This window comes from Phocoena sinus, chromosome 1 (genome assembly GCF_008692025.1).
Source record: "Phocoena sinus isolate mPhoSin1 chromosome 1, mPhoSin1.pri, whole genome shotgun sequence".
Lineage (NCBI taxonomy): Eukaryota > Metazoa > Chordata > Mammalia > Artiodactyla > Phocoenidae > Phocoena > Phocoena sinus.
This window is the reverse complement of record NC_045763.1, coordinates 38,963,957-39,026,541: the sequence shown is the minus strand read 5'-3', so window position 1 is coordinate 39,026,541 and position 62,585 is coordinate 38,963,957. Positions and strand designations below refer to the sequence as shown.

The 62,585-nt window shown below is 44.6% G+C and overlaps 2 protein-coding genes across 2 annotated transcripts; one reads left to right on the top strand and one right to left on the bottom strand.

The window, feature by feature from the left end:
• Nucleotides 1-1,871: 1,871 nt before the first annotated feature.
• LOC116756645 (cytochrome P450 4B1-like) lies at nucleotides 1,872-20,083 on the top strand. The gene is given in 15 exon segments (XM_032637467.1): nucleotides 1,872-1,930; nucleotides 12,592-12,716; nucleotides 12,883-12,927; nucleotides 13,486-13,631; nucleotides 14,591-14,697; nucleotides 14,979-15,130; nucleotides 15,285-15,391; nucleotides 16,185-16,375; nucleotides 18,099-18,199; nucleotides 18,202-18,231; nucleotides 18,999-19,063; nucleotides 19,163-19,202; nucleotides 19,205-19,238; nucleotides 19,662-19,771; nucleotides 19,774-20,083. Coding segments are annotated over 15 exon segments (1,374 nt in total). The 3' UTR covers nucleotides 19,836-20,083.
• Nucleotides 20,084-25,882: 5,799 nt separating this feature from the next.
• Nucleotides 25,883-34,531, bottom strand: LOC116752345 (taurochenodeoxycholic 6 alpha-hydroxylase-like). The gene is given in 11 exon segments (XM_032629248.1): nucleotides 25,883-25,963; nucleotides 26,100-26,164; nucleotides 27,066-27,248; nucleotides 27,569-27,675; nucleotides 28,613-28,737; nucleotides 29,709-29,744; nucleotides 30,095-30,186; nucleotides 30,667-30,711; nucleotides 31,350-31,373; nucleotides 31,376-31,490; nucleotides 34,303-34,531. Coding segments are annotated over 11 exon segments (1,068 nt in total). The 5' UTR covers nucleotides 34,498-34,531.
• Between the last annotated feature and the right edge of the window lie 28,054 nt (nucleotides 34,532-62,585).

The window sequence follows — 62,585 nt, the reverse complement described above, 5'->3', positions numbered from 1 at the left end:
GGCACCCTACCATTCTGCCACCATCATGTCTGAGTGGCACTGCTGAATCCTATTCCAAGAATCTGATTCTAATCTCATGGCCAAGGCGTCCATCTGCTATAGTCAACTGTGGTTGGTGGTGAATAAGGCTTTCAAAGGCCCACCCTTTGCGAGGGAAGAGATCTCAGAGCAGACATCCAAATGAATGTCAAATACATGAATGAGTAAATGGGTAGAAGGACTCATTTGTTTACCTGGTAACTCTGTATTGAGTACTTACTTTGGGTCAATTGCCATCCTAGGAGCTAGAGATCCAGCAGTGAACAACAAGATCCCTGCTATTGTGGAGCTCCTGTTCCAGTGGGGGTGTGGGCGGGGCTGACAGTCCTGCCCTGAACTGAGGCGTGTCCTGCTTGAATTCATTCTCGGGGCTGCTCTGTGTTCCCAGGTCACGTCCATCATTGGGACTGCCCTGCTCTGTTGATCCAGTGCAGGGACTGACTGGTGGGAGCCTCTTACCTCCCCAGCTGTGTTACCTGGTTTTCCTGGATCTCCTCTTGTTGGCCCAGAGGACTCGGGGTCCGTGTTTCCGCACAGGAGCATGCCTCCTTTCTGATTGCTTGGTGCCCAAGCCAGCCAGCTGCCTGCAAATCCTTCTTCATTGGCACTGCCTTTGTTCTACCCAATTATGTATGGCATTCTAATTCCTGACTTTGCCGATATTAGAGGGGTTGAAAGAAATCTCAGTATTATAAGAGCTAGAAATATTTGGTTGTGATTGCTATATTAGGCCAGTAGAAATTGAGAGGTGATTAAGCACCATGAGTAGTATAATTTACGTAAGAGAAATTGTCTACTTATTGAGTCTATATATTCTCTGATGGCCATCAGTGTAATGGAAACATCACTGGAGGTGTTTTAGTGGTTCCATCGGTCAGCTCTTAACTCAGAAAAGTGACAACTGCGTCAAAAAAAGACCAGAATTTCTCAAAATCAAAATAATCTGGAAATCGAATACAACAATTTTCATGAACAAACTGGGCTTTGGCTGACTCTCTGTGGCTGATTCCAAAAGGAACCATCTTAGCTCCACTCTGCTGATAATCACTCGGCCTCCTTCTCTTGAGAAAACACTGGCTCTCACTGTGTGCCCTCACCCCCTGCATCCCCCCAGGGCTGAGCGCTGGGTCACTCAGTGGGTAGGCACTGCCCTTCCTCAGCCTGCAAGCTTCTCCTTTCTCTCTGTCTGCTTTCACTCCACACACGTGGGCTGAGCATCTCTCCAGGTCAGGTTCTGTGCTGGGTACTGGGATACAGGGTTGCAGGAAGGGGACAATACCTCAGCCCCAGGGAGCTCACAGTACAGTGTATGAGGGAAGAGAGCCCAGAGATGAACAGACCCTATTTAATGGCACAAGTCAAACGTCAGTATCCTTTGCTTAGAGGCCATCCTTGAGGCCTGATTGATCACTTTGCCTGGGAATATCACAGTTTTAACCAGTCAGAGTCCTGCATTCCACCAAACTGAGCCAGTTGGCCCCTCTCTGGCTGACATAACCCCCCACCCAGCAGGTGGGCCTCTTTTCCTGTCACCTGACACCTTCTTAGATTCCTGTCTATCATCTCCATGGACAGTGAGCCCACAGGGCAGCATCCATCAGACTGATGTCTGTGTTCCCAGGCAAGTTCAGGGCCAGGCAGAGAGGATGGGATTGAGGGATGGGGCAGGGAAGCATCTAGAAGCCTGTTCTATGAGAATAGCTGAAGCTGCTCAGCCTGGAGACGGGGGAGACTCAGGAAGGAAGAGCCACTGTCCTCAAAGTGCAGGGCTGCTAGGACAGCCTGCAGATCTCCCTAAGGGAGGAGCGTCTGACAGACCTGAGGACAGCAGCATGGGGTCCTGGGAGGGAGTGAGCTCCCCGCACTGGGATGAGGAGCCAAGACCTGAGAGGTAAGCTGGGTTTTCCCCAGGAACCACGTGCTTGTTACCCAACAAGACTTTGTCCTGTGGACTTGCTGACCAGGACCATGCTCTGAGAGCCCTGGCCCTCCCTGCCCTCCCACTGCCCCCGTCCCACCCCTTCCTACCTCCTGGTTGTGTCCGTGGCTAATTAGAAGCCCTTCAAGAACATTTTAATAATCAAATTGGAGAGATATGCTTTGCAATATCAATAGCAAAATCATTTCTGCATTCAAATACATGAGAATTTCAAGATTAAGTTTTATCCTTAATCTTAATTATGATATTTTCCTAATAGGTTTACTTTGAACTGCAACCAGGAAATGTGCTCAACTGGGACTGTATCCCTCACTTTCATCATCCATAGAGGGTCCAACACCAGTTTCAGTCCTACTTCACTGAAGTACTACAGTTGTAGCAGGAGCAGTTTTACTAATTCCTTTTTATCCTATGTTAGAAAATAATTATACAATTAAAATTTTTATACTCTGCTTAGGAGCCTTTAATACATCATTAATTGCAATCTGTTCTTAAACAAAAAATGGTATTTAAAAAATTTTTCCTCTCTTCTGATAAAACTTTACCTAGGTTCACCAAGAAAAAAAGAGGATATGTTACAACTGATACCATAGAAATACAAAGGAACATGAGACTCCTATGAATAATTAAATGCCAACAAATTTTGATAACTTAGAAGAAATGGATAAATTTCTAGAAACATACAGCCTACCAAGACTGAATGATGAAGAAAATAGAAAATCTAAACTGGCTGATTACTAGTGAAGAGATTGAAGCGGTAATCAAAAACCTTCAACAAACAAAAGTCTAGGACCAGACAGCTTCACTGTCTGGTGAAGAAGACAGAAGAAGACATTTGAAGAAGAATTTGAAGAAGACATTTGAAGAAGAATTAATACCAATCCTTTTCAAAGTCTTCCCAAAACAGAAGAGGCGAGAACACTTCCAAACTCATTTTACAAGGCCAGTATTACCCTGATATCAAATGCAGACAAGGAGACCACGAGAAAAGAAAATGACAGGCCAACATCTCTGATGAACATAGATACAAGAATCTTCAACAAAATATTAGCAAACTGAATTCAATAATAATTTAAAACGTGGAAGCACAAAAGACCCTAAATAGCAAAAGCAATCTTGAGAAAAACAGAACTAATCTGGAGGTATCATCCTCCCAGACTTCAGACTATACTATAAAGTTATAGTAATCAAAACAATACAGTATTGTTGTAAAAACAGACACATAGATCACTGGAACAGAATAGAGATCCCAGAAATAAACGCTCCTAAAAGGTTAGTTAATTTATGACAAAGGAGCCAGGAATATACAATGGGAAAATGACAGTCACTTTAATACGTGGTGGAAATTCAGAATGAAGTGGAAGCATGGAGGGAAATGCTTAGAGTCTTAGAGAATACACATTTCATCATAACAGAGTGTTGGGCGAAATATAAACATTAAAGGCATTTCTGATGATGGCTCAGAAGGAAATTAGGGACATGTTATTGGAAACTAGAGAAAACCAAACTTGTTATATAGTGGCAGGAAATTTAGCCAAATTATATGCTACAGTTGTGTGGAAAGCAGGGCTTCTATGAAAACACCTTGGATATTTAACTGACAAGATTTCCAAGCAAAATGTTGAAAATATGGCCTGGTTTCTTCTTGCTGCTTATAATAAGAAGTGAGAATAAAGAAATAAATTGAGGGAAGAGCTGTTAAACAAAAATAACCTAGTTCTTTATGATCTGGGAAATTGCCAGCTTATCCAGAATGCAAAAATTAGGCTATAATGAAGAGAATCACTATTAGGAAATCATGTCGTGCAGAGAAGTCCAAGGGTGTCTTTGGTGGTTCTGAAGTGGTCAGTGTGTGACTCATAGATTCTCTCAAGAAACTCAGAAGGCAGGAATAGAGGTGGGGTTATCCAGAAAAGACCTCTGGAGTATCTTCCTTTCTAATGGTATGAAGCCCTGTGGCATACCGGGGAGATCCACAAGATTTATGAGAATGTTCTATTAGCTGATCTAGCTTGTACTGAAAGGGATCAAGAGAGGACAAAATGAAGGAAGGATGCTGGTCTCCAAATTCTACAGGAAAGAAACAAGGTAACAAAACTATTCAGCTGCAAATATGTGCTATCCTTCAAGCGAAAGGGAGAATGACTCCAAGACAAAACCTTAGTGTCAGAGGGTACAGTCATGAGCCCAGAGGATGGAACCTCAAGCCACAAAGGATTATTCCCAACCCTGAAATATAAAGACATTTGCCCTGCTGAATTTTGAAATTGCTACAAACCAGAGACTCCTTTCTTCTTTTGTCTTCCTTTTGGAATACGAACGTCTATAACCCTTATACTAGGCTTTGTCACCAGTTTACTTTGGGAACAAATTGTTTTTTACCTTCACAGGGCCAAATATTTAGGGGAATTTTGTTCAAGGATGGCTTATACCCAGGCTCACACCCATACCAAAGTGAGATGATTTAGGTAATAAGATTGAGACTTCTGAGCCGATGATATTTCCATGAGACTTTGGACTTGAGTTGATACTATAAAGGACTGAGGTTTTGGGGATTATAGGATGGAGTGAATGTATTTTGCAAGTGGAATGGACATGAATTTTTGGGAGACAGAGGGCAGACATTTGGAGGCTGAATAATGACTCCCAAATGTATCAGATTCTATTGATAATTCTAGGACCATGTAAATATTACCTTAGTAGAAAAAATGGTCTGGGAAGATGTGATTACATTCAGAATTTTGAGACTGGGAGATTATCCTGGATTATCAAGGTGGCTCCCAGATTAAATCATTTGTATCCTTATAAGAGGGAGGCAGAGGTAGATGTAACACACATGGGAGATGATCATGTGAAGACAGAGTGAAAAGAGATTTGAAGATGCTGACTTTGAAGAATGGAGATATGTGGCCATAAGCCAAGGAATTCCAGCAGCCACCAGAAGCTGGAAAAGAAAGGGAATGAATTCACCCTAGAGATTCCCGAGAGAGTGTGGCTCTGCCAATATCTTGATTTTGGCCCAGGGATACTGATTTCACACTATGGCCCCAAGAATGATGACATATTAAATTTATATTGTTTTAAGCCACCAAGGTTCTGGTACATTGCTACAGTTGTCCCAGGAGACTAAGACAGGTAGGATAGTAATCCTTTCTCTGAATACTTCATAGAATTATTCATTCAGTCAGTCATTAATTCACCCCAAAACCACTATATTTTGAGTTCACAGTTTAGCGCCTAAAGGCAGAGAAATAAATTAGTACAATAAAATATGATAAAGGATGTTCTGAAGGAATGAATAGTAGGTGTAGGCAACCTAGGGAAAGAGATAATTAAAAAATAAAGAGGTCTTACTAGCTGAATGGACACAAAAACAGGATCCATATATATGCTGTCTACAAGAGACCCCCTTCAGACCTAAGGAAACATACAGACTGAAAGTGAGGGGATGGAAAAAGATATTCCATGCAAATGGAAATCAGAAGAAAGACGGAGTAGCAATTCTCATATCAGACAAAATACACTTTAAAATAAAGATTATTACAAGAGACAAAGAAGGACACTACATAATGATCAAGGGGTCAATCTAAGAAGAAGATATATTGTAAATATTTATGCACCCAACATAGAAGCACCTGAACACATAAGGCAAATGCCAACAGCCATAAAAGGGAAATTGATAGTAACACAATAATAGGAGGGGACTTTAACTCCCCACTTTCACCAATGGACAGATCATCCAAAATGAAAATAAATAAGGAAACACAAGCTTTAAGTGACACATTAGACAAGATGGACTTAATTGATATTTATAGGACATTCCATCCAAAAACAATAGAATACACTTTCTTCTCAAATGCTCATGGAAAATTCTCCAGGACAGATCATATCTTGGGTCAAATTTCAAGCCTTGGAAAATTTAAGAAAATTGAAATCATATCAAGTATCTTTTCCAACCACAACACTATGTGACTAGATATCAATTACAGGAAAAAATATGTAAAAAATACAAACACATGGAGGCTAAACACTACACTACTAAATAACCAAGACATCACTGAAGAAATCAAAGAGGAAATCAAAAAATACCTAGAAACAAATGACAATGAAAACACGATGACCCAAAACCTATGGGATGCAGCAAAAGCAGCTCCAAGAGGGAAGTTTATAGCAATACAATCCTACCTCAAGAAACAAGAAACATCTCAAATAAACAACCTAACCTTGCACCTAAAGCAATTAGAGAAAGAAGAACAAAAAAACTCCAAAATTAGTAGAACTAAAGAAATCATAAAGATCAGATCAGAAATAAATGAAAAAGAAGTGAAGGAAATGATAGCAAAGATCAATAAAATTAAAAGCTGGTTCTTTGAGAAGATAAACAACATTGATAAACCATTAGCCAGATTCATCAAGAAAAAAAGGGAGAAGACTCAAATCAATAGAATTAGAAATGAAAAAAGAGAAATAACAGCTGACAATGCAGAAATACAAAGCATCATGAGAGATTACTACAAGCAACTATGTGCCAATAAAATGGACAACCTGGAAGACATGGACAAATTCTTAGAAAAGCACAAGCTTCCAAGACTGAACCAGGAAAAAATAGAAAATATAAACAGACCAATCACAAACACTGAAATTGAAACTGATTAAAAACCTTCCAACAAACAAAAGCCCAGGACCAGATAGCTTCACAGGCAAATTCTATCAGATATTTAGAGAAGAGCTAATACCTATCCTTCTAAAACTCTTCCAAAATATAGCAGAAGGAGGAACACTCCCAAACTCATTCTATGAGGTCACCATCACCCTGAGACCAAAACCAGACAAAGATGTCACAAAGAAAGAAAACTATAGGCCAATATCACTGATGAACACAGATGCAAAAATCCTCAACAAAATACTAGCAAACAGAATTCAACAGCATATTAAAAGGATCATACACTATGATCAAGTGGGGTTTATCCCAGGAATGCAAGGATTCTACAAAATATGCAAATCAATCAATGTGATACACCATATTAACAAATTGAAGGAGAAAAACCATATGATCATCTAAATAGATGCAGAAAAAGCTTTTGACAAAATTCAACACCCATTTATGATAAAAACCCTCCAGAAAGTAGGCATAGAGGGAACTTACCTCAGCATAATAAAGGCCATATATAACAAACTCACAGCCAACATTGTTCTCAATGGTGAAAAACTGAAACCATTTCCACTAAGATCAGGAATAAGACAAGGTTACGCATCCTCACCACTATTATTCAACATAGTTTTGGAAGTTTTAGCCACAGCAAACAGAGAGGAAAAAGAAATAAAAGGAAGCCAAATTGGAAAAGAAGAAGTAAAACTGTCACTGTTTGCAGATGACATGATACTATACATAGAGAATCCTAAAGATGCTACCAGAAAACTAACAGAGCTAATCAATGAATTTGGTAAAGTAGCAGGATAAAAATTAATGCACAGAAATCCTTTGCATTTCTATACACTAATGATGAAAAACCTGAAAGAGAAATTAAGGAAACACTCCCATATATCATGAATAAAATACCTAGGAATAAACCTACCTAAAAAGACAAAAGACCTGTATGCAGAAAACTATAAGACACTGATGAAAGAAATTAAAGATGATACAAACAGATGGAGAGATATACCATGTTCTTGTATTAGAAGATTCAACATTGTGAAGATGACTATACTACACCAAGCAATCTACAGATTCAGTGCAATCCCTACCAAACTACCACTGGCATTTTTCACAGAATTAGAACAAAATATTTCATAATTTGTATGGAAACACAAAAGGCCCAGAATAGCCAAAGCAATCTTGAGAAAGAAAAACAGAGTTGGAGGAATCAGGCTCTCTGACTTCAGATTATACTACAAAGCTACAGTAATCAAGACAGTATTGTACTGGCACAAAAACAGAAATATAGATCAATGGAACAAGATAGAAAACCCAGAGAAAAACCCACACACATATGGTCACCTTATCTTTGATAAAGGAGGCAAGAATATACAATGGAGAAAAGACTACCTCTTCAACGAGTGGTGCTGGGAAAACTAGACAGCTACATGTAAAAGAATGAAATTAGAGCACTCCCTAGCACCATACACAAAAATAAACTCAAAATGGATTAAAGACCTAAATGTAAGGCCAGACACTATAAAATTTAGAGGAAAACAGGCAGAACACTCTATGACATAAATCACAGCAAGATCCTTTTTGACCCACCTCCTAGAGAAATGGAAATAAAAACAAAAATAAACAAATGGCACCTGATGAAACTTAAAAGCTTTTGCACAGCAAAGGAAACCATAAACAACGCGAAAAGACAACCCTCAGAATGCGAGGAAATATTTGCAAATGAAACAACAGACAAATGATTAATCTCCAAAATATACAAGCAGTTCATGCAGCTCAATATTAAAAAAACAAACAATCCAGTTAAAAAAAGGGCAAAACACGTAAATAGACATTTCTCTAAAGAAGATATACAGATTGCCAACAAACACATGAAAGAATGCTCAACATCACTAATCATTAGAGGAATGCAAATCAAAACTACAATGAGGTATCACCTCAAACAGGTCAGAATGGCCATCATCAAAAATCTACAAACAATAAATGCTGGAGAGGGTGTGGATAATAGGGAACCATCTTGCACTGTTGGTGGGAATGTAAATTGATACAGCCACTATGGACAACAGTATGGAAGTTCCTTAAAAAATGAAAAATAGAACTACCATATGGCCCAGGAATCCCACTACTGGGCATATACCCTGAGAAAACCATATTCAGAGAGAGTTATGTACCACAATATTCATTGCAGCACTATTTACAATAGCCAGGACACGGAAGCAATGTAAGTGTCCATTGACAGATAAGTGGATAAAGATGATGTGGCACATATATACAATGGAATATTACTCAGCCATAAAAAGAAACGACACTGAGAATTTGTAGCGAGGTGGATGGACCTAGAAACTGTCATACAGAGTGAAGTAAGTCAGAAAGAGAAAAACAAATACTGCATGCTAACACATATATATGGAATCTAAAAAAAAAAGAAGAAAATGGTTCTGAAGAACCTAGGGGCAGGACAGGAATAAAGATGCAGACGTAGAGAATGGACTTGAGGACACAGGGAGGCGGAAGGGTAAGCTGGGACGAAGTGAGAAAGTGGAATGGACATATATACACTACCAAATGTAAAACAGATAGCTAGTGGGAATCAGCCGCATAGCACAGGGAGATCAGCTCGGTGCTTTGTGTCCACCTAGAGGGGTGGGATAGGAAGGGTGGGAGGGAGACACAAGAGGGAGGAGATACAGGGATATATGTATATGTATAGCTGATTCACTTTATCATACAGCAGAAACTAACACGTCATTGTAAGGCAATTATACTCCAGTAAAGATGTTAAAAATACATAAATAAATAAATAAAAAAAATAAAGGTCAAGGCTTTTCCCAGTTTGGTGGGTAATAAAAAAATTAAAAATAAAAATAAAATAAAGATGTCTTGGAAAATGGATAGGAGAATACCAGTTGGCAACGCTAGAAAAATTTTAATGTATTAGCAAATCCATGGATATCATACATTAAAAAGTCAGGGATGAGGACACCATCCTCAACCCAACACTTCTCTCACTTTTCTCATCATTATCTCCTTCTAGGTCATATCCAAGACCCAAAACGCAGAAAGTAAAAAAAATATGCATTTCAGGAAGAATTCCTTGGAAGGCATCCTCCAAGGGGCCCCATTTCCTACAGACTGCTCTCCCACCTATTTACCTCTTACTCCCAACACCCTCCTCCTTTGCCCATCCTCCTGACAGCTAATGCATTACACAACCCATGAGGCCAGAGTTCTTTTCTTTCCCCTAAATCCTGGGCTCGGTCCAAACTCCAGGGCATGTAACCACTTACATTCATTCCTCTCCACTTTCCCCCAGTTCTGTGGTTGGTCTCCATCCCGCTCGGGGCCCTCCCGCCCCCCCCTCCCCCCCCCCCCCCCCCCCACCCCGGGGACTCTTGGACTCTGACTCTTTCCCTTACTTGGCTCAGCACCAGCTTTTCGCTCACAGCATATGGGCAGTAAGGGAAAGACCTTTGAAGTGGGAGAGCCTGCGTTTGAATTCTGGTTGTACCTCTTTCTTTCCCTCCCTCAGTCCTCGGCTTCTTCTGTATAGGTGGGCTCACATGCTCAGTACTAGTGAACACTAGTGAACACTTCCTATGTTCTAGGCACTGAGCAAAGCCCAGTATATGGTTTCTCCCACAACAATCCTAGAAAACTGATTTAAAAAAAAAAAAATCACCATGCTCTAGATGAGAAAACTAAGGCACAAAGAGGTTAGCTTCTTGCCCAGGGTCACTCTGTTGATAAGAAGTAGAGCCAGGATTCAAACCCAGGGAGTCCAGCTCCAGAGACTTTGCTGTTAACCGTGAACATAGAGAGATGACTAGTGGGTTGAGCCTCTGTTCCATACATGACAGCCCCCTAATTTTCCAGGGGCGTTTCATGCTTGATCTGTTTTCCAGTGTTTCCAAGTAGCAGGAGAGTGTTTCAGGTTATCAACGCCATGTACTGGTATAAATGCAAACCTCACTATCCAGGGCTGCGTTTGTGAGAAAGGATTAGGCAAACCATGTGCTTGGATGGGGCAGTCATTGAAAATGATGTTTATGGAGACTTTTCAATGAGCTTATAACAAAGTGATCAAAGCAGACTGTACAACTCTCTGTAGCATATGAGCTAAACTCAAAAACACTGTGTCATCTGTGGTCAATATTTATTAACCAGTAAGTATTTTTCCCATTCATTTGGTACCCACACAACGCAACCAAGGACTCCTTGAAGGTTGTCACTAGGCGTTCTATATCCTTATACCTTCCATAGCCTGGACCAGAGGACTGTGCTTACTGATGATGCCCAATAAATACTTACTGATTTGATGAACAGGTGAAGGAGGGACAAGCACAACTTTGCACTGGTTAAAGCATCACCTTCAGCAGACTAGGGTCAGTTTGGGGTGTCATATTTTTAAAAAGGAAATGAATAATTTTATTCCAGGATGCTTCCTGATTCAGTTTATAGGCAACAGAAAGGCAGAAGAGGGGATGCAGTCAATTCCCAAGGCAGCAGCTTGAAGCGATTACTGCTGTGGGGAGATCGCTCCAGGCACTTCTTGTTTTCTGTGTTTGAAAAAGTTGGGTTTGATGCTGATGCAATTTATCATATCGTGATTACTTTTCCTCTCCTACAAAGTCTGCAACTTCCAGGCAAAAGTTTTCTAAACCTAAATATCTGCTGCTTTCCCCATCCAGTGCAAGGCACAGAACTGTTCTGTTGATTTTCACCTGGGTCAATCGATATCATCACTTTTCACCTGGAACGAGATACAGAAGTGATTCTGAGAAAGTGAGGTATCTTACTCTGTGCCCTGCTCGACGCAGGCAGTACAAGCAGGAAAGGTTTCCAACTGTCGCCTCAACGTCTGCGTAGTGCTTATACTTTCCAAAGCACAGTCACAAAGACGCCTCAATTCACCAGGTGTCATTAACCTTGGTTTATGGACAAGAAAACAGGGCCAGAGATGTCAGTTGACTGTTCAAGGCACAAAGCAAATAAGTGTCAGAGTTAAGACCATCACCTCAAATGTCTAACTCCAGGTTTGCTAATACATTGCTCTCACTCATTTTGTAGCTACTTGTTTTGTGCTGGCATGGTGCCAAGTGCTTTCTCTATGATGGCTCTTCATCCTTTCAATACTCTGTCCTAGAGCACACACCACGCTTTCTCAGGCCACTGTCCTACGTGGTGGCAGCTCCTGGGAGACACCATACTTTTTCCTACTCCAGACTCTGTGCTCGCTGTTCCCTCTCCCTGGAATGCTCTTCCCTTACTCTTCACACGGTCAGCTCCTTATCATCCTTCCGGTTTGACCTTGAATGTCCTTTCCAGCAAGAGCCCATCCTGGGTCACCCTACCTAAGCAGGGCCTCCCGTCGGTCCCTCTCCCAGTGCTGTGTTTATCTCCTTCTTATTACTTTCTACTTTCTGCAATCTTTTTACTTTGTTGTTTACTTGTTTATTATCAGTCTTCCCCCCATAGACGGAAAGGGCAGGATCATGTTTCTCTCATTCCCCCGAGACAGGGCTCTGCACATAGCAGGTCCTCAATAAAAATGTGTTGCATGACATAACAGGGTGGGAATCAAGGTGGTTTCTGTATGGAACAAGAAGCTGGAATTCTCTTTCTAATGAAAAACTTTGATGCTGAAAAGAAATCTCTTTCTGCCTATAGTGGAGATAGGGGTTTGGTGGCAGGCACCAGATGGAAGTAGGTTGACCAGTTTGGGGTTGCTGGGCTCACCCATGGGCAATAAGAAGGTGGCTTGGACTTAGAGCAGTGGCTATGGGGCTGGAGAGGGGACTGAGCCCAAAGATGTGTAGGACAGGGTGACTGGCAAGGAGAGGGGGTGCAGGAGGAGGGAGGGGCGCTCCCTGGGCCTTCCTGGGCGGCCTCCTCTCTTCCCTGCTGGCCTGGCTGGTGACGCTGGGTTCCCGAGTGGCCTGGCCTTCTGTTGCCATTTCAGATCTGGCAGACAGGAAGTCTGGACAAGGTGGTGTCCCTACTCCTACCCAGTCTGGTTGGGACAGTTCCTTAGCTTCCTGAACATCTATGACCCTGACTACAGCAAAGCTGTGTGCAGTCGAGGAGGTGAGGGCTCCTGGGAGAAGGTGGGGTTTCCTGAGAGCAAAGGAACCATGTGGGGAGGGGTCCTGGGCCTGTACCCTAAGTCTAGGCAGCTGAGGTCCCCATTTCTGGAGGTTTCCCTCTGGAAATCCCAGGCCCCACTTGACCCAAGCTTGTCTTTGTCCTGCAGATCCTAAGGCCCTGGATGTGTTTGACTTCTTCCTCCAGTGGATTGGTGAGCGGGCACCTGCCTTCCTGCCCTTGGTGCTGGGTGAGCAGGAGCCTTCCCTGTGCGGACCTCCCTGTCCAGTGCCCACTCTGGTAGCTGTTCCATCCACTGGACCACCCAGCCCCCAACTGCCTATGCTAAGCTCAGCTGCTCAGTAGGAAATGCGGGAGGAAGCAGGAGAGCTCCAGGCTGCCAGGGAGGTGGGTCTCAGGCACCTTCTCCTGCCAGAGTGTCTCTTCCCACGAGAGGCAGGGCAAAGGCTCTGGACATGCGTCCCTGTGAGGAACAGCTTCCTGGAGGAGGCAGCACTAGAGGTGATCCAGGAGGTTTTATTGGTGGCACTGGCTGGGGCCAGGGCCTGAGGAAAGGAGAGGTGGCAGGACCCAGGCTGGTGTCACCAGAGGCTGCGAGGCTGGGTGGCTGGAAGGCAGAGCTGGGTTGGGATGCGAGGCTTGGCAGGGAGGACGGGGGTGGGGTTGGGTGGGCTGGCTGTGCCCCGGGCTGCCAGGGATGGGGCAGGATTGTGTGACCTGACCGGCCCACCCTCTCCCATCGCTTCCCCAGGGAACGGCTTGCTGCTCCCCCAGGGGCCCAAGTGGTTTCAGCATCGCAGGCTGCTCACGCCTGGCTTCCCCTATGACGTGCTGAAGCCCTACGTGGCCATGTTCGCCGAGTCCACACGTGCCATGCTGGCGAGCTCCCCGTGCCAGGCTCTTGGAGGCTGTGCTGCAGGGCCAGTTTTCCCTGGGGGAGAGCAGTGAGGAGAATTGCTGAGGCCCCGAGGCCCATTTCTGTGTGCAGTAGCTGTGCAAGCCTTGCCCTGCCTGACACCTGCTGCGGGCTGGGCGCTGACCAGGTGCTGAGGCTCCAAGTGGCCACGCAGCCCCGGCCCTTGTCTCCACCAGGAGACCCAGTCCTCCCTCTTCCCAGATCAAAGGGCCTCTGTGAGACCCCAGTAAAGCTCCTACTGTAGCAGATTTGAGGGCTGCCTGTACTTGAGAATATTAGGAAGACCTTCCATATCTAAAAAGTGTCTCCTCATTCTCGGCTTAGCACAACTGCCTGAAATAACGTCAAGAGCAACTCATCTCTAAAATGGATGGTGCGGGACTTCCCTGGAGGTCCAGTGGTTATGACTCTGTGCTCCCAATGCAGGGGGCACAGGTTTGACCCCTGGTCGGGGAACTAAGATCCCGCATGGCGTGGCCTAAAACATAAAATAATAAAATAAAAATAAAATTAAATAAATAAAGAGATGCTGGGCATCAGGGGTCCAGCTCAGAGTCTTAGGGCTGGATAATCCCCAGACGTTACCCAGGCTGGTCTTTCCCTTTGCAGGAGGCTCCTCCCCTGTATCACTGCAGGCCTGACTTACACACCGACTGTGCTGGGGAGCTCACCACCCCTCTGCCCTCCTCTCCCCTTACACACAGCTGCCTGGCTGGGAAGAAGTGTCTGTGTGTGCTGGGCGAGGCTGCCTCCTGGTTCTGCCCTCTGAGCCTGAAGCCTCTTCCCTCCACCACCCCCATAACAGCAGGATGGAGGCCAGGCCAGGGACAGGGGGTGTGCAGGGGGAGGACAGCAGCGGGTTCTGGAGGGCAGGTGTCGGGCACCCAGCATGGCTGGCCTCTCTCCCTCATCACCTTCCATCTCTGGGTTCTAGGGCAAGTCTCGTGAGCATAAGAGCTTTGACATTTTCTGCGAAGTGGGCCACATGGCGCTGGACTCGCTCATGAAGTATACCTTTGGCAGAGGAAAGAGTGGCCTGGGCCACAGGTCAGGGGGCCCTCGGGGCTGACCGCAGTCTCCACCCAGGCTGGCTTGGCGGGGCGAGGTGGCAGGACTCCCGGGCCCTGGTCTGAGAGGAGATAGGGTCCTGCCCTAGGGAGCCCAGCTCAGGTGGAGCCGGGCCTTTCCCAAGGCTTTGGTGGGAGGCTAATGGCAGGGAGAGGACGGGCAGAGAGCACAGCGGCTGGGGCTGGATTGTGGAATGGAGCCGCTCAGGGGCTCTGCTGGGGGTCCGTGTCTGATCATCCCTCCCTCCCTCCGCTGTGCAGGGACAGGAGCTACTGCCTGGCGGTCAGCGATCTCTCGCTGCTAATGCAGCAGCGCTTCGAGTCCTTCCAGTACCACAGAGACTGCATCTACTGTCTCACCCCGCAGGGCCGCCACCTCCTGCAGGCCTGCCAGGTGGCCCACGACCACACAGGTGGGACGTTCCTGTACGGCCAACCCACGGGAAGCCCAGGTTCTAGTCTAGCTCCTCCCGGCCCCTGGGGGACCCCTCCCATTGCAGGACATCCGTTCCCCCTTCGGGCAGAGGGCATGTCCCCAGACAGTGACACCCTGTGCTCCCGGGACAGACCAGGTCATCAGGGAATGGAAGGCAGCCCTGCAGGACAAGAAAGAGAGGGAGAAGATCCAGAGCCAGAGGCCCCTGAACTTCCTGGACGCCCTCCTTGGGGCCCGGGTGAGTGCACAGTCGCCCGCCCTAACCTGAGAACTTGTCCCACACAGGTCTTCAGAGCGTCCTTCTGGGACAGGGCTCACTGGACAGCAGCAGGGGCTAAGCATTTTCTTCCTCTTTCCTCAGCACATATGACCTGTTTCTTGTCCCATGATACATATCAGCAAAAGCTCAGAGGTGGGAAGAGGCTGGCTGTGGCTGGCCGTGGCACTGGAGAGGGATGTAGTGGCAGGGACGCTGGGTCACATGCCTGAAGTCCAATTCCAGACTTCTAAGACTCTGAAGAATCTTAGCACCCGCGAATCTTACAATCTTAGGCTTTATATATTACTTATTCATTCATTCACTCATCTGTTGGACCTTTATTCACTCACTCCACAAACTCACTGAGCCCTACCCTGGGTTAGTGTCCGTGCTAGGGATGCCGACGCTGAGAAAGCCCTGGCCTTGGCCTCCAGACGCTGATGTAGGTCTAGTGCAGGAGACAGGAGGTGGACATTGACAGACCTCTTCCTCCTCTGGGTGGTATTCTGTGTGTCAAGTGAGCCAAGATGACAGGGCTGGTGAAGTCACAGGTCACTTGGCCAGAGGGGTCAAAGAAGGCTTCCTGGAGTAGGCGGCATCCAAGCTGTGCTTGGGAGAACAGATAGGAATCTAGGGGAAGGTCCTCACCCCAAGTCTGAAAAGGAGCTTTCCCTCCCTCCCCCAGATATCCATTTGACAGCTACTGTTATGAGGTCTTGTTGGAACCTACCTCAGATGCCTTGGGCGGTCGCACTGTGCCTTTCTGACCCAGGATGAAGATGGGATTGAGCTGTCAGATGCAGACCTCTGGGCCGAGGTGGACACGTTCATGTTTGAAGGCCATGACACCACCACCAGTGGCATGTCCTGGTTTCTCTACTGCATGGCCCTGTACCCCGAGCGCCAGCATCGCTGTTGGGAGGAGGTGCGAGAGATTCTTGGGGACCGGGACTCCATCCAGTGGTGAGTGAGGCTGTGGGTGAGCCCCGTCTGTCCTGCTTCCCGGTCCCAGGGAAGAGCTGTGCTTACAGGGCCACCCTGGAAACCAGGTGACGGCAGGTAGCCCTTGTCCTTTTCCCCTTCAGTGCTGTGGCTTTAGGGGGAGCTATGTGTGGACACAGCCCTGAGCCCTTTCTCTCACAACAGACCCTTTTCAGATGGGAGTCATGGAGACAAGGTGGTCAGCAGGAGGCTGACCTGTGTTCTGGCTCCCTCTGCTGGCAGAACCTGAGTACCCTTCTGGGTTCCTGGACAGAGCAGGCAGCTCGGGGAGAGAAAGGTTTGGAAACTGAGGATGCACAGAGCTGGGGTAGCCGGGGGAGCGGATTCCCTCCCACCTGCCTTTGGATGGCCGTGTGCAGCCTCTAGACTCCTCTGATGGAGAAAAGACTGTTTCCCAAACTCCATCACTTCAAAACTTGCAACTGTTTTCCATTTCTTGGTTCAAGCTTGAGCTCGCTGACACGACACTGGTTGACGCTGACCTCTGTGCAGAATGAGCTTTGGCGATCTCCCACGGGCCCCTCTCCCATCTGTGCCCCCTGCCCCCTCTCCCTTCCTCCCCTCAGGCCTTCGAGCCCTGTCACCCTTCTCTCTTTCTCACAGGTCTAGGCACACAGCTGGGGCTCCGAAAATGCTCAGTTGTGGGGAGACACTTTAGATTCCCTGAGGGGGACTGACTGAGAACTCCAGCATCTGGGTGAAGGATGTGTGGTTTTATTGGTCGGACGCTGGAAACCTCCCAGGGTGTGCGGCCGTGTGCCAGGCGCTCTCAGGGGTGTGGGTGCGGAGGGGGTGGAGCCACAATACTGCCCTTGGGGAGTTTTCAGAAAGACAGACTCACAGAACCAAAAGGCTAGAGAAAACCGCAGAAAGGGCTAAGACTGTGTGGCTCCGTGCTGAGAGCAGAGGACTCAAAAGGGGTGGGCCTGAGCTGGTTTCCTAAGGAGGCCTGAAACTCAGGCAAAGGGGGAGAGCTGGGCCCTCCAGGTCGGGGAGCAATGTGGACACGGCTTGGGGGCAGGGAGTTGAAACATTGATTTAATTTTCATTTCGTTCCATTTCAAACTTGAAGCAACTTAAAGGACACCTATTCAATGAAATGTAGAACACACATGAACAATGAGGACGGGGGGATAAACCCTAAGTTGGGGCTCTGTAATAAGGTGTTACACGGTAGTTATAGTTGGACCACATTTGGGTCTGAGCTTCCTAGTGGCAATATATTCCTATATATAGAAAATTACTCACCCTCCTCTGAGCTTGTCACTGTTCATGCATTTCTTGCTTCATTTGACCAGTGTATACCAGCCCCTGTTCCTCTCCATTCCAGCTCCCCAGGGAAACCAAGCGGAACCTAAAGAACTGTCCCTTGTGGGGTTTCTGTAGGGCCCTGAGAGACACAGGAGTGACGCTGTGTTTGATGGCCGGAAGGACGTACACCCCTAGGGTCCTGTGCTTTCCCTTCCTAGCAGTGCAGGTGAGGGAGGGATAGAGAAAAGTGGAACTAGACCCCTGGGTCTGAGTGGCCACCCTATGTCTAGCCTGGCCTGGACAGTTGGAGCACTCGTGTCCCTCTGACTCTCGGGTGTGTGATGGTGGTGAAGGGAGGAGCTGGGGCTGGGCCCGCCTTCCAGCAGGACCGTGTTGCTCGCAGCCCGGAAAGACGTGGCTGTGTTGCTGGCAGTGGTGATCTGAGGAAGATGACCTACCTGACCATGTGCCTCAAGGAGAGCTTCCGCCTCTACCCCGCTGTGCCCCAGGTGTACCGCCAGCTCAGCAAGCCCGTCGCTTTGTAGATGGTCGCTCTCTACCTGCAGGTGGGACGGGGTGGATTCTGGGTGGAACCGGAGTCCTTGCGGGTGCTCTCTGTACCCTCGCACCAGTGGGGAAGAGCCCAGGCTTTGTGCTTGGCCTGCGTCCAAGTCCTAGCTCCATAAGGTAGGGGTAAATCCCTCTACCTCTAAGCCTCTGCTCTCTTCTGTAACTGGGGATGAGAAGGGTCCCTGCCTTACTGGGCTGCTCTCAGGAGGAAAGAGACAGCATTCGTCAGGGCTGTCATGTACCACCATGCAGGTTGGGCCCTGCGACTTCAGGAGGCATCATTCACCTCGGGTACGATGCTGTGCAACGTACAACCCGCATAACCGTGCGTGGTGGCTTTGTAAGGAGTGTTTGATGCTGGGTCTGACGCCTAGTGAGCACCACTGAATGGCAGCTGTTACCGCTGCTAGCATAGTACCATGAACAAGTCCTTCCCTTGAGAGTCAGTTAATGGAAAGCAGGAAGTGTGATAGTCCTTGCCTGTCCTACCGCGAGGTGGGTGCATCAGTCCTTTTTTCCTTTTCCTTTCTACAAATGTCTGTGGCCAGTGTTGTGCTCAGTGAGGGGGCTACAGGAAGTACGTGTGGTGATGATCAGAGGTACTTTGATGCGTTGAGGGTGGTCATGGACGCTCTGTTACTGGCAGTGCTCAGGGAGGGGCTGGTACCCACTTAGGGGGACGCTAGGGGATTCTGGCCCTGTGAGGAGGTGGGCCTGGCTGCCTCATGACCACCTGGTCACCAGGCCTCTGCTCTGCCCACAGGTAGCCTGATTTCTCTGCACATCTATGCCCACCGTAGGAATAGTGCAGTGTGGCTCGACCCCGAGGTACGCCATCCCAGGGCCCAGAGGTCAGATGGGTGGGTGGCTATGGGGTCAGCCTGCCCTAGGACCTGGCAGGTATTTAAGCAAGGCCTGTCCCCTCAGTTCTTTGACCCCCTGCCCTTTTCCCCGGAGAATGTGGTTGGATTTTTGCCTTCATTCTGTTCTCTGCTGGGCCCAGGTAAGGGGAGCCTAACATCCCTGGTCCTCTGGACCAGGGGGGTGAGGATGGAGGATGTCGTTGGGGAGGCATACTTTGGGGGAACTCTGGGATGAGGGGGACCATGCTGGGTGTGCGGTGACCCTGATGCAGGGGAAGTTTCAGATACCTTCCTCCTACCATTAGCATAGTCTTGTCCTTGGCAGGTGGGTGGGTGAGTCGTTCCAAGAGAGACCCCCTAAGCCACAGCGCACAGTGTGAACCTACCTGGTCTGGGACCCTCACCATACTCCCAGGATCTGTTTCTTAAGCCCAGGTCAATCAATCAATCAGCCAGTTGTTCATCCAAGAAGAGCTGCTGATTTCTGTTGGTCACTTAGATCACTGGTTTTCATCACTCTGGACACCCTGTAGCCTGATGTCATTTTGTGCTGCTCATCGCAGGAACTGCCTTGCACAGCAGTTTGCCATGAACAAGATGAATGTGGTCACAGCCCTCTGCTTGCTCTGTTTTGAGTTTTCCCTGGACCCCTCAAGGCCACCCATCCAGATGCCCTGCTCTCCAAGAATGGCATCCACCTCCACCTGAAGCCGCTGGGGCCCGGCTCTGGGAAGTAGATCTGCTGAGAGTAGGGCCCCAGCCAGCGCAGGCTGTGACCTCTCCTTGGGTGCTGCCATCTCCAAGCTGGGTTGTAGAGTAGCTGTGTTCCCTTGTCTTCTGCAGGCTTGTGGATTAGAGGGGAATAGGCACCTGCGTGGACTGTCACCTCGAGGGCAGCGCCATGTAAACATGTGTGTCTATAAATGCTTACTCTGCATGTGTTCCAGAGCTCACTCATTCATTCAACAAACATGGTGAACACTTACGTGCCTCTAGACTCTCCTTTCATGTCCCGTAATTGTCCATCTTTCTAACGTTTACACAGCGTTCGCAGCGGAAGCTGTGCCTTGGGATTGGCGGTTATGAGCAGGCACTCACCCATTCCACCTGATAGATGGATGGCTTTCGGGGCCTGCGCCTTCACTGAGATCTGTGTCTTTGTTTAACTTTGTGTGTATGTTTTTGGAATATAACAGACATAAGGAAAAATTGCTTAAACCCAAAATACACAAGACAATGAATTTTTAAAGAAAGCTCCCTGGTAACCACGGCTGAGGTCAAGGAATAAGGACGATGGGTGTCTCTTCTGCCCCTCCTGAGGCAGGTCTGTGCGGCACTCCTGCCATCCTCAGTGTCTGTGTCAGAGTCACCTGCTGCACTGGGCATGCGGGGTTTTGCTGGGGAAGGTAGCAGAGTGGCCTCAGAGTGTGGCTTCCGGGAAAAGATGGCGCCCGAATCAGGCCTTGAGGCAGGGTGAGGTATGAAGGTGCAAAGGAGGACTTTTGGAGAGGGACTCAGGCTGGGGCCACATTGGGAATTAGCACTCCTGCCCTAGTAGCCCCTGCCGCAGCTGCCTGATGGCTGGGGGCACATACACCTCTAGGGATCAAGTCTAAGGCCATTAGTGTGCTCCAATCCAGGAACTAGACAGGCGTGGAAGGGAGGGCACTGTGCACTGGGGGGAGGGGCAAGAGAGGGGACCTCTGGCCCTGGGACTTGGGGATGTCTTTATGCTGCCCTGGGGGTTGACCATCTGGAGACACATCCTTCCTGCTATTGATGCTTGCCCTCTGGGGAGAAGCTCACAGCCTTGGAAGTTTGGCCATGGGCCACATGTTCACTCCTGCAAAGCCCTGTCAAGACTCAGACCTCCTTGCTCACCTGAGGCTGGATGCTGAGGCCTCAGCCAGAGTGTCCCCCATGCCACTTTCCCCTCTGTCCTGGCCCTGGATAGACCTTTCTCTGCACAAGTGAAGAAATGGTTTCAGCAGGTATCATCAGGGAGCAGAGCCCAGTGTCCCAACCATGTCTGGCCCACGGGTGGCTCTCGAGTCTAAGATGTGTCTCCTTCCCTGATCTCTGGGTCCTCAGGAGGCCAGTGAGGCAGGACTGAGGTGGATGTTATCCCACTTAAATATTAAAGGAAGGAACCTGCCAAGATGCTCATCACAGAGGAGCTTGAGCGGAGGCCTTCTGACTCTGGCCTCTTTTGACTAAGACTCCATGAGTAGAATTGCCTTTCTCTCTGAGGACACGTGTCTGTGGGAGCTCTGGAGCCAGAGGGAAGGAGGAGGCTCCATGTGAGAGGGGAGCTGGGAGCAGGGGACACCAAAGATGAATTCCACGTAATTCTACCCGCTCGCAAAACAAACCCTGCTGCCTCCTGGGATCCAGAGACCGTGTGCATGTGTGTGAGCCGAGCGTGGAGTGTACGAGGGGCACATATAGGTGAGGCTGCACAGGGGTGACTGTCTATGTACGTGTCCTGGGGGGCGTGCATAGGAGTGTGGACACAGCTGGGGTTTTTCCCACTGTGTGGAGCGAGCAGGGTCTCTTCTTAGTCACTCTCTTTAGCTCCTGTTAAATCCTGTGATTAGAGCTCACGTCCATGGCTGGCACCCAGAAGACAAAGTTCCCATCGTCCCATGCGCTGAGAGTGACCAGCCCGAGTCCTTCTGCACCACCTAACGCCAGGGGACCTGCCAAGCTTCCCGTCCAGGACGTTCCCGGCTAACTCTCCTGCCCCACCCCCGGTCAGGCACAGAGAGTCCTCCTGGCCCCATGTTGGAGCAGAGTGAACTAGCCCTGTGACCTAGGAACGGGGAGGGGACTGGGCCGAAGGTTCCAGCTGCAGGCAGCGGCTGGGGGAGACGGCCCCTTCAGGAGGCACATGGCGGCATCACAGCAGAGCACAGGGCTGCAGGGGGGTCTCCTCTGGCATCCGGGGCCCTGGGTTAGGAAGGGCAGGGGTGGGACGGGAGGAGGACCTGTGTGCAGAAGCAGCAAGAGAGCAGGGCTGGTGCAGAGAGGCTGCTGGAGGAGTGCGAGGGGCCTGGCGCTGGTCAGGGTCAGGAGGACCAGCCCCCCTGAGGTCTCCAGGAGTGCCAGGGTTGAAGAAGCCCGTCCTTGCTCAGGGGCTGGGCAGACACGCTGGGGACTGCAAGGGGCTGTCCTGTGGGGGAGGTGCACTGGCTGGTCCTCTGCTTCGGGTCTGACATCCTCTCCCAGCAGCCAAGCCTCGTGCCCAGCTGGTCCTCCCAGAGCCTCCTGCACAGCCGCCCGCTTGGGCCTCTGAGGAGCCTCCAGGCCCTGCGTGTGAGGAAGGGCTGCCGGGAGCTGGTGACATGGCCAGCGCTTCTCAAATCTGGGCTGGGCTCTTCTCAAATCTCATTTGGGGTGAAGGATTGGTTCCTGAGGCCCTCGCGCTGAGCCAAGTCTGTAAGGCTTCTTTGCTCAGGGCAGGATGGGTTCTGGCTGGGCCCCTCTAAGGATGTAGCGAGGAAGCTACCACACAACAGCAGGGAGGCTCCTTCCCTGGCAGGTGCCCAGGGTGAGTTTCTTCCCTCTGAGCCTTTGGAGACGAGCCCTTTCTCCTGACTCAGCTGCCATGGGAGTCTCAGGTGACAGGCGGGTTGTAGGGCGTGAGGGACCCCAGAGTGTGAGGCTGCAGGGGTGCTGGGACACGCTTGTCCTGCTGGGGTTCTGGGCCCACAGACCAGGGGTCATGTCCCCTCCTCGTCTCCTCTGCCTTCCCTCCCCTTCTCTCCCTCTTTCATTCCATCCAGCTCCTTGCAAGGGAAGACACACACGCTCCATATGACACTGTGAATTTATCCAGGGAGTGGGAAAGAGGGGAAGCCAGGTGAGTGACAAATGAGCAGACCCGGAACACACGGGAGTGATCGGGGGCCCAAGGCGATGGTAGTCACGCAGGACTTAGCAGCTACAGTAACAGCTGCCGATGGTGTCCGTGTCCTAATACCAGGTCGACAGTCAGAGACACAGGTGGGTCAGAGACAGATGGAGAGATAAGCAGATAGGGAGCCTGGAAAATGTGAGAGGAGGAGGGCAAAACATCTGATGGGCAGGAGGCAGGAGATGAGGTAGGCCGGCAGGTGGGCAGATAGAAGCAGGAAGTGGGCACAGAGGCAAGGACGGGAGAGAATGACAGCGAGACAGGATGGCAGGCAGGGGCCCTCAGAGCTCGTCCTCGTCTCCAACAAGCATTACAGGAGCTTCCTGAGCTGCAAGTGGATCCCGTTCTTGGGCTTCAGCACAACTCTTGGAATGGGAACAGGGACCCTGGAGGGATCCGGTGCCAGCTCAAAGCGAAGCAAGGTCAGGGCCACGGCCACCTTCATCTCATTCATGGCAAACTGCTTCCCGATGCAGTTCCTGGGTCAGGGAGGGAAAAGGAAGTGAGCAGAGGCTTCTAACCCCTGCCGGGCACAGGGCATTCAGGGATCTCCTCCACGTGGCCCAGCCCCGATCCCTTCCTTACGGGTCACACTGAACGTGCCGCCCAAGCCTCGGTCCACCCTCTCCCCCTGACCTTCACAAAGGCCACCTCTCTCCAGGACTAGCTCCTAACTCCTACTTCTGCTCTCAGCAGTCGCAAGTCCTGTTGGGGAGCGTCGGTGCTCTAAGCCACAGGGTCAAGTCACGTGAATCAGTAAATGTGAATTAGTACTTTGTTCACTCGTCCACAGGCAGCTTCTGGTTTCAGGCCAGGCCAGGGCACTGTAGGGGGGTGTGTGCAACTCCCAAGCCCTCACCACCCATGGCAGACATGCAGGGGCCCCAGTCCCCAGACAGGACAGGACAGAGTTGTGTCAGGAAGTCAGGATGGCAACCAGGAGGCTTCTTGGAGGGGCCAGGGGTTAGCACCCCTCGACCTGCTGGACCACTTGCTTCCAGTTAATGCTCCGGCCTCCTGTCTCCCCGTAGCCCCTCAGTCAACCCGTCCCTGGAGTCCTCCCATTCTACTCCAGCAAGGCCCCTCCTCCCATCCCGTGGGCTCCTCACTGGCCTTTCCAGTCTCCTTGCCTCCCCTCCCTCTACTGCAGCCACGGCGGCTCGGGGCTTGCTGCGCCCCCCATCACAGGGAGGACACGTCGCGTGGCCTCAGCTGGCGTCACAGCGCTCTCTGGGCTGCTCCTCACTCACCTTGCACCTGTCCAGCCCCTCTTCCTCGCTCCGCTGCTCTTGAGGTCCCCTCCCCCCGCCTCTGCTGGCTACATGCTCAAGACTCAGTCTAGTGACCACCTGGTCTCCCGCCTCTGCCGCCTGCGCCTCTTTCTCCCACATCCCCAAGCAGCTTTACTGTTCACTCAAGAACACATCACCATCCCGTGACCAGACAGTGCCAGGAACATGGAACATTCCACAATCTGCTCAGTGAATGAATGAATGAGTGAAAGAGTGGATGAGTGCACGATGTCTGTCTTGTAAGGCAAACGTACTGACCACTACACTATGGAAACGTCGCATGTCTGTCTTGAATAGCGGTAGTGGTTTCTTGACTGTGAACTCTCGGAGCAAGGAAAGTTCCTTTCGTCTCTGTGTTCCCATCTTGTAATATATGGTTTGGCACACGGAAGCATGCTTAATAAATAGCTTTCTATTTGAACAAAGTTAATTGAATTGAAAAAAAAATTGGAATAAAATTAAATGTTTATTCTGACCTAGGAATTGAGTTGCCAGGTACCTGCTGTCCTCTAGTGGCAGCGACATGATGTGCAGCCAGTGTCTACAGAGGAGAAGGTCTCTGGCAGAAACCAAATCCCAGAGCCAATTCTGGAAGCATGTTTGCTTCAAGCCTGTTCTGTGAAGGTTGATTCACCAACTGAAAATTTCACAGAATTATAGATTCAGAAAAACTTGTTTTACTAAGTCGTTACTAAGTTATGGAAGTTACTATTTCAGCAGGGGACCTATACTGTTGAAGATTTTCACAGGAGTCATTTTAGAGTGAATCATCCAGCTTAACAGCTATTTCAAGTGTCCTTTATATTTTACATGCCACAAACTTCTCGAATGCATGTGTCAATTACAAAATAGTGAGTTTTCTTTCAAAAGCACTTGATTGCCTTTAATTTTATGCCTTTTTGCCAGTGTTAGACTCTGTAGATTCTTGGACTATGGTATATAATCCCCGCTATATATAAAGAATTATGGCAACTAGAAAAGGTGTCTTGTTTATATTAATAAGCAGTCATGACTTTGTTGGCTTCAACTGCAGAGATAGAGAATACACACTGCTGTGTATCTTTCTTCAAACAGCAGAAACTGTAACTGATCACATACATGGCTTGAAACCTCAGGACAAGGAATGCAGCTGGAAATCCAAACCCATGCAAACACGACTGCTGATACAGTGAGAGGTGGATTGGTAAATTAAGTAAAAAAGACAGTGGACTGGACTAGAAATGTGCCAAGAGAGAAAACCACCTTCTAAGGTGACTGATACTTGGGAAAAGCAAACATCTGAAGTTTAAGTTTCATGGAAAATTCTAATGCTGAAAAGTCACACACCTAAAATGAGGAAAACCCTGGAATACTTTGGAGAGGCCACGGCCATGGAAATGTGGCTGGCCGTTGCGGAAGTCAGGAGGTCAAGATCTCCGTGTCGTGCCCTGAAGGCCTTCTTGTACATGGGGACACACGGTGCCTTCTCAACACACCAACATACAGAGACATAACTGCACACACCACATATGAATGTACACAGTCACACACATCAGGTAGCACCCAGTGACACCTGGCTGCCCAGGTACAGAAGGCCTCACCTGGATCCTCCTGAGAATGGCAGGAAAGCATAGCTGTGTCGATCAGAACCCGGTGCAAACCGGGATGGGTCAAACACCTGCAGAGAGAGCACCGGGGCCAGGACAGGTGGGGTCAAGCTCCTTGCACCAATCCACCAGGGGACAAGAATTCCCGAGGGGTAGCAGGGAAGGTGCCGGTCTGGAGGGAGCATCCCATCCCCTCCTCCATCATACCTCTGGTTTCGGCCACACCTTCGGGCTGTGGTGAAACCCATAGAAGGAGAGGGAGAGTGGGATACCTGTGGGGCAGGGAGGAGAGAGAGAAGACCGATGGTACCCATGGCAACAGGGGCAATGTGCACAAAAGGCCCAGGAGCCACCATGAGAGCTACCCTCCCTCCATCACTCTGAATGAAATGGTGCTCTTGCAAGACAGGTGGGCTGGAGGTGACAAAGCACATGAGCACAGATTAGGAGCAGGTAACCATGGCCAGGACTGAGAAGGAAGAGAATTGGAGGCTTAGTATGAGGATCGCCTCACATGAAAACTCACAGTTATCAGGCGCCATCATGAGCCCTCGGGGCTGTGCATTAACCCATCTAATCCTCACAGCAGCCCTCAAGGAAGGCACTCCTATCCCCATGTGTAGATGACTCACCTGAGCCTCCAAGAGGTTGAGGGACGTGTCTGTGATCCTGCAGAGAGGAGGTGGCAGGGCTGGGATTCACACCCACTGGGTGAGCCAATGGGTGGCCTCGAACCATGGCAGGGCTCTCAGACCTGATCATCAGCTGCTCTCTGCCATCCACCTGAGGGCTCCCCAGAGACTGGACCAACTGACCCATGACAGTGCATTCCTTGAGCTCCCTCCTTTACTTAGACCCCACATGGAAAGAACCACATGTCCACCTGTTTCTGTCTGCTTCTCTCTTAAGCCTTCATGTCTCAAGGAATTAGAATTTTAGCCCTCCATTATAACCACATTCAGGAACTGACATTTGCTTATTGAACTTTTGTTGGTTCAATTTCTGTGTCAAGCATTTTTCAAAAGTCGTCCAAACCACAGAGTAAATATTAATTATCTTGAGGTGGAGATAATAGTCATGTCATCCTGGAACATGGCAAGCCCATGTGGATTTCTGATCTTCTATGTGGTTTTGCAGAGTGCTTAGTTTAGTGGGTGTGGGTGAAGTTCATACTTGCAGGTAAGGAGGGTCCAACAGGGAAGGTGATGGGCTTGCTCAGATCTCTGAAAATGAGTGGCACTGGTGGATAGAGTCACAGTGCCTCCTTGATGCGTATGGTGATGTAGGGCATCTGATCCAGGTGGTCCCTGAAAGGAAGCCATTCTGAGGGCAAGTGGGGCCGGACAACCAGGGGTTCTCCACTGGCTGAAGGGGCAAGGTTCTCCCGTCTGTTGGGCACTCACCAGGTGATGGATGCGCCATCCCCCAGGAGGCTCTGGATCTCTTCCCGGCACCTCTGCTGATGCTCAGGGTGGGAGGTCAGAGCATAGAAGGTCCAGGAGATGCCACTGGCTGTGGTGTCGTGACCCTCGAACATGAACGTATCTACTTCGGCACGGAGCTCCCTGTCAGACAAGCTGCTCCCGTTCTCCATCTGCGGAGGCAGGGGGAGTGCAGGGTCTGCCCTTCCTCTGTGCTTCTGGGCAAAGCCTCAGGCCTCTCCTGCCCACACTCACTCTGGCGAAGAGGAGGATGTCCAGGAAATCCAGGTGCCTCTTGCTCCTCACCTTCTCCAGCTCTCGCTCCTTCTGCAGGTGAGCCTTCCTCAGCTGGATCACTCCATCTGTCCCAGAACAGTGGTTCCCAGGCAGAGCTGAGGGCTCTGGGGAAACACATGCAGCACCCACCGTAGCCCTATCTGCCCCTCAGGCCCAATCTGGGTACCAGGTGGATGAGGACGAGGGTGGGAATGGGCGCACATGTCAGGGCAGAGAGCTCCAGCATCGTCGGATCCAGGTCGGGAATCCCCTCAATAGCACAGCCCACAGAGGCTCTGCCTGAATGATGCTGGGAGGGGGTCTCATTCCACCGTCAGCAATGTGGTGACACATGTATCTCCTTGCACCTCACCTGACACCCTGACGTCTCGGTTCCCAGCCCCTGCACCAGGGAAGTACCCAGTGTGGGTGTGTGCCTGCCCCTGAAGAGGAAGCAGGAGTCTGGGCTGTGCCTGCGGGGTCAAGGCCAGGGGAGGAGCCGCCCAGAAGGAGGAGCAGAACCTGTGTGTTGATGGGCCAGCTGGCAGGTGCGGTGGCTCCAGCGGCCTTCAGGAGTCAGCCTGTAGATGATATCGTTCTGGTGGGAGAGATTCCTCACTTGGGAAAAAATCAGATTTTTGAGATTCCCTGATGGCCTGGATGTTGGACTGGATGTTCCTGAAGGGAGAGGATGCAGAGGAGACTGGAGTGGAGGGAGCCTCTGACCTGGAGACGGAGTGGGGCTCCGGGTGGGGATTCCTCAGTCAGTGGGGACAGGCAGCACTGAGGCTTTGTCATTTCTGCCTCACAGCCCAGGAGACCCTCTGTCCTTTACAAGTGGCCTGAGTGGCCAGGCCTCTCCATTTGCCAGGATCAAGGATTTGACCATGGTCCATGTCTCTCTGCAGAATGTTGCTTTTAGAGCTCATAAGCGTCCACGCTGCCCTAACTGCATCTCAGGTAAGTCCTCCCCAGCTGGTGAGAACAAGGACCCTGCCCTGCCGTTGAAGGGTTGTCACTGACCTGTCTGTCTGGATGCTGCCCTGGTGGCCGAAGGCGCACTTCATGATGGTGTCCAGGGTCATCAAGGAGACGTGTCCAAGGACCTCCAGATGTGAGTCTGGGTTGATGAGCCCCTCCCATTTGTCCTGTGGTGGGAGGGGACATTGACCCTGCTCTGCTCCCCGAGAAGGCCTGCGCTGACAAGGCCGGGCTCTCTCTCTGTCTCTCTAAATCTTCGGATGAGACTTCCTCTCTTTCTAAGCAGATGTGTTTTAGCAATTTAAGGCTGTATCACACATGTGTAATGTGACGTCTATTTTCTCAGAATCGTTTATTATATAATTAATCATGTTCTCTCATAATATTCTGAATTAGTTTTGAATTTTAAGAATAGAGTATGATGATGACCACCTTGTGGCAGACCAGAAACCATACTTTTTTATGGGACGGAGGGGGAAACTTAGGGGTTCTGCGATCAGAACTGGACAGACCAGGTTCAACACTAGTAAGCAAATATTTCAAGTAAAGTAAAAGCATAAGGGGCTCTATTGGGGCTCCTAGGAGGGGGCATGATAGACTTCAATTCCTTTCATTCATCCAGTGTTAGCTGAGATCAGGTGGTACCCAGTCTGGATCAGAGGTGATGCTTGTCAAGACCCAGATCTGTGCATGTAGACCTGGCCTCATTTCCTCCAGTGAGTGGCTCAATTCCATGCAGAAGCTCTGGGCCCCAGGCCAGAGCCTACCTGAGTGACATCCTGGGATGTCCACTATTCCCCCGAAGGTGTCATTGCCCAGGCCAGCCAGGGGCAGCTTGCCCTGCTGTCAAGGGGAATAACCCTTGATCTAGTCCACTGCGTTGAAGACATGGAGTTGGGAGGAGAGTGGATCCTGAATATACCATGGCCCGCCTTTCCCTTATTGATGACTAAAGTGCGGATCCAAGGTGGTGCCTGGGTCCCATCCGTTCTTGGAGAGCCCTGTCTCCTAGTAAGTTCTGAATGCATCGTTCTGAGGGCTGTGTCTGATGGACGTCTGAGGGACACAAGTGTCTGAGAGTGGACTTTGTCAGCAGTGCTGGATATGAGTGTGTCCAGGTGACGAGGGATAGACTCACCAGCATCACTCGGACAGAGTCGGCCATGAGACCCACTCATGTGGGTTTCCCTCTCACCTGATCTCCCCAGGACCACCTTTTGTAGTCAGGGTCATAGATCAACACCAGGGCTTTCGTCCCCCACAGCCAGCGAGCACAGGCGCTTGGGTATTTCTCTACCCACTTCAGTAGGGGTTGCAGCTCGGTCTCCTCTTGGAACTGTCCCCAAGGGAAAGATAAATCAATAAAACCCTTCTCTGAGTTCCAGTGCTGGAGTGGGGGTGAAGGGCAGGATGGGTACAGGGAGATCGTTCTGGATCGATCAGCAGAATTAGGAGTTTGGAACTATTTCTTCTGACCTGGGCTCTGCCCCAGACCTGCTGGCTGTCCACCTTTGTCCTCATGTTGTAGGGCTTAAGGATGTCGTAGTGGAAGGCTGGGGTCAGCATCCGCCGGTGCTGGAACCACGTCTGCCCCTCCAACACGAGCAAACCATTCCCTGGGCCACAGATGGGTGTGTGTGTGGGTCGGGGAGCCTGGATCAGAGGGACGACTGGGCACAACTTGGGAGGAACCAAGGGTGTCAGGAGAGAGCACACCATGGGCAAAGGTAGGAAAGGCCAGTACAGTTCAGGAATGTGAATTTCAAAAATGGCTGGTCCATAGGATGTGATTATGACAGCTGTGAGACAGAGGTTGAAGAAGAGTGGGGGGGCAGGTGATAGAAGGAATTAGTTAATAGTCAGGCTGAGAATATCGCAGAGGACTGAGAAGTGATGAAGAAGAGGCTGAGCTTCAGGAGGGCTCTCAGCACCATTACAAAGGGTGAGAGTTTCACTGGAAGGAGAGAAATGAGGCTTGACTGAGAGATGAGGTGGTGACAGGGTACCTGGTACCCGTTGTTCTCCATTAACCAAAGAGGTAGCTCTTGGTAAACCTAACTGGTGGGTGGACTGCAGTTGTATTTAAATGTACTTACCAATCCAGGGGATCAGCATTCTGTAGGAATCGTGAGACTTTGGGTCTGAAAGGGAAGGAAGGGAAGTGGAGGGCACCGAACAAGGCAGGCAGCCCCCAGAGCAGCTGTGGCACCTTCCATTCCTGATGCTGGTCAGCCGGCAGTCTGTCTCAAGCCACCTCCCTCTTGCCTCCCATCCCTGACTCTCTCTGTCCTCATGGTCACTGTGGGCCCAGGAAGGCAGACTCAGTGTCCCAGCAGCAGAACACCCACAGGACTAAGACGGTGAATCGGCAAGAAAGATAGGCTCTGCTCAGCGCCACAGAGTAAGAAAGGAGCCTGTGGTTTTCCTACAGTTTGTGGTGGTTTGGCCATTTCATGACCCAGGACAGGCAACAGTGAGAGGTGCCAAACCTACATCAGTGTGGACAGGGAATTGTCTTCCAGACCTGGGATCATCTCAGTTGGGTTAAAACAAGAAAGAAAGTAAGACAGAAAAGAGAAGCCAGCCCCACCCAGGTGTTTAAGCATTCACTGTAAGTGAGTAATGTTGGCCTTAGTCTGGCTTGTGGGCTGCAAGGATGGCTGGTAGGGAGCCGGTATTGATGGCTGAAGTGCCAATTTCTTCTGGAATTTCACAGATCCGGGGCCATGTACCCAAGAGGGAAGATTTTCTCCTGCTGGGATGTGGGTTTCCCTCTCACCTGATCTCCCCAGGACCACCTTTTGTAGTCAGGGTCATAGATCAACACCAGGGCTTTCGTCCCCCACAGCCAGCGAGCACAGGCGCTTGGGTATTTCTCTACCCACTTCAGTAGGGGTTGCAGCTCGGTCTCCTCTTGGAACTGTCCCCAAGGGAAAGATAAATCAATAAAACCCTTCTCTGAGTTCCAGTGCTGGAGTGGGGGTGAAGGGCAGGATGGGTACAGGGAGATCGTTCTGGATCGATCAGCAGAATTAGGAGTTTGGAACTATTTCTTCTGACCTGGGCTCTGCCCCAGACCTGCTGGCTGTCCACCTTTGTCCTAAGACCACATTCTGTCCCCTTGTCGGGTAGATTTATGGGCCACCACTACAAACTGCCTACAGAAACTTACATCAGGCGTTTACCCCCAGCCGTAGAAAACTTTGGGAAGTGATTCGTACAACATTTGCATGAGCAGTTTATGATAATTCGTGTCACTTGGTAAGCAGTTTTGTTGTATAATTTTGTTTATTTAGGGAATAAGATAGATTATATGTTTAAAATTAAATGCATACATTCATTTCATTTTGTCATACTTATTTTATATTTTCAATAGTATCTCAGCATACATATAAATGTTAATTTGAAAGAGTTTTTGGGATGTATATGGCTAAGTGAAAAAAATTAAATGCTAAAATATGTGTGTATCATATTATTTCACATATTGAGTGTGTACACAGATTCTGGATGTATACTTGGAAATGGTATTGAACAAAGGTTTTGATATGTGGATTATTTTATCCCATTTTCACTTACCAGTGTCCAGAAACTTGTGTGCACTTCCCACCGCCTAGAGGAGTCTCTTGAAACTCCTCAGTGTGGACCACAAAGGCCCTTGCTTTCTGGCTTTACCCTCTCCATTCTTGCCTCCTGCTGGGCTGGTGAAGATGCTGCTGCCTGTGCGCCTTGCACTGGCCCCACCTGCTCACACTTCTAAGCCTCTGCCCAGGTTCTTTCCTCTACCTGGTGTGCCCCTCCTCTTTGCCACAGAGAAACTGCCTCTCCTTAACCTTGCAGATTCAGCTTCATTTTATCACCTCTGGATTTCTTGTCAACATTTGGTCCTAGGCATGTTCCATGCAGTCACCTCGTCTTTAATTCAATGGCTTCTGTGTAACTCAAAGCATCCCCCTGCCACTTTAGTATCTAATCTCTGTCTGCATCCTTCTACCATCAGGACTCACCAGCTCTGAGGCAACTTGCCTACTGTGGGATGGGTTCCTTCACTGAGCACGTATTTACTGAGCATCTACTATGTGCCAGGCACTGGTTTAAGGCACTGAATTAGGATGTGGCTGTAGATGCTTGTCTGTTTGGAGCCTCCAGGAGGAGACAGCGAGATTGAGGACATGACAACCCTAGGGGCTCATGAATATGTGATGGAGGGAAGACCAAGCCTCTGGGGAAGCTTTTGGGAAGGGGCCCTAACTCGGACCTGGACGTTAGAAAGCTCTTTTTCATGCATGTATTCATTCGTTCAGTCATCATTTACCCAGATATTCTCAGGTTACAAAGATGAACCAGAGGCAGGCTCTCCCAGAAGGAGCTCACAGCTATGACACTGCAGACAAAACTAGCTGAAACCGGTTAGCACTGCCTTAAGAGAAGGACAGGCAAGGGAAAAAGGGTTGTCCCCTCCGCTCCTGGAGACCCAGAAAGACATCTTGGAGGAGGTGGCTTAGGGTTGGGCCATTGTAGACAGACATATGAGGGACAAGATCATTCCAGGTAGAGGGCACATGGGAGCAGAGTCCCAGAGGCCAGAATGCCCAGGCAGGTGGGGAGGATGCTGAGTAACCTGGGGTGCAGGAGATTAGGAAGGAGAGGGGAGAGAGGTACTGGGCCAGCCCACGTGGGGCTCGGGCTGTTTCCGGTTACCGTCTTTGGCTCCACTCTACTCTAATCACGCTGCAGAGAAAGGGAGGCCTCAGCTCTCTGCAACCCCTGATTTTCTCCCAGCATTTGCTCAGTCCACAAACCCTTGATGAGCCCCTCTCCACGTGGCCCCTGACTTTGCTCTGAGCCCCCCGCCGACCAGGCTAGTGCTGCCAGTGCTGGGTGGGTAGGCGCTGCCCCTCCCCAGCCTGCAAGCCGCTCCTTCCCTCCTTCCTGTCCCTCCACACATTGGACTGGCAGCCCTCTGTGCAGGCTCTGTGCAGGGTGCTGGGGGTGAGGGGGATTTCACGCTCGGTTCCGAGAGCACATAGTCCAGTGAGGGAGGACACCAGGCGGGTGACCTCACCCTGTGGATGGTGCAACTCAAATGTCAGTTCTCCTTACCTGGCACCATCCTGGGAAACTTGCTCATGTGTGCTAGCAACTTGTCAGGGTTTAAGCACTGAAATCAGGAGACTGGAAAATTCCTCAGTCTTAAAATGAGCCAGTTTGTCCCTACAGCTGACGTAACCCCCCACCCAGCAGGTGGGTCTCTTTTCCTGTCACCTGACATCTTCCTAGATTCCTGTCTGTCATCTCCATGGACAGTGAGCCCACAGGGCAGCATCCATCAGACTGATGTCTGTGCTCCCAGGCAAGCTCAGGGCCAGGCAGAGAGGATGCGATTGAGGGATGGGGCAGGGAAGCATCTAGAAGCCTGTTCTATGAGAACAGCTGAAGCTGCTCAGCCTGGAGACGGGGGAGACTCAGGAAGGAAGAGCCACTGTCCTCAAAGTGCAGGGCTGCCAGGACAGCCTGCAGATCTCCCTAAGGAGGAGTGTCTGACAGACCCGAGGACAGCAGCACGGGGTCCTGGGAGGGAGGGAGCTCCCCGGACTGGGATGAGGAGCCAAGACCTGAGAGGTAAGCTGGGTCCTTTTGTGAGGCCACGTGCTCGCCCCACAGCAAGGCTTCGTCCCATGGGCGTGCTGACCAGCCTCCCTGCCCTCCCACTTCCCCGTCCCACTCCATCCTACCTCCTGCATGTGCCCATAGAGCCAGTGGGAAGGAGGAGACGGGAACTGCTGGAGGGCCTTGAGCAGCCACTGTCTGCGCAGGTAGAGCTGTGCTGCCTTGAGCAGAAGCAGAACCAGGCCGAGCAGGGAGGCCACCTGCAGGAGCCCCGAGACACCGCCCAGGGCTCTGGGGGTGCTCAGCGCAGAGACACTCATGGTGCAGCGGCTTCTGGATTGCTGACTGTCCCTGAAGGTGGCTGACCTCCCCTGAGCACCCAGCCTGGTCAGGGAGGCTTGCACCGCCCACCTAGGTGAGGGTGAAGGTGAGGGCAGAGCTCAGACCTGGGCCTCCAGGGTTGGGTTTTTATGTTTTGTTTTTAAAATTTAAACCAATCTCTTTTTTGTTACAAAATGTAAGTAATATAAAGAGAAGATAATATTTATAAATAGAAGTGGGAGATTGTGTTGTACCAGGATCCTGCAAACTATCACATGCTTACATTTTTAAACACTTTAACCAAATTGAAATAAAACAGGAAAGTAAATGTTTTTTCAAACTTCCTTGAATAATGTATCTCTATGATATCTTGTTTATCACTGTGATATTGTACAGACCAGAATTTAAGTCTGTCATATCATCCAGCCGTGGACTACCCTGCATGACCACACGAATCATTTTCATTTGTCCAAAATGCAACTGAAAATTCCATCCCACCCTTTGTTTCAACTAACCAGCTGGTTAATGCACACAGAGTGTATGGATGCTTAAATATTTTCTTAAGTTTGCGGTGATATATCTGTGTGAATACCCCTGTCTTCCTTGTTAAGAAATGAGAGAATACAAATTTGAAATGTAGTGAAAGATGGCTACTACTGAAATATGATATATTTTTAAAAAGTTTTGGAATTATGTACTTAATATTTAAAGAAATCTTTATTCAGATGTCTTGCTTTAGTCACCTTTTGAGGCTGATAGACACTTAAAGCAAGATTCCTTTCAGAGTCATTGTTTTCACTCTGTTGTTTATTAGTCATTGAATTAATTTGTATTTTTCTGTTGGATTAGATAAAATAAGTAGCTGAGAATCTTATAATCTTTATATTGTTAGCTATATTATAGGTGCAGCTTCTTTTGATGTATATAAAGTCTTTCCTGAATACAATGTTTTTTCAGAAATTAAAAAAATGCTGAAGAAAAGAGGACAAATTAAATTTTCATGAAAGGCAATCTTAATCAGCAGTGACAGTAAGAGAAAGATGATTGCCACTTGGTCATTGTGGAGAGGCACTTAGATTTGGTGTCAGTGCTTCTGTTAACAATGACTAAAGTCTTTCTTGGAGCAAGTGCATGCTCCAACATAACTGTACCTGCCTAGAAAGAGAGGGCTCAGCAGTAGGCACCACTCAGCAAAAACAAACCCAAAACAATTAAGAAAATGGTAATAGTAACATACATATTGATAATTACCTTAAATGTGAATGGATTAAATCCTCCAACCAAAAGATATAGGCTTGTTGAATGGATACAAAAACAAGACCCACATATATGCTTTCTACTGGAGACCCACTTCAGACCTAGGGACACATACAGACTAAAAGTGCAGTTAAGGAAAAAGATATTCCATGAAAATGGAAATCAAAAGAAAGCTGGAGTAGCAATCCTCATATCAGATAAAGTAGATTTTAAAATAAGGAAATAAGGAATGTTACAAGAAACAAGGAAGGACACTACATAATGATCAAGGGATCAATCCAAGAAGAAGATATAACAATTATAAATATATATGCACCCAACATAGGAGCACCTCAATACATAAGGCAACTGCTAACAGCTATAAAAGAGGAAATTGACAGTTACACAATAATAGTGGGGGACTTTAACACCTCACTTACACCAATGGACAGATTACCCAAACAGGAAATTAATAAGGAAACACAAGCTTTAAATAACACAATAGACTAGATAGATTTAATTGATATTTATAGGACATTCCATCCATAAACAGTGGATTACACTTTCTTCTCAAGTGCACACAGAACGTTCTCCAGGATACATCACATCTTGGGTCACAAATCAAGCTGCAGTAAATTTAAGAAAAGTGAAATCATATCAAGCATCTTTTCTGACCACAATGCTATGAGACTAGAAATCAATTACAGGGAAAAAAATGTAAAAAATATAAACACATGGAGGCTAAACAATACGTTACTAAATAACCAAGAGATCACTGAAGAAATCAAAGAGGAAATCAAAAAATACCTAGAGACAAATGACAGTGAAAACACGACAATTCAAAACCTATGGGATGCAACAAAAGCAGTTCTAAGAGGGACGTTTATAGCTATACAAGCTTACCTCAAGAAACAAGAGAAATCTCAAATAAACAATCTAACCTTACACCTAAAGCAACTAGAGAAAGAAGAACAAAAAAGCCCAAAGTTAATAGAAGGAAAGAAGTCATAAAGATCAGAGCAGAAATAAATGAAATAGGAATGAAGAAGACAATAGCAAAGATCAATAAAACTAAAATTTGGTTGTTTGAGAAGATAAACAAAATTGATAAACCTTTAGCCAAATTCATCAAGAAAAAAGGGAGAGGATTCAAATCAATAAAGTTAGAAATGAAAGAGGAGAAATTACAACTGACACTGCAGAAACACAAAGAATCATAAGAGACTACTACAAGCAACTATCTGCCAATAAAATGGACAACTTGGAAGAAATGGACAAATTCTTAGAAAGGTACAACCTTCCAAAACTGAACAAGGAAGATATAGAAAATTCTTAGAAAGGTACAACCTTCCAAAACTGAACAAGGAAGAAAGAAAAAATATAAACAGACCAATCACAAGTAATGAAATTGAAACTATAATTAAAATCTTCCAACAAACAAAAGCTCAGGACCAGATGGCTTCACAGGCCAATTCTGTCAAACAGCTAGAACAGAGCTAACACACCTATCCTTCTCAAACTCTTCCAAGAAATTGCAGAGGGAGGAACACTCTCAAACTCATTCTATGAGGTCACCATTACCCTGATACCAAAACCAGACAAAGATACTACAAAAAAAGAAAATTACAGACCAATATCACTGATGACTATAGATGCAAAAATCCTCAACAAAATACTAGCAAACAGAATCAAACAACACATTAAAAGGATCATACACCATGATCAAGTGGGATTTATCACAGGGATGCAAGGATTCTTCAATACACTCAAATCAAGCAATGTGATACACCATATTAACAAATTAAAGAATCAAAAACATATGGTCATCTCAATAGATACAGAAAAGGCTTTTGACAAAATTCAACACCCATTTATTGCAAAAACTCTCCAGAAAGTGGACATAGAGGGAACCTACCTCAACATAATAAAGGCCATATATGACAAACCCACAGCAAACATCATTCTCAATGGTGAAAAACTGAAAGCATTTCTTTTAAGACCAGGAACAAGACAATGATGTCCACTATTGCCACTATTATTCAACATAGTTTTGGAAGTCCTAGGCACGGCAATCAGAGAATAAAAAGAAATAAAAGGAATCCAAAGTGGAAAAGCAGTAAAACTGTCCCGGTTTGCAGATGACATGATACTATACAAAGAGAATCCTAAAAATGCCACCAGAAAACTCCTAGAGCTCATCAATGAATTTGGTAAAGTTGCAGGATACAAAAGTAATGCACAGAAGTCTCTTGCATTCCTATACTCTAACAATGAAAAATCAGAAAGAGAAATTAAGGAAACAATCCCATTTACCATTGCAACAAAAAGAATAAAATATCTAGGAATAAACCTACCTAAGGAGGAAAGACCTGTACTCAGAAAACAATAAAACACTGATGAAAGAAATCAAAGATGACACAAACAGATGGAGAGATATACCATGTTCTTGGATTGGAAGAATCAACATTGTGAAAATGACTATACTACCCAAAGCAATCTGCAGTTTCAATGCAATCCCTATCAAAGTACCAGTGGCATTTTTCACAGAATTAGAACAAAAAAATTTTACAATTTGTATGGAAACACAAAAGACCCCGAATAGCCAAAGCAATCTTGAGAAAGAAAAACGGAGCTGGAGGAATCAGGCTCCCTGACTTCAGACTATACTACAAAGCTACAGTAATCAAGACAGTGTGGTACTGGCACAAAAACAGAAATATAGATCAATGGAACAGGATAGAAAGCCCAGAAATAAACCCATGCACATATAGGCACCTTATCTTTGTTAAAGGAGGAAAGAATATACAGTGGAGGAAAGACAGCCTCTTCAATAAATGGTGCTGGGAAAACTGGACAGCTACATGTAAAAGAATGAAATTAGAACACTCCCTAACACCATACACAAAAATAAACTCAAAATGGATTAAAGAGCTAAATGTAAGGCCAGACACTATCAAACTCTTAGAGGAAAACAGGTAGAACACTCTATGACATAAATCACAGCAAGATCTTTTTTGACCCACCTCCTAGAGAAATGGAAATAAAAACAAAAATAAATAAATGGCACCTGATGAAACTTACAGGCTTTTGCATAGCAAAGGAAACCATAAACAAGACGAAAAGACAACCCTCAGAATGGGAGAAAATATTTGCAAATGAAGGAACTGACAAAGGATTAATCTCCAAAATACACAAATAACTCATGAAGCTCAATATCATAAAAAAACCAACCTAATCCAAAAATAGGCAGAAGACCTAAATAGGCATTTCTCCAAAGAAGGTATACACATGGCCAAGAGGCACATGAAAAGATGCTGAGCATCACTAATTAACAGAGAAATGCAGATTCAAACTTCAATGAGGTATCACCTCACACCGGTCAGAATGGCCATTATCAAAAAAATCTATGAACAACAAATGCTGGAGAGGATGTGGAGAAAAGGGAACACTCTTGCACTGTTGGTGGGAATGTAAATTGATACAGCCACTATGGAGAACAATATGGAGGTTCCTTAAAAAACTAAAAATAGAACTGCCATACGACCCAGCAATCCTACTACTGGGCATATACCCTGAGAAAACCATAATTCAAAAAGAGACATGTACCCCAATGTTCATTGCAGCAGTATTTACAATAGTCAGGACATGGAAGCAACCTAAGTGTCCATAGACAGATGAATGGATAAAGAAGATGTGGCACATATATACAATGGAATATTATTCACCTCTAAAAAGGAATGAAATTGGTTCATTTGTAGAGACGTGGATGGAGTTAGAGTCTGTCATACAGATTGAAGTAAGTCAGAAAGAAAAAACCAAATATCGTATATTAATGCATATATGTAGAATCTAGAAAAATGGTACAGATGAACCTATTTGCAAGGCAGGAATAGAGACGCAGACATAGAAGACGGACGTGTGGACATGGTAGGGGAAGGGGGGCTGGGATGAATTGGAACATTAAGATTGACATATACACACTACCATGTGTAAAATAGATAGCTAGTGGGAACCTGCTGTATAGCACAGGGAACTCAGCTCAGTGCTCTTTGATGATCTAGATGGATGGGATGCAAGGGGAGTGGGAGAGAGCCCCTAGAGGGAGGGGATACATGTATACATACAGCTGATTCACTCGTTGTGCAGCAGAAACTAACACAACGCTGTAAAGCAACTATACTCCAATGAAAAAAAATTACAATGATAAATATAAAAAAGTGTAACTATAAGGCCATATTTTATTCTCTATAATATTGTTGACTTTTCTCTCATTAAAATAAATGGTAGTTAATAGATCCTCTGGACTTTGTTTTCTCATCTTGCAAAGATTTCTTTATAATTTTCACATTTCACATACATCAAACAAGAATAAGAAGGTCAATATTTGAGTTGTATATATATCTACCCTAATCAAGGTTAAAATATCTAATGTTGTGAGATGATATACAGTGTTTGTTTCTAAACTCAACGAATGAATAAAAACTTACTAGTCAACACTGCATCTTGTGGTATACAGTTTAGACCTTTAATTTATGGTAGGAAATGACTAGTATTTCATTACAAAAAGTGAGATATCTACTATACCTATATAAATTCAAATTTTCCTTTACAAATGTTCTAACTGAGCTGACTTTTGCATTTGAAATATGGTGTTTTCCCCCTAGTCACTGGGCTGGGTTGTCGTTAGCATTTCTATCCTTCTTTGACCAGCAAAATAATGATATGTGAAATATTTATCTAGGGTGAAGAGCATTGCTTGTATTAGGGACCTCTGTTTTCCTTGCAAACATCATGTCTGAGGGGCAAATCTATAACCTGGGCTTCACTAACAGCAAGAAGAGCTCAAAGTCTAGCCAAATGGAGTTGATGTTTTCCCCCTGGCTAACTCCTACCCATCCTATAAGAGGCAGCTTAAGTGTCAGATCTCCCAGGAAGTCTTCTTGAGCCTCCCCCCGCCCAATGCCAGGTTTGTTGCTGGTCTTCTAAATCTCTGTGGTCACCAATGTGTATCTCTCTCTTCACCCTCACCACGTTATACTGCAATCAACTATATGGGGACCAGCCTTCTGTACTAGAATATGAGCTTGTTGAGGGCAGAACCTACACCAAATCTTGCACCTTTTTTTAGTGCCTCAGTACTTAAATATACTCAGCCTATATTTGCAAAACTCAAACACAGTGTGTATCATTTATTACTAAGTTCTAAGTCCAAAGCTGATCCTGAGAAGTGAACAAGGGGATGGGAGAGAATGTCTACAATGAGACTTAAAAATACAGATACTCACTCAGGTCTTTCAGAAGTGGAGCTCCACTTGAGCCCTACCATTCAAGCTGTGAATGCAAATATAGGGATCATGTCCCCATTTCCAATGCACCAGGGCCTGAGTGAAAGAAAGAAATCAGACATTTTATACACCACTGACTAGAAAAACAATGAAATAGATAACTTATAGATGAGTGAGTGCAAAAGACAAAGGGATAATTTTGGGCCCTCTAGAGAAAGAGGATAGTAACCTACATCTTCTGCAATCCTGAAACACTATAGTCACCAAGAGGAAAGAATAAAAGCAAAATCCCAGGAGGAAAACTAGGATGAAATGTTTAGGGATGCAGATCTTACCAGGTGATGGAAGAGCCGTCCCCCAGGATGTCCCTGATCTCTTGCCGACATCTCTCCTGATGCTCCAGGTACAGAGCCAGGTGGTAGATGAGCCAGCAAATGCCTCCTGTCACGGATTCATGCCCTTCCAACACAAATGTGTTCACCTTGGACTATAGGTCAGTATCTGAGAGGCTGTTGCCATTTTCAGCCTAGAAAGAATAGTAGAGATATTTTTATGCAATGTCAATTTATAGACGTTTGGAGCCCCAATCAAAATAATGGTTTTAGGGGAAAAAATTGAGTATCAAATAAGAGTTTTAATTTTTATTCAGTTCCACAAATATATACTATGAGCTGCACTTTGCCCAGAGCATAAAGGAGAACCAAATATAGACAAGAAAAGCAGGCCCTGCAAAGAGTTCCTACAATCATTCTGCCAGATTTATCCAGACTTTCCAGCACCTCCTCCTCATCATTTTATCAGCTTAGCCTGCAATTCATTTTTCCTGTGTTTCCCTGAACTACCATGTATCTTTATGATAATCACCAAATCCTGTTGAATCAGTAAAAAATTTAGTCTTATCTGACTCCCTCTAGTGACAGAGTTGCAGTATCAGTTTTTATCTCAAACTGTACAGCACCAACCACCAATTCAAAAGTACCATTAAATTTAGTTGATCCATTTTGCTTCTGTCTTCCCTCCTCCCCAATCATCCAACTACCCACACAATTAACTAAATATACAAGCAGGCTCAAAATCTGAAAGATTTACCTGAGCAGAAAGGACAATATCCAGAAAATCCTGGTACTTCCTCTTCTTAGTGTTAGTCTGCTTATTCTCATCCTTGAGGGAGTTTTTTCTATCCTGGATTATCTTTTCTGGGGTAGAATAAAAACTCCCCATTACCGAAGTGACAACAAAGTCGATCAAAGTAAAATAAATTACAGAACAAGCCATGGCCCAAGAATAGTTTCAAATCTTGCCTAATTTCCTGAGGTCAAAGTGGGTACATTATATTTAAATAGCTTTAACTTATGCAGATATTTATCTTCCCATCAAATGAAAACTTTTGGTCAAAGTTCCAAAGACAAACACAACAGACCAAAAATATACTTTATATAACTAGGTAGGCAATATAATTAAAATAATGTCAAATTTAGGTGCAAGTGACCAATCATTCTTTTCTTCCTCAGTCTAATCTCTCATTTTCATGGAAAAGTTATCACATGAAATATAATGAAAAGAAAGACAAGTAGGGGCTTTCCTGGTGGCGCAGTGGTTGAGAGTCTGCCTGCCGATGCAGGGGACACGGGTTCTTGCCCTGGTCCAGGAGGATCCCACATGCCAAGGAGTGGCTGGGCCCATGGGCCATGGCTGCTGAGCCTGCACATCTGGAGCCTGTGCTCCGCAGTGGGAGAGGCCACGGCAGTGAGAGGTCCACATACCGAAAATAAATAAATAAAATAAAAAAAAGAAAGACAAGCAAAGAAATGCCAACATATGTATAATTGAAGGGGCTAAAGGAAAAAAATATGGAACAGAATATTTAAAATTGTAATCTAAGAAAACTTTTTGGAAATAAGAGAAAAATTAAATGTACATATTAAAGGGCTCATGCTATGCCTGGAAAAATTGGAAGGGAATAACCAATTTCAATATATATCCTAATAAAATTACTTGACATTAAAGACAGAGAAAAGGAAATCCACAGAGATACCAGGCAAAAATACCAAATGACTTTTAAGGATGACAAATTAAGCTAGCATCATAATTCTCAAGAACAATAAAGAAATCAAGGCAAGATTAGAGCATTTAAAAAAAAACTCAAGGAAACAAAGTGTGAAGCAAGTATATTATATCCAGCAAAATTGTTCTTCAAGTATCAAGTCTACCAAAAAACAGTTATAAACTTGCATGAACTCAGAAAATGCTATGCTCATGAGCCCATCCTGAGGAATCTATAGTGGATGAGCTTTATCCAACCAAGAAAGTACTGGGAAAACTTTATAAAAATGACTGAGGTAGGGGGACTTCCCTGGTTGCACAGTGGTTAGGGCTCTGTGCTCCCAATGCAGGAGGCCTGGGTTTGATCCCTGGTCAGGGAACTAGATCCCACATGGATGCTGCAACTAAGAGTTCGCATGTCACAACTAAGGAGCCTGCATGCCACAACTAAGGACCTGGTGAGCTGCAACTAAGTAGACCACAAGCTGCAACTAAGGAGCCTGCCTGCTGCAACTAAGACCCAGCACAACCACATAAATAAATAAATAAATATTTTAAAAAATAAATAAAAATAACTGAGGTAGATATTTCATAGATTTAATTCTAGATCTCAGAATAAAATAAGGATGGAAATTTGGGCACATAAACATTAAAAGTAAAAATTATGTTACCAAAAATAGGAGGAGTAGGGAGGGAGAAATGGGAAAGTAGATTAAAATCACTAATAACTGTGTAGGTAATAAATGAAAATCAGTGGATATCATTAAAAACTGACAAACTATCAAGTAATCAGTCACAAAAGGACAAATACTGTATGGTTCCACATATATAAGGTACTAGGAGTATCTAGTCAAACTCATACAGAAAGGAAGTAGAAGGGTAGTGGCCAGGGGCTGAGGAGAGAGTGGAATGAGGAGTTATTGTTTAATGGGTACAAAGTTTCAGTGTTGCAAGATAAAAAGAGTTCTGGAGATGGATGCTGGTGATGGTTGCACAACAATGTGAATGTACTTGATCGCACTGAACTACACAGTTAAAAAAGGTTAAGATAGTAAATGTTATGCCATGTGTATTTTACTACAATAAAAAATACTGACAAATCAGATAGCAAAAGCTTAAATAAGGAAAAGGGGGATTAAGGATCTATGAAAGGACTAAATACTACTGTAGCCATAGAACAAAAATATAAACTTCTTTTATTTATTTGTTTTAAAAATAAATTTAATTAATTTATTTTTGGCTGTGTTGGGTCTTCATTGCTGCGCAGGTGCTTTCCCTGGTTGTGGTGAGCGTGGGCTACTCTTCATTGTGGTGCATGGGCTTCTCACTGCAGTGGCTTCTCTTGTTGTAAAGCATGGCTTCTAGGCATGTGAGCTTCAGTAGTTGTGGCACGTGGGCTCAGTAGCTGTGGCTCATGGGCTCTAGAGCACAGGCTCAGTAGTTGTGGCCCAGGGGCTTAGTTGCTCTGCAGCATGTGGGATCCTCCTGGACCAGGGATCGAACCCACGTCCCCTGCATTGGCAGGCAGATTCTTAACCACTGCACCACCAGGGAAGTCCCTAAACTTCTTAAATATCAAAAGATCTTGTATTAACAGAAAGACAAATATGATATGATATCACTTATATGTGGAATCTAAAATATGACACAAATGAACTTATTTATAAAACAGAAACAGACTCACAAACATAGAAAACAAACTTATGGTTACCAAAGGAGAAAGGGTTTGGGAGAGGGATAAATTAGGAGTTTAGAATTAGCACATAAAAGGAAAAAATATTATATTCTAATAAAGCAAAGAAGATATACCACATAGAGAAAGAAACAGTGTATGCTGGGTTGAATAATGTTCTCCCCAAATTCATGCCCACCCAGAACTGGTGAAAGTAGCCTTATTTGGAAATAGGGTCTTAACAGATGTGATCACCTGCTAGGCCACAAAGCAAGTTTCCATAGATCTAAGAAGACTGAAATCATATCAAGCATGTTTTCTGACCACAGCAAACTATAAATCAACTACAAGATGAAAACTGGAAAAAAAAATAAACACATGGAGACTAAACAACATACTACTAACCAATCAATGGATCAATGAAGAAATCAAAGAGGAAATAAAAAAAAATACTGAGACAAATGAAAATGGAAACATAACTTTCCAGAATCTATGGGACACAGCAAAAGCAGTTCTAAGAGGGAAATTCAAAGTGATACAGGCCTATCTCAAGAAAAAAGAAAACTCTCAAATAACAAACCTAAATGTACATTTAAAGAAACTGGAAAAAGAACAAGAAAAGCCCAAAATTAATAAAAGAAAGGAAATAATAAAGATCAACGAGGAAATACATGAAATAGAGACTAAAAAAGAATATAGAAAAGATCAATGAAATTGAGAGTTTGTTCTTTGAAAAGAAAAATAAAATTGACAAACCTTTTGCCATATTCACCAAGAAAAAAAAAGAGCCACTAAATAAAATCAGAAATGAAAGAGGGGAAATTATAACAAACACCGCAGAAATACAAAAGATCATAAGAGAATAATACGAACAATTATATGCCAACAAAACAGACCTAGAAATATGGGTAAACTCCTAGAAACATACAATCTTCCCAGACTGAATCATGAAGAACTAGAAAAATCCAAATAGTCTGATTACTAGTAACAACATTGAATCAGTAATCAAACAACTCCCACAAAACAAAGTCCAGGTCCGGATAGCTTCACAGGTGAATTCTACCAAACGTTTAAAGAAGAGTTAATACTTATCCTTCTCAAATTATTCCAAAAAACCAAAGAGGAAGGAACACTTCCAAACTATGTTACAAAGGCGTTACCCTGATTCCAAAACCAGATAAAGACACCACAAAAAAATAAAATTACAGACCAATATCCCTGATGAACATAGATGCAAACATGCTCAATAAAATGTTAGCAAATTGAATTCAACAATACATTGAAAGTATCATACACGGGACTTCTCTGATGGCACAGTAGTTAAAGAATCTGCTTGCCAATGCAGGGGACACAGGTTCGAACCCTGGTCCAGGAAGATCCCACATGACATGGAGCAACTAAACCCGTGCACCACAACTACTGAGGCTGCGTGCCTAGAGACCATGATTTGCAACAAGAGAAGCCACTGCAATGAGAAGCCCGTGCACCACAACAAAGAGTTGCCCCCACTCACTGCAACTAGAGAAAGCCCGCATGCAGCAATGAAGACCCAATGCAGCCAAAAAAAAAAAAAAAAAAAAAAAAATCAATGGTTTAATACACCAATTAAAAGACAAAGACTGTCAGAATGGACTGAATAAACTGAATAAATAAAATAAGAACCAACTGTATGTTGTGTACAAGAAACCCACTTTAATTCATTTATTTTTATATGTATATTTTTAAAATTTATTTATTTATTTGGCTGCATTGGGTCTTCATTGCTGTGCTCGGGCTTTTCTCTAGTTGTGGTGAATGGGGGCTACTCTTCATTGCGGTGTGTGGGCTTCTCATTGTGGTGGCTTCTCTTGTTGCAGAGCATGGGCCCTAGGCATGTGGGCTTCAGTAGTTGAAGCATGCGGGCTCAGGAGTTGCAGCATGTGGGCCCTGGAGCACGCAGGCTTCAGTAGTTGTGGTGCGTGAGCTCAGTAGTTGTGGCACACGGGCTTAGTTGCCCCATGGCATGTGGGCTCTTGCTGGACCAGGGATCAAATCTATGTCCCCTGCATTGGCAGGCAGATTCTTCACCACTGCATCACCAGGGAAGTCCCAGAAACCCACTTTAAATACATAAAGATACACATAGATTAAAAGTAAAGGGATAGAGAAAGGTATACCATACTAACTAACCAAAAGAAAGCTGGAGAAGCTATATTAGTTTCAGACAGAAGAGATTTCAGAGAAAAGAAAATTATTAGGGATAAAGAAAATTATTTAGGCATTACATAATGACAAAGGGGTCAATTATCCAAGAAGACAAAGATCTTTAGTGTGCATGTGCCTAACAACAGAGTCTCAAAATACATGAGGCAAAAACTAATAGGACTATAAGAGGAAACAGATAAAGCTACCATAATAGAGACTTCAGTACCTCTCTATCAGTAATGGACAGATCCAGCAGGCAGAAAACCAGCAAAGACATAGTTGAACTGAACAATATCATCAATCAACTGGATCTATTTGACATCTATAGAATACCCCATCCAACAATAGCAGAATACACCTCCTTTTCAAGCTCATACAGAACGCTGACCAAGATAGACAACATTCTGGGCCATAAACCACACCCTAAATTTTTTTCTTTTTTTTTTTACATCTTTATTGGGGTATAATTGCTTTACAATGGTGTGTTAGTTTCTGCTTTATAACAAAGTGAATCAGTTATACATATACATATGTTCCCATATCTCTTCCCTCTTGCATCTCCCTCCCTCCCACCCTCCCTATCCCACCCCTCTAGGTGGTCACAAACCACCGAGCTGATCTCCCTGTGCTATGTGGCTGCTTCCCACTAGCTATCTATTTTACGTTTGGTAGTGTATATATGTCCATGCCTCTCTCTCGCTTTGTCACAGCTTCCCCTTCCCCTTCCCATATCCTCAAGTCCATTCTCTAGTAGGTCTGTGTCTTTATTTCCTGTCTTATCCCTAGGTTCTTCATGATATTTTTTTTCTTAAATTCCCATATATATGTGTTAGCATATGGTATTTGTCTTTCTCTTTCTGACTTACTTCACTCTGTATGACAGACTCTAGGTCTATCCACCTCATTACAAATAGCTCAATTTCGTTTCTTTTTATGGCTGAGTAATATTCCATTGTATATATGTGCCACATCTTCTTTATCCAGTCATCCGATGATGGACACTTAGGTTGTTTCCATCTCTGGGCTATTGTAAATAGAGTTGCAATGAACATTTTGGTACATGACTCTTTTTGAATTATGGTTTTTCTCAGGGTATATACCCAGTAGTGGGATTGCTGGGTCATATGGTAGTTCTATTTTTAGTTTTTTAAGGAACCTCCATACAGTTCTCCATAGTGGCTGTACCAATTCACATTCCCACCCACAGTGCTAGAGTGTTCCCTTTTCTCCACACCCTCTCAAGCATTTATTGTTTGTAGATTTTTTTGATGATGGCCATTCTGACCGGTGTGAGATGATATCTCATTGTATGTTTTGATTTGCATTTCTCTAATGATTAATGATGTTTGAGCATTCTTTCATGTGTTTGTTGGCAATCTGTATATCTTCTTTGGAGAAATGTCTATTTAGGTCTTCTGCCCATTTTTAGATTGTGTTGTTTGTTTTCTTGTTATTGAGCTGCATGAGCTGCTTATAAATTTTGGAAATTAATCCCTTGTCAGTGCTTCATTTGCAAATATTTTCTCCCAATCTGAGGGTTGTCTTTTGGTCTTGTTTATGGTTTCCTTTGCCGTGCAAAAGTTTTGAAGTTTCCTAATTTTAAAAGAACAGAAATCTACAATGTATACTCTCAAACCATAATGGAATAGAAATCAATAAGAGAAAGATAATTGGAAACCCCAAAATATTTGGAGAGTAAAGCACACACTTCTAAATAACACATGAGTCATAGAAGCAGTCTCAAGAGCAATTAAAAAATATTTTGAATTAAATGAAAATTCAAATCCAGCTTAATCAAAATTATAAGACGCAGTGCTTAGAGGGAAATTTATAGTATTAAATGAATTATCAGAAAAGAAGAAAGATCTAAAATCAGTAATCTAAGCTTCTACCTTGGGAAACAGAAAAAGAAGAAAAATTAAGTCCAAACTGAGTAGAAGAAAAGAAATAACAAAAATTTGAGCAGAAAGAAATAAGATTGAAATAGGAAATAAAGAGATAAAATCAATGAAACCAAAAGTTGGTTCTTAGAAAAGATCAATAAAGTTGATAAATCTCTAGCCAGGTTAACTAAGGAAAAAAGAGAGAAGACATGAATTGCTAATATCAGATATAAAAGGAACCATCACTTCTGATCCTATGGACATTAAAAAGATAATAAAGAAATATTATTAACAACTCTATGCTCACGAATTTGAATAATCTAGTTGAAATGGGTCAATTTCTAGAAAGATGCGATCTACCAAAAGTCAAAAAAGAAATAGCTAATCTGAATAGACCTCTATCTATAACAAAGTTTAAGTCAATAATTAATAACCTTCCAAAACAGAAAGGACAAGGCCTGGATGATTTCACTGGTGCACTGTAACTAACATTTAGGGGAAAAATTCTGCCAATTCTCTACAATCTCTTCCAGAAAATAGAAGCAGAGGAAGTACTTCCTGATTCATTTTATGCGACCAGTCATTATCCTCACACCAAACCAGACAAAGGCATTTCAAGAAAGGAAAACTACAAACTAATATCTCTTATGAACATAGATACAAAAACCCTCAAAAAAAATGTTAGCAAATTGAATCCAACAATGCATAAAAGGAGTTATATGTCATGACCAAGTGAGATTTAGTCCAGGTATGCAAGGCTAGTTTTAATATTCAAACATTAATTAATGTAATCTATCACATCAACAAGCTAAAGAGGAAAAAATATGACCATATCAAAAATTCAGAGAAAACATTTGACAAAATCCAACACCCATTCATGATTTAAAAAAAAATACCCTCAGCAAACTAGAAATAGAGAAGGAACTTCCCTAACGTGATAGAGAAAATCTCCCAAAACCCTATATTTAACAGTGAGAAACTAGATGCTTTCCCACTAAGATCAGATACAAGGCAAGGATGTTCCCTCTTATCACTATGATTCAACATTGTACTGGAAGTCCTAGCCAATGCAACAAGACAAGAAAAGGAAATAAAAGACATACAGATTGAGAAGGAAGAAATAAAACTGTTTTTGTTCACAGATGATGTAATTGTCTATGTAGAAAATCCCAAAGAATCAATAAAAACTTCCTGGAACTAATAAGAAATTATAGCAAGGTTGCTAGATACAAAGTTAATATACAAAAGTCAACTGCTTTATTATATACTACCAATAAATAATATTGGAATTTGAAATTAAAAATATAATACCATTTATATTAGAACAAAAAAATGAAGTACTTAGGAATAAATCTAACAAAATATGTACAAGACCTATATGAGGAAACCTACAAAACTCTGATGAAAGAAATAAAAGATCCAAATAACTTGAGAAATATTCTATGAACATGGATAGGAAGACTAAATATTGTGTTCTCCCTAATTTGATCTATAGATTCAACACGATCACAATAAAAACCCAACAAGTTACTTTATGTTTATCAACAACTGATCCTAACGTTCATATGGAAAGGCAAAAGCCCCAGAATAGCCAATACAAAATTAAAGGAGATCAACAAAGTTGGAAGACTGTCACTATCTGACTTCAAGATTTAATCTAAAATTACAGTCATCAGGAGAGTCTGGCATTGGTGAAGAAAGAGAAATAGATCAATGGAATAAAATAGAAAGCCCCAAAATAGATCCACACAAATACAGCCAACTAGTCTCTCACAAAGGAGCAAAGGCAATTCAGTGGAGAACGCATAGTCCTTTCAACAAATGGTGCTGGAACAACTGGACATCCACATGCCAAAAGAGAAGAAAAGAAAAGAAAAGAAAAAGCATCTAGACATAGATGTTACACTTTAACATCTTAAATATTAACTTAAATTGTATCATAGACCTAAGTGTAAAATGTAAAACTATAAAACTCCTAGGAAACAACATAGGAGAAAATCTATATGACCTTGGGTATGGCAATTTTTTAAAAAAGATATATCACCAGAAGCATGATCCATGAGAGAAAAAAAAAACCTGATAAGCTGATTTTATTAAAATTAAAAACTTCTGGGACTTCCCTGGTGGTCCAGCAGTAAAGAATCTGTCCTGCAATGCAGGGGATGTGGATTCAATCCCTTGTCAGGGAACTAAGATCCCACATGCTGCAGGGTTACTAAGCCCACACACGCCACAGCTACTGAGCCTGTGCACCTCAACTAGAGAGCCCACGTGCTGCAAACTACAGAGCCCACGTGCTCTGGAGCCTGCGTGCACCACAACTACAGAGCCCACAAGCCCTGGAGTCCGTGCACCACAACTAGAGAAAGAAAACCTGCACCACCAAAACTAGAGAAGACAAAACCCGCATGCCACAACTAGAGAGAAGCCCACACACTGCAGCAAAGAGCCTATGTGCCACAACTGAGCCCTGACACAGCCAAAAACAAAAAACAAAACAAAACAAAACAAAACAAACCTTCTGCTCATCAAAAGACACAGTTAAGAGACTATTAAGACAAGCCACATATTGGGAGAAAATATTTGCAAAAGCCTCTTCTGGTAAAGGACTGTTATCCAAAATATACAAAAAAACTCTTAAAACTCAACAATAAGAAAAAAGTAATTTAAAAATGGGCCAAAGACCTTACAGACACCTCACCAAAGCAATATATGCAAATAGTAAACAAGCATATGAAAGATGCTCCACATCATGCGCTATCAGAGAAATGAAAGTTAAAAAATTAATAAGGGGGGAGGAGCTTCAAGATGGCGGAAGAGTAAGACATGGAGATCACCTTCCTCCCCACAATACATCAGAAATACATCTATATCTGGAACAACTCCTACAGAACACCTACTGAACGTTGGCAGAAGACCTCAGACCTCCCAAAAGGCAAGAAACTACCCACGTACCTGGGTAGGGAAAAAGAAAAAAGACACAAAAAAATAGGGACGGGACCTGCACCAGTGGGAGGGAGCTGTGAAGGAGGAAAGGTTTCCACACACTAGGAAGCCCGTTTGCAGGCAAAGACTGCAGGTGGCGGAGCGGGGAAGCTTCAGAACCGCAGAGGAAAGCACAGCAACAGGGGTGTGGAGGGCAGAGCGGAGAGATTCCCCCACAGAGGATCAGTGCCGACCGGCACTCACCAGCCCGAGAAGCTTGTCTGCTCACCTGCTGGGACGGGTGTGGGCTGGGAGCTGAGGCTCGGACTTCGGAGGTCGGATCCCAGGGAGAAGACTGGGGTTGGCTGTGTGAACACAGCATGAAGGGGCTAGTGCTCCACAGCTAGCTAGGAGGGAGTCCAGGAAAAAGTCTGGGGCTGCTGAAAAGGCAAGAGATTTTTCTTGCCCCTTTGTTTCCTGGTGCGCGGGGAGAGGGGATTAAGAGTGCCGCTTAAAGGAGCTCCAGAGATGGGCGCAAGCCGTGGCTATCAGTGCGGACCCCAGAGACAGGCATGAGATGCTAAGGCTGCTGCTGCAGCTACCAAGAAGCCTGTGTGCAAGCACAGGGCACTATCCACACCTCCCCTCCCAGGAGCCTATGAAGACTGCCACTGCCAGGGTCCTGTGATCCAGGGACAACTTACCCAGTAGAAAACATGGTGCACCTCAGGCTGGTGCAACGTCATGCTGGCCTCTGCCACCCTAGCCTCGCCCTGCATTCCGTACCCCTCCCTCCCCCCAGCCTGAGTGAGGCAGAGCCCCTGAATGTGCTGCTCCTTTAACCCCGTCTTGTCTGAGCGAAGAGCAGACACCCTCAGGTGACCTACACGCAGAGGCGGGGCCAAATCCAAAGCTGAACCCCAGGAGCTGTGCAAAAAAAGAAGAGAAAGGGAAATTTCTCACAGCAGCCTCAGTAGCAGTGAATTATATCTCCACAATAAACTTGATGTGCCCTGCATCTGTGGAATACCTGAATACACAACAAATCTTCCCAAATTGAGGAGGTGGACTTTGGGAGCAATGATATATATGTATTTTCCCCTTTTCTCTTTTGTGAATGTGTATGTGTATGCTTCTGTGTGTGATTTTTTCATATAGCTTTGCTTTTACCATTTGTCCTAGGGTTCTGTCTGTCTGTTTTTGGTTTTCTTTTGTTTGTTTTGTTAGTATAGTTTTAGTGCTTGTTATCATTGGTGGATTTGTTTTTTGATTTGGGTTGCTCTCTTCTTTCTTTTATTTTATTACTTTAAAAATTTTAATAATTATTTTTATTTTAATAACTTTTTATTATATTTTATTTTGTTCTTTCTTTTTTTTCTCCCTTTTATTCTGAGCCGTGTGCATGACAGGCTCTTGGTGCTCCAGCCAGGCGTCCAATCTGTGCCTCTGAGGTGGGAGAGCCACATTCAGGACATTGGTCCACAAGAGACCTCCCAGCTCCACGTAATATCAAATGGCAAAAATCTCCCAGATATCTCCATCTCAATGCCAAGACCCATCTCCATTCAACGACCAGCAAGCTACAGTGCTGGACACCCCATGCCAAACAATTAGCAAGACGGGAACACAACCCCACCCATTAGCAGAGAGGCTGCCTAAAATCACAATAAGGCAACAGACACCCCAAAAAACACCACCAGACGTGGACCTGCCCACCAGAAAGACAAGATCCAGCCTCATCCACCAGAACACAGGCACTAGTCCCCTCCACCAGGAAGCATACACAACCCATTGAACCAAACCTTAGCCACGGGGGCAGACACCAAAAACAGTGTGAACTACAAACCTGCAGCCTGTGCAAAGGAGACCCCAAACATAGTAAGTTAAGCAAAATAAGAAGACAGAGAAACATACAGCAGATGAAGGAGCAAGATAAACACCCACCAGACCTAACAAATGAAGAGGAAATAGGCAGTCTACCTGAAAAAGAATTCAGAATAATGATAGTAAAGATGATCCAAAATCTTGGAAATAGAATGCAGAAAATACAAGAAATGTTTAACAAGGACCTAGAAGAACTAAAGAGCAAACAAATAGTGATGAACAACACAATAAATGAAATTAAAAATTCTCTAGAAGGGATCAATAGCAGAATAACTGAGGCAGAAGAACAGATAAGTGACCTGGAAGATAAAATAGTGGAAATAACTACTGCAGAGCAGAATAAAGAAAAAAGAATGAAAAGAATTGAGGACAGTCTCAGAGACCTCTGGGACAACATTAAATGCACCAACATTTGAATTATAGGGGTCCCAGAAAAAGAAGAAATAAAGAAAGGGACTGAGAAAATATTTGAAGAGATTATAGTTGAAAACTTCCCTAATATGGGAAAGGAAATAGTTAATAAGTCCAGGAAGCACAGAGAGTCCTATACAGGATAAATCCAAGGAGAAACATGCCAAGACACATATTAACCAAACTATCAAAAATTAAATACAAAGAGAAAATAATAAAAGCAGCAAGGGAAAAACTACAAATAACATACAAGGGAATCCCCGTAACGGTAACAGCTGATCTTTCAGCAGAAACTCTGCAAGTCAGAAGGGAGTGTCAAGACATATATAAAGAGATGAAGGGGAAAAACCTACAACCAAGATTACTCTACCCAGCAAGGATCTCATTCAAATTCGATGGAGAAATTAAAACCTTTACAGACAAGCAAAATCTAAGAGAATTCAGCACCACCAAACCAGCTTTACAAGAAATGCTAAAGAAACTTCTCTAGGCGGGAAACACAAGAGAAGGAAAAGACCTACAATAACAAACCCAAAACAATTAAGAAAATGGTAATAGAAACATGCATATCAATAATTACCTTATATGTAAATGGATTAAATGCTCCAACCAAAAGACATAGACTGCCTGAATGGATACAAAAACAAGACCTGTATATATGTTGTGTACAAGAGACCCACTTCAGACCTAGGGACACATACAGACTGAAAGTGAGGGGATGGAAAAAGATATTCCATGCAAATGGAAATCAAAAGAAAGCTGGAGTAGCAATTCTCATATCAGACAAAATACACTTTAAAATAAAAACTATTACAAGAGACAAAGAAGGACACTACATAATGATCAAGGGATCGATTCAAGAAGAAGATATAGCAATTGTAAATATTTATAGGACATTCCATCCAAAACAACAGAATACACTTTCTTCTCAAGTGGTCATGGAACATTCTCCAGGATAGATCATATCTTGAGTAACAAATCAACCCTTGGTAAATTTAAGAAAATTGAAATCATATCAAGTATTTTTTCCAACCACAACGTTATGAGACTATATATCAATTACAGGAAAATAATCAGTAAAAAAATACAACACATGGAGGTTAAACAATACACTACTTAATAACCAAGAGATCACTGAAGAAATAAAAAAGGAAATAAAAAAATATCTAGAAACAAATGACAATGAAAACACAACGACTCAAAACCTATGGGATGCAGCAAAAGCAGTTCTAAGAGGTAAGTTTAGAGCAACACAATCCTACCTTAAGAAACAAGAAACATCTCAAATAAACAACCTAAGCTTACACCTAAAGCATTAGAGAAAGAAGAACAAAGAAACCCCAAAATTAGCAGAAGGAAAGAAATCATAAAGATCAGATCAGAAATGAATGGAAAAGAAATGAAGGAAAGGATTGCAAAGATCAATAAAACTAATAGGTGGTTCTTTGTGAAGATAAACAAAATTGATAAACCATTAGCCCAATTCATCAAGAAAAAAAGGGAGAAGACTCAAATCAATAGAATTAGAAATGAAAAAGGGAGAAGTAACAACTGACACTGCAGAAATACAAGGATCGTGAGAGATTACTACAAGCAACTATATGCCAATAAAATGGACAACATGGAAGAAATGGACAAATTCTTAGAAATGCACAAACTTCCGAGACTGAACCAGGAAGAAATAGAAAATATGAACAGACCAATCACAAACACTGAAATTGAAACTGTGATTAAAAATCTTCCAACAGGGCTTCCCTAGTGGTGCAGTGGTTGAGAGTCCGCCTGCCAATGCAGGGGACACGGGCTTGTGCCCCAGTCCGGGAAGATCCCACATGCCGTGGAGTGGCTAGGCCCATGAGCCATGGCCACTGAGCCTGCGTGTCCAGAGTCTGTGCTCCACAATGGGAGAGGCCACAACAGTGAGAGACCTGCATACTGCAAAAACAAAACAAAACAAAAAATCTTCTGACAAACAAAAGCCCAGGGCTTCCCTGGTGGCACAGTGGTTGGGAGTCCGCCTGCCAATGCAGGGGACGCGGGTTTGTGCCCCGGTCCAGGGGGATCCCACATGCCACGGAGCGGCTGGGCCGGTGGGCCATGGCTGCTGGGCCTGCGCGTCTGGAGCCTGTGCTCCATGACGGGAGAGGCCACAGCAGTGAGAGGCCCACGTAACGCAAAAAAAAAAAAACAAAAAAAACCCAGGACCAGATGGCTTCACAGGTGAATTCTATCAAACATTTAGAGAAGAACTAACACCTATCCTTCTCAAGCTCTTCTAAAATATAGCAGAGGGAGGAACACTTCCAAACTCATTCTTTTTTTTTTTTTTTTTTTTTTTTTGCAGTACGCGGGCCTCTCACTGTTGTGGCTTCTCCTGTTGCGGAGCACAGGCTCCGGACGCGCAGGCTCAGTGGCCATGGCTTACGGGCCCAGCCGCTCCACGGCATGTGGGATCTTCCCGGACCGGGGCACGAACCCGTGTCCCCTGCATCGGCAGGCGGACTCTCAACCACTGCGCCACCAGGGAAGCCCCAAACTCATTCTTCAAGGCCAACATCAACCTGATACCAAAACCAGACAAAGATGTCACAAAGAAAGAAAACTACAGGCCAATATCACTGGTGAACATAGATGCAAAAATTCTCAACAAAATACTAGCAAACAGAATCAAACAGCACACTGAAAGGATCATACACCATGATCAAGTGGGGTTTATCCCAGGAATGCAAGGATTCTTCAATCTATTCAAATCAATCAATGTGATATACCATATTAACAAATTGAAGGAGAAAAACCATATGATCTTCTCAATAGATGCAGAGAAAGCTTTTGACAAAATTCAACACCCATTTATGATAAAAACCCTCCAGAAAGTAGGCATAGAGGGAAGTATCTCAAGATAATAAAGGCCATATATGACAAACCCACAGCCAACATCGTCCTCAATGAAAAACTGAAACCATTTCCACTAAGATCAGGAACAAGACAAGGTTGCCCACTCTCACCACTATTATTCAACATAGTTTCGGAAGTTTTAGCCCCAGCAATCAGAGAAGAAAAAGAAATAAAAGGAATCCAAATCAGAAAGAAGAAGTAAAGCTGTCAGTGTTTGCAGATGACATGATACTATACGTAGAGAACGCTAACGATGCTATCAGAAAACTACAAGAGCTAATGAATGAATTTGGTAAAGTTGCAGGATACAAAATTGATACACAGAAATCTCTTGCATTCTTATACACTAATGATGAAAATTTGGAACGTGAAATTAAGAAAACACTCCCATTTACCATTGCAACAAAAAGAATAAAACATCTAGGAATAAACTTACCTAAGGAGACAAAAGACCTGTATGCAGAAAATTATAAGACACTGATGAAAGAAATTAAAGATGATACAAATAGATGGAGAGATATACCATGTTCTTGGATTGGAAGAATCAACATTGTGAAAATGACTATACTAGTCAAAGCAGTCTAGAAATTCAATGCAATCCCTTTCAAGTTACCACTGGCATTTTTCCCAGAACTAGAACAAAAAATTGCACAATTTGTATGGAAACACAAGAGACCCCGAATAGCCAAAGCAATCTTGAGAAAGAAAAACGGAGGTGGAGGAATCAGGCTCCCTGACTTCAGACTATACTACAAAGCTACAGTAATCAAGACAGTGTGGTACTGGCACAAAAACAGAAATATAGATCAATGGAACAGGATAGAAAGCCCAGAAATAAACCCATGCACATATGGGCACCTTATCTTTGATAAAGGAGGAAAGAATATACAGTGGAGAAAAGACAGCCTCTTCAATAAATGGTGCTGGGAAAACTGGACAGCTACATGTAAAAGAATGAAATTAGAACACTCTCTAACACCATACACAAAAATAAACTCAAAATGGATTAAAGAGCTAAATGTAAGGCCAGACACTATCAAACTCTTAGAGGAAAACAGGTAGAACACTCTATGACATAAATCACAGCAAGATCTTTTTTGACCCACCTCCTAGAGAAATGGAAATAAAAACAAAAATAAACAAATGGCACCTGATGAAACTTACAGGCTTTTGCATAGCAAAGGAAACCATAAACAAGACGAAAAGACAACCCTCAGAATGGGAGAAAATATTTGCAAAAGAAGCAACTGACAAAGGATTAATTTCCAAAATTTACAAGCAGCTCATGCAGCTCAATATCAAAAAAACAAACAACCCAGTCTGAAAATGGGCAGAAGACCTAAATAGACATTTCTCCAAAGAAGATATACAGATTGCCAACAAACACATGAAAGAATGCTCAACATCATTAATCATTAGAAAAATGCAAATCAAAACTACAATGCGATATCATCTCACACCGGTCAGAATGGCCATCATCAAAAATTCTACAAACAATAAATGCTGAAGAGTGTGTGGAGAAAAGGGAACCCTCTTGCACTGTTGGTGGGAATGTAAATTGATACAGCCACTATGGAGACAGTATGGAGGTTCCTTAAAAAACTAAAAATAGAACTACCATATGACCCAGCAATTCCACTACTGGGCATATACCCTTAGAAAACCGTAATTCAAAAAGAGTTATGTACCACAATATTCACTGCAACTCTATTTACAATAGTCAGGACACGGAAGCAACTTAAGTGTCCATCAACAGATGAATGGATAAAGAAGATGTGGAGCATATATACAATGGAATATTACTCAGCCATAAGAAGAAATGACATTGAGTTATTTGTAGTGAAGTGGATGGACCTAGAGTCTGTCATACAGAGTGAAGTAAGTCAGAAAGAGAAAAACAAATACTGCATGCTAACACATATATATGGAATCTAAAAAAAAAAAAAAAAAAGATCATGAACCTAGGGGCAAGACGGGAATGAAGACGCAGACCTACTAGAGAATGGACTTGAGGATATGGGGAGGTGGAAAGGTAAGCTGGGACAAAGAGAGAGAGTGGTATGGACGTATATACACTACCAAATGTAAAATAGATAGCTAGCGGGAAGCAGCCTCATAGCACAGGGAGATCAGCTCCGTGCTTTGTGACCACCTAGAGGGGTGGGATAGAGAGGGTGGGAGGGAGGGAGACGCAAGAGGGAAGAGATATGGGGGTATATGTATATGTATAACTGATTCACTTTGTTATAAAGCAGAAACTAACACACCATTGTAAAGCAATTATACTCCAATAAAGATGTTAAATTTAAAAAATAAATAATAAGGTACCGCTACACATCTACTAGAATGGTCAAAATCCAGAAGAGTGACAACACCGAATGTTGGCAAGAATGTGGAGCAACAGAAGCTCTCATTCATTGCTGGTCTTAATGAAAAATGGTACAGCCGTTTTGGAGGATAATTTGGTGGATTCTTACAAGAGTAAACGTATTCTTACCATACAATCTCCAATCATCCTCCTTGGTATTTATCCAAAGGAGCTGAAAACTTAAGTTCACACAAAAACCTGCACACAAATGTTTATAGCAGCTTTATTCAAAACTTTGTTTTTTGAAAGCAACTAAGACGTCCTTCAATAGTTGAATGGGTAAACAAACTGTGGTACACCCATACAATAAATATAATTTAGCAATAAAAATAAATGAAGGGCTTCCCTGGTGGCGCAGTGGTTGACAGTCCGCCTGCCGATGCAGGGGACACGGGTTCGTGCCCCGGTCCGGGAGGATCCCGCATGCCGCGGAGCGGCTGGGACCGTGAGCCATGGCCGCTGAGCCTGCGCGTCTGGAGCCTGTGCTCCGCAACGGGAGAGGCCGCAACGGTGAGAGGCCCGCGTACCGCCAAAACAGAAACAAACAAAAAAAAAATAAATGAGCTATCAAGCCATGAAAATACACAGAGGAAGTTTAAATGCATATTGCTAAGTGAATGAAACCAATCTAAAAAGGCTACATATAGTATGATTCCAACTAATGACATGGAAGAAGCAAAACTATAGAGACAGGGCTTCCCTGGTGGCGCAGTGGTTGAGAGTCCGCCTGCCGATGCAGGGGACACGGGTTCGTGCCCCGGTCCGGGAAGATCCCACATGCCGCAGAGCGGCTGGGCCCGTGAGCCATGGCCGCTGAGCCTGCGCATCCGGAGCCTGTGCTCCGCAACGGGAGAGGCTACAACAGTGAGAGGCCCGCGTACCGCTTAAAAAAAAAAAAAAACTATAGAGACAGTAAAAAAAAAATAGTGGTTGTCAGGGGTTCAGGGCAAAGAAAGGAGGGATAAGTGGCTGGAGCACAGGGGAGTTTTTAGAGCAGAGAAACTATGCTGTGGTATACTGTAATGGTGGAAACATCATTATATATTTGTCAAAACCCGTGGAGTGTACTACATAGAGAGTGAACCCTAAATTATGGACTTTGGTTAATAATAATGGCTCACCAATTACAAGAAATGTACCATACTAATGCAAGATATTAATAATAAGGGAAAGTGTGTATATGGGGGGGTGAAGAAGTACCAATATATGGGAACTCTGTGCTTTCTGCTCAATTTTTCTGTAAACCTAAAACCCCCTGAAAAATACCTTAGTAATTAGAAAAGCATACTACAAAGTTTCTTTAAGTGAGTCAGTGTGATTCTAGCACACAAATAGAGAGATGAATGGAATAGAAAAGAAAGTCAAGAAATAGGTCCAAGTACATATGCCAATTTAGAATATAATAAAAGTGGTTATCATCTCAAATCACTGGAAAAGATGGAACTTTTTAATAAATGGTGATGGGACAACTGGATAACCATTCAGAAATATTAGAGCAACTCCTCATATCATACATAAGAATAAACTTTAAATGGATCAGAGATCTAAATCCAAGAAGAACAAAACCATGCGAGCACTAGAAGAAAATATGAATGAATGTCTTTACAATTTGGTTCTCAACCAGGGACAATTTTGACCCCAGGGGACATTCAGCAATGTCTTGAAGATATTTTGGTTGCCACAACTGTCAGAGTCCTACTATCATCAAGTGGGTAGATGTTAGGGATGCAGCTAAACATCCTACAATGCACAGGACAGCTCCTCACTGCCTGGATAACAAAGACTTATCCAGCCCCAAATGTCATTAATGCCACAGCTGAGACATTCTGGAATAGGGAAAGGTTTCTAACACTCAAAATCTAGATGCAGTAAAAATATTGATAAATTTGACTAATAAAATTTTTTTAATTTGAAAAGTTTTTATTTTTAACAAATTTAACGTTTAATTTCCCTCTAATATTCTGCATTTTGTTTTTTCATCATAATCATGTAATAGAAAGAAAATGTGAAGAATTTTTTTCACTAAGTTCTGTGTAGATGCCCCCAAATCCACTCTTGTTTCCTCCAATGAGGCATACAAATATTAATAGTTTCTGTGTGGGCCATGATGAGAACAAGTTTGAGAACTACTCCTAAACATAACGTCCATTTGTGTCTTAAATAATTTCTAATCTGCTTATCTGAGTGTCCTCCTTATAATATCTATGTTTGTGTGTGTCTATATGTATGCATGTGTGGGTGTGTCTTGCCAGTTTCCTGGGGCAAATATATTTTATATTTAACGTTTATTCAGTTCCAGGCACTGTCCTAAGTGCTTTACATATATTAACATATTTAATCATCACCACAAACCTATGAGATAGTTCTTTTTTATCTCCATTTTACAGATGACACTGAGACAAAGCAGTCACTTGCCCAAAGTCATACTGCTACTTAGTGGTGGAGCTGAGGAAGGATTAACTAACTGCCTGATAAGTATTCTCTATTATGGTGCTCATGAAAAGTGATGTTGAACTGCTTAAAAAGCTTAATTGATTCCACATATATGTGTTAGCATACGGCATTTCTTTTTCTCTTTCTGACTTACTTCACTCTGAAGAACTTAGGGGCAGGACAGGAATAAAGATGCAGACGTAGAGAATGGATTTGAGGATACGGGGAGGGGGAAGAGTAAGCTGGGATGAAGTGAGAGAGCGGCATGGACATATATACACTATCAAATGTAAAATAGATAGCTAGTGGGAAGCAGACGTATAGCACAGGGAGATCAGCTCAGTGCTCTGTGACCACCTAGAGGGGTGGGATAGGGAGGGTGGGAGGGAGACGCAAGAGGGAGGGGATATGGGGATATATGTATATGTATAGTTGATTCACTTTGTTATAAAGCAGAAACGAATACACCATTGTAAAGCAATTATACTCCAATAAAGATGTTAAAAAATAAAATAAAATAAAAATTTAAAAAGCTTAATTGATTTCAACTTTTATGTTTATGTTTTGTTAAAACGATTTATTTTTGGACCAAGCTTCTTTTATTTTTTTAAATTGTGGTAAGAATACTTAACTTGAAATCTACCCACTTCAATTTTTAAGTGCACAATACAGTATTGTTGGTACTTCGCTGGTGGTCCAGTGGTAAAGAATCCACCTTCCAATGCAGGGGACACGGGTTCCATCCCTGGCCGGGGAGCAAAGATCCCAAATGCCACAGGGCAACTAAGTCTGCGCACCATAACTACTGAGCTCGCACGCCTCAACTAGAGAGAGAGAAAAAATTTTTTGAGTTTTCTTGGCATGCTGT